This window comes from Rutidosis leptorrhynchoides, chromosome 8, assembly GCF_046630445.1.
Source record: "Rutidosis leptorrhynchoides isolate AG116_Rl617_1_P2 chromosome 8, CSIRO_AGI_Rlap_v1, whole genome shotgun sequence".
Classification (NCBI taxonomy): domain Eukaryota; kingdom Viridiplantae; phylum Streptophyta; class Magnoliopsida; order Asterales; family Asteraceae; genus Rutidosis; species Rutidosis leptorrhynchoides.
Window position 1 is genome coordinate 254,405,779 of NC_092340.1, and position 72,089 is coordinate 254,477,867.

Consider the following 72,089-nt stretch of genomic DNA (forward strand, 5'->3'; position numbering starts at 1 on the left):
ACTTTATTTGTCTTTGATTTAGTTCTTATTATTGTAGTTATGTTGACTTAGATTTGTTTGTGTTCACTTGATTGTAAAACTTAATACTTGGATTTGCCCTGATTAATGAATTTGATGTTTGAATGGGTATTGATTGTTGAGTTTGATTAAAGAATCATTGTTGTGCTTGTTTTAAGCTTCATTTTGATTACATAGATTGTTAAACTATCTTAGTGATTTGATATGTGATTCAATTTATGCTTCACCACCTTTGGTGATCAAGACAACTAAATTAGGGATTTCAAGTGATTATGTTTTTGATTTGGATTAGTTTCAAAAGGGTTTCTAGTCAACATATGAAACGACCCAACCCGTCGTATTCCGGCCCATATATTTTTTTTAACGTAATAATAATTACAACATTTAGGTCCCAATAATGTTTCCAAAAACATCTTCATTACAATAGTAGGTTTAATCAACTTTAAAACATACATTACATAAGTTGAAATACAAAACGGGCATACAACCCAAGACCCGTTTTACATAACCAAAAGGTAAACCTTGACCCGCATATTTTACTTTTCAATAAAACCGAGCATGGTGATTGGGAATGCTACCCAATCCTAATCAAAAGTCTACAAACCGTTCCCTAAGTGAAAAGACCATTTAGCCCCTTAAAAACCCCAAATTTAAGGTTAAATTCGTAACCTGCCAGCACCAATATTGCGGCCGTAATCCCCAAAATTGCGGCCGTAATCCCCAATATTGTGGCCGTAATCCTCAAAATTGCGGCCGTAACTTGGCTGTTTTCAGAAACATGTGACCCTGCTCAAAAGTTGCGGCCGTAAGGCCATAAATTGCGGCCGTAATTTTTAGTTTTCAAGCCCTTTTTCGTTTTATGACTAGATTAAACAAACGTGGCTAAAGTCAAACACAATAAATATCGAATACGCACCTTTGGACTTCGTACGTCGATCAAAGCAACATTCCAAAGGAAAAACGGGGTGTTACAACTCTCCCCCACTTAAATTCGATCACATCCCCGTGATCCTAGTCATTTAACCAATCCGGACCTACACTCTACGGTCCTTCGACATGCTTCCACACTTGATGTTGACAACAATTCCCGCAATTCGTAGAGCTTGTGCTTCACGAATCCGAGTACAAGAACTCGCTCAATCGCTCACATCAGGAAAACTCAACCAATCTCGTGCCGAAATATCAACCCTTAGCGTACCCTTACCAAGTACAATGTTAAAGTAACCACGTCCCAAAAATAAGGTCAACAACCAAACGATGAAGACCGAATAAAAGCGAATCTGTAAGTAACTAGAGGGGGGTGAATGGTTACTTAGTGGTTTCTTAAAACTTTTTCGAAATCTTTAGCAAACAAAACATAAGTTTTAAGCATGGAGACGTTTGTGTTTATTAAAGCAAGTATGTAAATAATGTAAGTGCACAAACACAAGGATTTATAGTGGTTCGGGTGGATGTTAACTAATCCACCTTAATCCACTCCCCAGTTCTACGAATTGAGAGATTTCTTTACTATGATAACCCAAACCTGGTGGAGTGTCCGGATACAACACTAGCTCCTCGATAAGCCGCTACGTATGAACCCTTACGTCCCTTTGAAGAATTCACAAACACCAAATGCTCTTACCACAAGATCCTAATGCTTTAGCCTAGTAATATCACAACTACCTTCTAGATCCTTTAAGAAGATAGGTCACAAGTAAACTTATAACTAAGCTTACAATCACTCATAGTTCTTCAATAAGTCACACCAACTTAATTCCCAATGGAATTGATCAACTTTCTAGATCCCTTTAAGGAAGTTAAATCATTGAGCAAGATGGTGTTTCCTATCATAAGAACTATATAACTTCCTTGATCCCCTAAGGAAGTGTCCTACAAAGTAAACTTGAAGATACAAATGATAAGTACAAAGTTTACATTACAATTCTACTTAGTGTAAGTAGAATCTCTCTTTCTCTCTTATAATCTCTCCATGGATATGTGCTTGAGGCTTGGGAAATCAGTAGATATGACTTTTAAAGAATGTTGGAAAGAGGTGGTCTTCTAGTTTGGCAAAGAGGTGTATTTATATTCTAAGAAAAACTTGACAGACAAAACTGCGGTCGGTCACACGGTCGTCCGTACTGGCAGCCTTACAACTTCTGTCAGCATTTCAACATATCCGTTGGAGCTCCCTTTTCTTTGAATTTTTGGCTTCTTTAGACAATATAGAGCCTTCAAAATATGCTTAATAGACCTAGGAGTTAACTCCATTACCCCTTTGATCTTGGACATATGCATTGAGGTTGACATGTGCTAGCTAAAGAGGAAAGTCCAATGTCCTTGACCATTGTCATTGATTTCCTAAAAAGGTAAATGCAGATTTTTGTCTCTTGACAAACCACTAGCATCCAAACTTCATTTCCCAAATCTTTAAACCTTTCTCTTCATCTTTGATGGAAGTATCTTGCCCATTGAAACCTTGTTACAACTCCATTGAACTAGTTTGAGAACACTTTGACTAGTTGCACTAATCACAAAGATACATCACTACATTCCAAACCTCATACCCATGTCTTCACCAACTTGTCTTTTCTTTGATGGAAGTGTCTTGCTCTTTGGAACATTGTTACATCTCAAATGAACTAGTTTGAATCTAGTTGGAACTTAATGATCTTTGTTACAACCTTGACTAGCTTGAACTAATTACATTTGCATACATAAAATGGTACTTAAAGCTAATGGGAGATCACCTCTTTAATTGGGACTTTAATGACCATTATTAGTATGTTTAAATGACACTATGTAATAAGATAAAAAGATATAACACTTATGTGTTTAATCTTATTTCAAGTTAAATCATCATTAAGGTGTCATTAGGTGTGATTAATTAAGATTAACATCTTTTGATTCAAAACTCTTTTGAAATCAAAGAAGGCAACTATTATAAGTATGTTTAAAAAGGTTTTGTAAATTATAGATGCATCAAAGTGGTCTAACTTAAAGTGGATGATTTTGGTAACAGAGAAAACAGCGGTCGAGCTGCGGTCGTCCGTGAGGTTAGCCGTAGATTGACAGTTTTAGAAAAACTTGAATTCGTTATTACAGGACATACACGGTCAGTTTCACGGTCGACCATAGTGAAGCTGCGTAACATTTTTACCAAGATAATTACTTATGTATTGGTCTTTTGCTAGAGATAGTTTAGGCTTATGAACCCATGTCGTCCTACATATGACTAATCACTTATCTCCTATGTGTCATCATCAAAACAAAGTGATTAACCTTTGAATATTATGATTGGAATCTTAACCAACTGAATCCTTACGGATAACACTTACCACTTAACATCCCTTGTAGTGCCCAAACACGGCTAATACGCAACTACCACAAACACGTGAGCAAAACACATCTATTGCATCACTAATCACACATCATAGTCCTCCCGACCGAACCACCAGCGTATAAAACAACCAATAGTTCTCAACTCCAATCAACATGAAGGCTGATTGAAACTACATGCGCCTTAGCGAATCCGCACCACACGCGACTCACTACCTCCACCGTGTCACGACTCGGAAAATTTTGACTGATTTTGAATCAAATTCTATATATGAGTAAATATTTCTGACACGATAAGCAAAGTCTGTGATGTTAAGTTCCCCCTGGAACTAAGCAAAAAGGTTAACTCCCCCTTTTGTCGAAGCAAAAAGGTTAGCTCCCCCTGGAACTAAGCGCACCCTAGAGTAATGCTCCCCTTAAATCTTACATAGCGGTAGATGATATAGCTCCCCCTTGAAATGGGCAATATAAGACTCATAGAAAAGAGAATTAGTCCACACATAAGACATAATATCGATTAAGGAGTGATATGAACTCAACGAGCTGAATAAACCTTCAATCAGGGGTTAGTGCACACACATAATCATATATAGCAAGCATAAGAATCATTGTGTGTCATAGATAACAAAGATAGTGAAGTGAGAACTTTGACCAATATATGTGATCATTAGAGAGCATGTAAGATCAAAAGTGCGTATGAATCACCACATATCAAGGTTAATTAATAGTATAGCATGAATGTGAGATATACCATGTAGTCAGCAAAAGACTTAGTATATCATGCAACACTATCATAAAGTACCAACATTACTCTACTAGTTCTACCAACTTCATGCATGTATAGAAGAAAATAGGTTTAAACAAGCATGTAGAACCATATAGCATAGCATGGTATACATATTGCACATAGCACAATGTGGAAACATAAGTGAGAGTAGCATGCAAAAGCTAATATACATGAGATCAATTGTCAAACAAACAATCATGCGTAACAATCATATTTATAAGCTTAGATGCTAGAGCATGTATGAAAGAAGGTAGGTTCAAACAAGCATGTTAAATCACAAGAATAATATAGCATGGCAAACAAGTAAGAGTAGCACACGTAATCATATCATGCAACACTATAAATACTACCATAGTAGTTTCAAACAAGCATGTAAGGACACAAGCATGTCATACATATGGCACATATCATAAGCATAGCATGTTAAGTATATTGCACATAATATATGCATAGCATGTTGAATACATATTGTAAGAATACAAGTAAGAGTAGCATGATAAAGCTAATATATGCATAACGATCTAATTTATATATAAGCTTAAAACATGCATGAGGCACATCTATTTAACATTATGAGCATATTAGTTGAAGCATGTCAAGAAATGGTGATCAATGGGGCCGATATGATAATTCAAAACATTATCCACCTGATAAGTTATCATTTAAAAATCATTCACTAAGTTTCAGGTTATTCAACTAAGAGCATATCTCTTTGTATACTTAGTGATGAACATATGTATAACCTAAGCATTTATATCATGTTAATATTTCACTTATCATGTAATGATCAAAGCTAAATTGGTGTTCAAATAATCACTTATTAGGTTGACTAGTCCAATTTTAGCAAGAGGATGCACACATATATGAGTTTTGCAAGAAGTGGTACCTTAATCGAGGAAAGTTTGTTTCATCATTAAGCCTTGATCACATGATCTTTCAATTTCTATAAACTCGACTTTGGTAGTAGAGAGAGAGCTAGAAGTGTTTGTTCCTTTGAGAGCCAAGAGGTTATGCATAAACCAACTAATGCACTTACACCACTATTCTAAATAGTATCTATCCATCATTATCCGAATATCCAAGGCACATGATATTCATGATGCATAGAACCCTTTAGATTTCTCTAAAGATCCTTTTAACGGTTCAAAAGTGTGACATATCGATACTTTCCTTTGCATGGGTGATAAGCATAATAATGCGTTGAAGTCTGCATGTATTGTTAGAAATATATGCATGCATAGGATTCAAGAATAATATTCATCATAGTAATCACATGTCACATCAAAACAAGCAATTATGCATAGTAAGCTCAATTAAAATTCATACCATAAGAGAGTAGCAATCATGCATAACAAGTAAGTAATCATGATAGTCAAATATAGGCATGTTCCATAGTATGAATATTGATGAGAAAATGTATAAACTAAATAACTAGATCAAGTAGGTATTTGACTTGTAAATTACGATCAACATGATATATGTTAAGACACTACTTATTTAGCCATTTATTCAATTATAGCTCTATATTGCACTTAAATGATATAGCATAACAAGAAATCACATAACTTATGGTAAGCTAGCTAATATCAAAGTATTATTTAGCACTCAACAAATATGATCATGTAGAGATATGTTAACTTGACTACGTATAATGTTAACTAGTTAAAATTTTCGATGTATCATAGTTAACAATTTGGAGTGTTATATTGGATCATGAGTATAAAAACATCCATGCATAATTTTTTAACATGTTAATAAATCATAAACATGTAAGCACATAAGCATAATGAAAAATATAAGGCATGTTAGATGTAGCAAATATTAAGCACAATGCCCTCACAAATAAGATTCAATTAGCAAGTTAATGAGCCTAAAGTGTGTAGTATAACAACTAACAAGGTGATTTTAACCAACATTGGTTCGAAAGAGATAACTCAAGTTGTCAAGCATGAAGATCATATAAGCATGCGAGTATGACAAGTAGATTTGCACACATACGAACACATAAGCATACAAGTAGTTTACACCTAGTGTATAATGAGCGGAAGCCTAGAGTTAAGCCTAGAGTGTAAAGCATACCATAAAGCATTTCAAGTATATTTCAAACTTATCATCCATGAGTTCAAAGAACTTGTCATAAGGAAAATGGTTAATTGGATCAATAACTAAGTCATTAACATTTTATTCTCATGCTTCTTAGAAAATAATGTATTGCAAACTTTTACCATTTCACACACATGATCAAGCAAGTATGTCCTAAGTCTATCAAGATTTTCAAGATGCAAAGATATAACCTTTTCATGTATCATCAATTAATCCTTAAAGCTACTCGGACGTCTATTTAGACCTAGTTAGGTTTTTCTTTCTAAAGAGTATCCTAGAGACGTAACTACCTTTAGAGTCACACCTACATCTTTGAGTGAAAATCTAGAATTCATTTCCATAGGTGTGTCTAATACCTTAGCACTTGTCATACCAAAACTTTAAGTGTATTCATTAGGTTGATTTATAAGAATGCTATCTTAGAGTTACTTTGATTCATGAGTTGAGTAAGGCTTTCAGAACACTTATCATTCTTTCATTAATATCATTTCGTGTAAGTTTAAGACTTAGACAATAGTTTAAATAAACATTTATGTGGGGTAAGATTATCTAACTCTTTGGCGTATAAAAGGTTAGAGAAACTTTTCATTTAACTCGTTTGTTCTAGGTGTTCATTTGACACAAACCTAATCCTAGTTTAGAGTTTAAGAGCACGAATCATTCTTAAAGTTTACTAACCTCATTCATCCTAATATGTCTAAGTGTGTTTTAAATACTTCAACAACTCAACAAATGCTTATGCGTTTACCTAACAATTTTTATCAATGGCTACTACTCTAGCAATTTATACAAGAATAATATCTTATAAGTGTTATCCTAGAATGAGTTCTATCATAAAAAATGTTTCTCATTAAGAATAGATGATAGAAATCATATACAACCCATTTAGTAAGACTACAAAGTTGAACTTTGGAAATCTATACTATACCTAGAAAACAGAGAACTTAGACTACACATTTAAAATCTAATTTGACTCCTATTGATGTCTCCTAAGATTTGTTTAACATGATTCTCTTTGCTATCATTGTTTATCAAGTATTCACTTTGTTGAAGCAAACTAATGAGAATGATCTTTTTAACACTTTACCTCACTTAGTGTTCATCATATATTGCTTTTAGGTAGATCTCTAATGATTAGTTTCATGGTCGTGTGATCTAATCTTTTATGCCATCAAATTGAAAAACATATGTTGACATATTTTTATCTTTTTACCAATTTTAATTGTAAGCATGTAAGACGTTCTATCTAATTGTAACATGTTTTCTTAAATGGAATATGACTTTAACTAGCATGTTAAGATATTTGCATATTAAGCACTTATAGAGATCAAATAGCACACTTCTAAGACTATCTCATTTGTAAGTAAAGTTACCTTTACCGATGATCATTCCTCAAATATGTGCATCCAATATTACATCACCATCATCATGTTCTTTGTGCTTGGTGTGACATATTTATTATGGACATGTGTTTTGAGTGCTTGCGATTGCATCATCTTCCACCACACTTGTTAACAAACCTACAACTTGTTAGAGACACAAATATGGTACCCAATGTTTGTTGGGTCTGAAATTGTTAGCATCAAATATTCTCACGATAACTCATCTTTGTAACTTTCTCAAAGATTAGACTATTGTTCTTTTAGACATGTTTATATTTTCGACAAACCAATTTCATGTCTTGATTGAGAATAATTGATCTTGTACGCTTATAGTTGTTTGAAAGTCACTAATACTTACGGGTTGAAAACTTGACCTTTTAAACGAGTGTCGTTTAATGACGATAATTAGCTTCTCATTAGCAAATGTTTAAATATTACCAATAAACAATGTAAAACTAATATTATAAAAATGATTCAACCTCTAAAAGTGTCATACCATGATCGATCTTAAAATTGCGACTGCACATTTTGTTCAGAGCATGTGTGGTCGATCCACGATCGACCGTAGGTTCGACCGCCTACAGTTTTGACACTATGTTGAGTTTTATAAAGTGTCTTTTCAAAAGCTTGTGATAGGTTTACTCAAGGTGTCTTTTATAGCCAAGTGTTGGTTTATCATTTGGTATCTTTAACTTTAAAAATCACTTTTGCTATATCACCACTTTTTGTCATTTTTAAAGAGAGGTAATTCTTTTTCTTGTTCAAAATAGTCAGAAGCTAGTGATTTTAGTTTCAAATTATTATTACTCCTAAGTAACTTTTTGTTTGACTATATGAGTTTTGAGAATACTTATTGAGATGCTTAAAGTCTAATCTTAGATATTATGTCTATCACTTAAGGCTCTAAGATGTGTGACAACCTACGTATTCTATAATGTAAGATCAATTTATCAAGCACACATTAAGCAATAACTCATGTCATTTTTCATGTAAGGATTCAAGGCACAAGTAATTTCAATTATCACATAGATTGCATTGACCTAAGTTTAATGGCAAGTTTCAATGTGCTTCTATTATGTACACTATAGTTGTGATTTCAACTCAACCCCACATTTTTCTTTACATACTTTAATTTTCAAAAATTAGCTTTGTTTATAAAAAAAAATGTTTCTTTATTCAAGCTTTTCTTTATCAATCATAGTTTTGTTAATTATCATAACATTTAGAGTGCATAACTATTAAAAAGACTAAATACAAGCAAACTTACCTCACCATGTGAATGGTGGTATTTTTTCTCAAAGTAATGGATGTAAGTTTGAGCATTTGGGTTCGATCCTTGACTCCACATCACACGAGTGTCTTGAAGTTGCTTCTCATATGAAAATTTTCATCACGATTCAAGATTAACTTATCTAAAATCTCTTTTGCGTTCTCCAAACAAGTAGAGCTTAGTTCCAAGATCTTTGACTCGGGTTTTTGCACAAAATAGTTTTTCGACATGACAAAAATATTTTTTGAGCAAAGATTAGAGCAACTGCTCTGATATCAATTGTAAGTAACTAGAGGGGGGTGAATAGTTACTTAGTGGTTTCTTAAAACTTTTTCAAAATCTTTAACAATCAAAACATAAGTTTTAAGCGTGGAAGCATTTGTTTTTGTTAAAGCAAGTATGTAAAGAAAGTAAGTGCACAAACACAAAGATTTATAGTGGTTCGGTTGGATGTTAACTAATCCACCTTAATCCACTCCCCAATTCTACGAATTGAGAGTTTTCTTCACTATGATACCCCAAACCCGGTGGAGTGTCCGGATACAACACTAGCTCCTCGATAAGCCGCTACTTATGAACCCTTACGTCCCTTTGAAGAATTCACAAATACCAAATGCTCTTACCACAAGATCCTAATGCTTTAGCCTAGTGAAATCATAACTACCTTATAGATCCTTTAAGAAGATAGCTCACAAGTAAACTTATAGCTAAGCTTACAATCAATCATAGTTCTTCAATAGGTTACACCAACTTAATTCCCAATGGAATTGATCAACTTCCTAGATCCCTTTAAGGAAGTTGAATCATTAAGCAAGATGGTATTTCCTATCATAAGAACTATCTAACTTCCTTGACCCCCTAAGGAAGTGTCCAACAAAGTAAACTTGAAGATAAAAATGATGAGTACAAAGTATACATTTCAATTCTACTTAGTGTAAGTAGAATCTCTCTTTCTCTCTTATAATCTCTCCATGGATATGTGCTTGAGGCTTGGGAGATCAGTAAATATGACTTTTAATGAATGTTAGAAAGAGGTGGTCTTCTAGTTTGGCAAAGAGGTGTATTTATATTCCAAGAAAAACTTGACAGACAAAACAACGATCGATCACATGGTCGTCCGTACTGACAGCCTTACAACTTCTGTCATCATTTCAACATATCAGTTGGAGCTCCCTTTTCTTTGAATTTTTGGCTTCTTTACCCAATATAGAGCCTTCAAAATATGCTTAATACACCTAGGAGTTAACTCCATTACCCCTTTGATCTTGGACATATGCATGGAGGTTGACATTGTTGGGATTTAACATGTTTTAAAAACTTAAAACCCATTTAAGAAATAAACTTTGCGGAAGCGTGTAAACCGATTACAAACATGTTATTCTTTAACCAATTAAAGTCAAATCCCAAATCGTATCAAATTGTGATGTATGCTTACAAACTACAAGTGAGTTAAGAGATTATACCTTCTCCAAGTTAGGAGGTGGGTGGCGAAGATGATGATGAAAGTGAGCTGCAAATGGATGAAGCCTCAAGTTGATATACCCCAAGCTTGTGCACCAACACCATCTTGATTTTGGTTAGGATTTCTACGCTTGAAAAATGCCTTACAAAACTAAAGAAACCCTTTTCTTTTTCACTAAAAATTTGGCCAGCAAAAATGCAAGAGAGAAAAGAGTGTTTTGCAATACTTGATATGTGTATTTGCATGCCCTTGGTAGTACCCAAAGTGCCTATGTACTTATGCATATGGAGGGTGGGAAGCAACCACATTAAATTACCAATTAAATGTGTCTAGGACATGCAAACTTGCACTCCCAATGCCACTCCCACTTTATAAAATAGATTTTATAAAAAACATATTTTATAAACTTCCATATTATTTGTTATGTACACTTTATTTATAAAACCCATTTTATAAAATGTAACATAACTTAATTAATTATTTAACCAATTAAATAAGTAAATTCGCGATATAAATTATTCATTCGGTCATGTAATTTATTTTATATTTGGTATGTAAAATAGATTAGGTTATATTTTCATTTTCTAGAGAAAAATGTATTAGGATATATTTTTTGTAATAAGATGAAGATACAAGATGGTGACAAGGAAGAACACAAAGAGGAAGCATTTGGATGTAAGATTTAGTGGGAGATTTTGGAATCTCCAAATTTGTGTTTGTCCCCATAGACCGGTGACATTTGTTTTTGTCTAAACAAATGTCTACCAAATTGGCTTGATTGTGAACATATTCTTTACATGCTTGGTTGTTTATAGTTTGATTATGGATTGTATGTTCGTATGCTACAAGTTTATCTTACATATTAACAACTTGTAAAGAATTAAGCTAAAATTTAATTGGTTAAATTTGAAGTGACTAAAAGGATTTAGTAGTAATAAAATTGGTTTTATTACATGACATAAAAAGTGGACTTTTCACATGTACCACACACTAAATGCATGTTGGTGTATGGTATACAAGTTTTCTTGAACTAGAATAAAGATACCTTAAAATCCATTTTATTATCAAAGTAAACAACTTTAATGCCATCCTTTTGTGTGACACTTAGGCATATTAGGGAACTCATGATGGGATAAAGGTCACCTAACCGTTATGAGCAAACTAATATGATTAAGGTGAATTTCGCATGCTTGTGGGATACAGGTCACCTAACCAATTGTATGTTAAGTTTACATGTTTACACAAGTAGGATGACTTGATTTGGGAATCATGAACTTAGGGTCACCGAAGCAGAAGGAACAAATAGGCGTTGATGGGATAAATATGCCATGCAAAAGGATTGCATGATCCCATACATTAGAAGTTGCAAAGGGATTGCAATTGTCATATAAATGAATACCTAGCTAAATCAAATAACAGGATAAAGGTCACCTAACCGGAATTTGGTTTACCGTTGGATTCTAAAATTTAATATATCAATTGGATATAAAAGGGTATTGATTGTTAAATTATAAATGATACTTAAACGAACTTTGTTAAATTTTGTAGATGGCCACCAATAACAACAACATTCCTAATGCACCAATCAACTTAATAACCTATCATTGAGGTCCTTACTCGAAAAGGAAAAACTCAACCATACGAATTTCATGGATTGGTACCGCAATCTAAGAATTGTCCTCAAGCTTGAGGATAGGGCGTATGTGTTGGAAGACCACATTCCCGACCAACCCGAGGAGGATGATGCCGAAGGTATGGCATATTGGGAGAAATATTGCGCCAATTCGGTGCAAGTTTCTTACCTTATGCTTGGGACTAAGATACCTGAACTCCAAAAGGACTTCGAGCATCATAGTGCATATGACATGATCACACAATTGAAGGAGATGTTCCTTCAACAAGCTCGTGTCGAGCACTTTGAAACGGTTCGAGCGCTTCATGCATGTCGAATGGATGACTCCCAATCTGTTTCATCTTATGTCCTTAAGATGAAAAGCCTAATTGATCTATTTATCCGTCTAAACTGTAACGTGTCTAATGAATTAGCCACAGACTTTATTCTCAACTCTTTGTCAAAAAGGCTTGACACATCCGTGATGAACTACAACATGAATGGTTGGGATAAGAGCATTAGCGAATTGTATGCCATGCTTAGGACGGCCGAATCAAGCATGGGTAAAAGGGCTTCACCCGTGCTTATGATCAATGAAGGTGGGTCCAAGAACAATTCCATTTCTAAGCCAAAGGTAGCTAAGAGGAAAGGACCCGCCTACCAAGACAAGGGTAAGGGAAAAGGGAAGATGGTTACCCTAACCAACAAAAACAAGAAGCAAAAGGTTGCCGGTCAAGCAAACCCCAAGGAAGATTCGTGCTTTGGTTGCGGTGAAATGGGTCACTGGAAACGCAACTGCCCGATCTACCTAAAGGAGTTGAAAGAAAAGAGGGATGCAGGGTAAATCTCAGGTAATGTATATATGGTATACGTTGAGCTTAGTATTACTTCTTCTAATACATGGGTATTAGACACAGGATGTGGAACTCATATTTGCAATTTTTTGCAGGGGTTCAAAAGAAGTAAACTTGGTACGGGAACAACAAGTCTCTTCATGGGAAATGGTTCAAAGGTGCACGTAGAAGCTCAAGGAGACTTTGTTTTGAAGTTACAAACTGGTTTGGAGCTTATTTTGAAAAATGTTTTGTATGCTCCTGATTTGACTCGAAACATTAATTCTATTTCCCGTTTAAGACAATATGGTTTTAATTTTAATTTTATTGATGACGATATCCATGTTTCTTTAGATAATGTGTTCTATTTCAAGGCTTCGCCTTTGAATGGTATTTATGAATTGGTTCATGATGACACATCATAAAATAGCTCAATGTTCCATGCAAACACCAAGAAACTCAAAAGGGATTTGAGTGATTCCTAATTATGGCATTGTCGCCTTGGTCACATAAACATGAACCGAATATATACACTTCAAAAGAATGGTCTTTTGAAATCAAGTGAGCTAGGCTCATTTGATGTATGTGAATCTTGTTTACAAGGTAAAATGACTAAAGCACCTTTCAAAGGGACCTATGAAAGGGCTAAGAACTTATTGGGATTAATACATTCAGATGTATGTGGACCTTTTAAGCCCATGACTAGGAATGGTGAAAGATACTTCGTTACTTTCATTGATGACTTCAGTCATTTTGGATATGTCTATTTATTAAGGCACAAGGACGAAACTTTTGAAGCATTCAAAGAATATCAAAACGAAGTACAAAATCAACTCAACAAGACAATCAAGGTACTTCGTACTGATAGAGGAGGTGAATACCTAAGCGATGCTTTCCAATATCATCTTAAAGGTTGTGGGATTATCTCGCAAGTTACTCCTCCTGGAACACCCCAACTTAATGGAGTTTCCGAAAGGAGGAACTGAACCCTAATTGATATGGTTCGATCTATGATGGCAAGAAGCTCGTTACCTCTATCATTTTGGGGTTATTATCTATTCTCCGCGGCTCGTATTTTAAATATGGCCCCAACCAAGAAAGTGGAACGAACTCCTCATGAGATGTGGTTTGGAAAACCTCCTTCTTTATCATACTTGAAAGTATGGGGATGTGAAGCTTATCCTAAGCGCTTCATTGCTAATAAGCTGAATGCTCGATCCACGAAGTGTATCTTCATAGGATATCCCAAGGATGATATGGGGTACTATTTCTATGATCCAATCGAGCAAAATGTATTTGTTACTTGAAAGGCGGAATTCCTTGAAACCAAGTTCCTAATGGAAGGTAATAGTGAAAGGAAGATAGATCTTGAAGAGGTTCAAGATCAAGTAGATGATACACAATTGGTTGACACTAGCACTCAACATGAAAATGTTGAGAATGATCAAATGGATGGTCAAAGTATACAAGACGTTCGTAGATCTGTTAGGATTAGTAATCCTCCTGAGAGATATGGGTTTCTCATGGATGGTTGCTATGTGGTTGATTTGGATGAACCAACAAACTACCAAGATGCTTTATCAAGGATTGATAAAGATAAGTGGCAGGAAGACATGAATGCTGAGATGCAATCCATGTATGACAACCAAGTTTGGGAACTGGTTATACAACCGACTGGCTCTAAGTTAGTTGATTGTAAATGGCTTTTGAAGAAGAAAATTGACATGCATGGAAACTTGGATACATATAAAGCTAGACTTGTAGCAAAAGGTTTCACTCAAACTCAAGGGGTTGACTATGATGAAACTTTTTCGCCTGTAGCAATGGATGTCAAGACCACTTTCCTAAATGGATATCTTGAGGAAGATGTCTATATGGTTCAGCCCCAAGGTTTTGTTGATCCGAAATATCCTAACAAAGTATGCAAGTTAAAGAAGTCAATCTACGGATTAAAACAAGCATCTAGAATATGGAATCATCGTTTTAATGAGGAGGCCAAGAAATTTGGCTTCATTAAAAATGGTGATGAAGCTTATGTATACAAGAAAGCTAGTGGGAGCACTATCATGTTCCTTGTACTATATGTGGATGATATATTATTATTTGGAAAAGATATTCCGGCAATGCAAGGTGTTAAAACTTGGCTAAGTAGATGCTTCTCCATTAAGGATCTTGGAGAAGCACAATATGTTTTGGGAATTGGGATCTACAGAGATAGATCCAAGAAATTGATAGGTTTGAATCAAAGTGCATACATTGAAAAGGTCTTGAAAAGGTTCAAGATGGAGAACTCTAAGAAAGGTTTGGTACCTATTCAAAGAGGAACGCTCCTCACTTCATCTTAGTGCCCCACCACGAAAGATGAACAGGAGAGAATGAAGAATGTCCCATATGCATCTGCTATTGGGTCAATCATGTATGCAATGATATGCACTAGACCGGATGTGTCATGCACTCTTAGCTTGACAAGTAGATACCAGAATAACCCTGGAAACAGTTATTGGATTGAGGTTAAAAGTATATTGAAATACCTTAGGAGGACTAAGGATATGTTTCTAATATATGGGTCTGGTGAGGAGGAACTCGCTGTAAAAGGTTACGTGGACGCGAGTTTCCAAACTGATCGAGATGATTCTCGATCACAATCTGGTTATGTCTTCACGTTAAATGGAGGTGCGGTCTCTTGGAAGAGTTCAAAACATGATGTTGTTGCATTATCCACTACAGAGTCGGAGTACATTGCCGCCTCATTGGCAGCTCAGGAAGCTGCATGGATGAAGAAATTCATTGACGACTTAGGAGTTGTCCCTTCCATTCAGGACCCTCTTGAGATCTTTTGTGACAACGAGGGTGTGATTTCTCAAATCAAGGAACCTCGTACTCACTAAAAGACCCGTCACATTGAGCGGAGGTTCAACTACATAAGGGATGAAGTTGAAAAGGGAAAGATATGTATTCGGAAAGTTTACACAGATCTTAATATAGCAGATCCACTCACGAAGCTCTTCCATGGAGCAAAACATGAGGGATAATTTTGTGCATTAGGGCTTAGATATTCTAGTGATTGGTCATGATCTGTTTTAAGTATTGTAACGGAACGAAGAGGTTCAAGCTCATTAATATAACTATGGCGTTAATTTATTTTGAGTCATGTTCCTATTTTGCATATTTTATCCATGAATAAGCTATTATTCTAAATTCTGTAGTCGATCACATCTGTGGGAATAATTGTGAGGTTTAGACTATTATGAACTTGGATTGGTATATATTCAGGTTGAATGTGAGGCAAGGTTGCTACCAAGGTTCATAGATATTTGTGGGATACAAATATTGAAAGACCCGCTCTCAAGATTTACTGAACGGAACCTTTGTGGTAGATCACATGTAATCTTGAGTAAAGGCAAATGTCATTGTATCTTTTGACCTGAGATACATATTGGGTTCAGATATTTACCAAGTATTGTGCCTTGATTCTTTCCTTCGCTATTCTGAAATATGGTAGTTCATAAGGAAGAGCTCAAGTATGATACAAGGTATATATTTAGGACGTATGTAGTCAAGATGGAATTTGTCTCTCTTATTCATTGAGAGTCAGATGTCTAAGGCCTGATAAAGTTGAATCTAGAAGAGAGTGATCACTCTGTGTCTCTTGGATTTAACATGACATCTAGGACAAAAGGATGCAATGAAAGATTCACCTATTCATGTTCGAGTTGGGAACTCGAAAGGGATGATGTTATTGAATGTCACAAAGTCAAAACATATTGGGGGTGATGGACGGTGGTTAGGTCGTATCCATCACTTGCATTAATTTCTTATGTTTCTCGTGCAAGTGGGAGATTGAAGGTATTTCGTATGTCGAGAGACATATTAAATTAATGTGGCTAGTTTGAATTGATCCAAGTCGGGTCATACCTAATAACAAGCTTACCGACACCTTATTCGTATTTGATCTTAGCGATTGGTTCGTTGATCAAACTACACGACACTTGAATTATAAGAAAAATGGTTTTCTTAAAACACTTGATATGTATATAAATTATGGAATAATTTATATCGCGGATTTAATTATTTAATTGGTTAAATAATTAATTAAGTTATGTTACATTTTATAAAATGGGTTTTATAAATAAAGTGTACATTACAAATAATATGGAAGTTTATAAATATGTTTTTTTATAAAACTATTTTATAAAGTGGGAGTGGCATTGGGAGTGCAGGTTTGCATGGCCTAGACACATTTAATTGGTCATTTAATGTGGTTGCTTCCCACCCTCCATATGCATAAGTACCTAGGCACTTTGGGTACTACCAAGGGCATGAAAATACACATATCAAGTATTGAAAAACACTCTTTTCTCTCTTGCATTTTTGCTGGCCGAAATTTGAGTGAAAAAGAAAAGGGTTTCTTTAGTTTTGTAAGGCATTTTTCAAGTGTAGAAATCCTAACCAAAATCAAGAAGGTGTTGGTGCACAAGCTTGGGGTATATCAACTTGAGGCTTCATCCGTTTGGAGCTCGCTTTCATCATCATCTTTGCCACCCACCTCATAACTTGGAGAAGGTATAATCTCTTAACTCACTTGTAGTTTGTAAGCATATTTCACAACTTGATCCGATTTGGGATTTGACTTTAATTGGTTAAAGAATAACATGTTTGTAATCGGTTTACATGCTTCTGCAAAGTTTATTTCTTAAATGGGTTTTAAGTTTTTGAAACATGTTAAATCCCAACAGATATGTGCTAGCTAAAGATGAAAGTCCAATGTCATTGATTTCCTAAAAAGGTAAATGCAGATTTTTGTCTCTTGACAAACCACTAGCATCCAAACTTCATTCCCCAAATCTTCAAACCTTTGTCTTCGTCTTTGATGGAAGTATCTTGCCCATTGGAACCTTGTTACAACTCCATTAAACTAGTTTGAGAACACTTTGACTAGTTGCACTAATCACAAAGATACATCACTACATTCCAAACCTCATACCCATGTCTTCACCAACTTGTCTTTTCTTTGATGGAAGTGTCTTGCTCTTTGGAATATTGTTACATCTCAAATGAACTAGTTTGAATCTAGTTGGAACTTAATGATCCTTGTTACAATGTTGACTAGCTTGAACTAATTACATTTACATACATAAAATGGTACTTAAAGCTAATGGGAGATCACCTCTTTAATTGGGACTTTAATGACCATTATTAGTATGTTTAAATGACACTATGTAATAAGATAAAAAGATATAACACTTGTGTGTTTAATCTTATTTCAAGTTAAATCATCATTAAGGTGTCATTAGGTGCGATTAATTAAGATTAACATCTTTTGGTTCAAAACTCTTTTGAAATCAAAGAAGGCAACTATTATAAGTACGTTTAAAAAGGTTTTGTAAATTATAGATGCTTCAATGTGGTCTAACTTAAAGTGGATGATTTTGGTAACAGACAAAACTGCGGTCGAGCTGCGGTCGTCTGTGAGGTTAGCCGTAGATTGACAGTTTTAGAAAAACTTGAATTCGTTGGTACAGGACATACACGGTTAGTTTCACGGTCGACCGTAATGCAGCCGCGTAACATTTTTACCAAGATAATTACTTATCTATTGGTCTTTTGCTAGAGATAGTTTAGGCTTATGAACCCATGTCGTCCTACATATGACTAATCACTTATCTCTTGTGTGTCCTCATCAAAACAAAGTGATTAACATTTGAATATTATTATTGGAATCTTAACCAACAGAATCCTTACGGATAACACTTACCACTTAACATCCCTTGTAGTGCGCAAACACGGCTAATACGCAACTACCGCAAACACGTGAGCAAAACACGGCTATTGCATCACTAATCACACATCATGGTCCTTCCAACCGAACCACCGACGTATAAAACAACCAATAGTTCTCAACTCCAATCAACATGAAGGTTGACTGAAACTACACGCGCCTTAGCGAATCCGCACCACACGCGACTCACTACCTCCACCGTGTCACGACCCGGAAAATTTTGACTGATCTTGAATCAAATTCTATATATGAGTTAATATTTCTGACACGATAAGCAAAGTCTGTAATGTTAAGTTTCAAAATTTTTTGAACTGTTTCATATATTCAATTGACCTTCGACCATTCCCGACGATTCATGAACAACTATTTGTAAATAGATACATATATATTTAAATACATATATAATAATTATTATTTAAAACATATCTACATATGTAAATGAAGTATATTGAATAATTTATAGTTTTGAATTTATTTTGTAATCGTCAGTAACGTTCATTTGTCATTCGATCGATATTAAACAAGTTAAAAATGAATTTATGAGATTTTTAAAATAAACCGTGTTTCGAAAATGAGTTATATAATTTATAGGCTTAATAAATATTTATTTAGGAACTATTTGTTATGTTTTAAAATTTTGTATTATATATTTTACCTGGGATCGAGCGCGGATAGTGATTTAATTTTTATTCAATAATTTTAATGAATTAATAACTAATTTTATACCATAATGACTGAAATAAATAAATATAATTACTGTAAAATTTTGGGATTTTTCCGAAGACTTTTTATTCACCACTGAGTAAACAACGGAGCACGATATATTATCCCGTGAAAACTGTCGGCACAAGAATTAAAATGTGAGGCTGCTTTCTTTGTATGTTCACACGTTTATATATTTATATTATATTATAATTATTACATTATTAATATTGTATATATTTATGTTCTAAATTGATTGAACATATCCGAATCAAGACTTAATATATTGAATGATTGTGTACTACTTAACTGTTTCAATTCATTCCACTGACTTCATGAATTATTTAAATAATGATTAATGTGGTTGTTACTTTACATGTCAAGACTTAGAATATATATATATATATATATATATATATATATATATATATATATATATATATATATATATATATATATATATATATATATATATATATATATATATATATATATATATATATATGTGTGTGTGTGGACATCATGAATATCAACAACAAAACAACCATCACTTTTATTTTTCTGTGTTGCGATACCTTTAAACAAACCACGAGCAACCATCTTCACTTTTGAGGTTTGCGAGTCAGTCCACGAATCCTCACCAAACCATAACCATCCGCCACCTAAAACTACCATCATCACCGAACCTTTTATGACCAAAAATGCTGCTACTCTTACTCGAAGTGAAGCCATCTGCTGCTGTAAACCCACCACAAAACAACCATTGATCACTCTTAAAACACCATCGAAAACCCACATCATTTTCTTCCCTTCGTTGCAGCTGCTACTACATTTATTTTCTTTCTTCTTCGTGCTTCTTCTACAGCTGTAAACAGCCAGAGATCACCACTCCATTAAACCCACCTGCTAGTTATCATCACCTTCCACCATGAGAATCACCTTCGGCCTATGCTCACCACCCTCACCACACCCATCGGCTATTGTTAGCCGAAAATTACCACCACTTTTCAACCACCACAATCATAACTGCGACAGGCTGCTGCAACTTCTGATCCATGTTGCTGTGTAAACCCATTGCCAATAAAAAACCACCACCTACCCATCGTTTATTTATTTATTTTTATTTTTTTTACTTTTCTTTCGGTTAAGTGTGGCCGAGAACCATCACCATTATGCTTGTTATTTGCAACTGTAAACCCATCCTAAGATCACCTTAAACCACCAAATAAAACCTCATTGAGAAACTACAGCTGTAATGTTTTCTGTTCCTGATCAAACCAAAACCCATTTTCTATTTTCGATTCAAGGGTCACCAACAAAAATCCCATCTTCGATCACACCAAACCATATCACTACCTTTGATTCTTTCTTCTTCAAAACCTTATTGAAACCCACTTTTATTATCAAAATCACTTGTGCCACTCGCTGATGTAAACCACCATTGTGTTTCTGGTTTATGTTTCAACCACCACCGAACACCACTTGATCTTGTTACTCGTTTTCTCTGCTGCTGCGTGTTGTTTCAGTCAAGCCAAACCACCATCCATAGAAACCCAACACCATTAATCAATCTGCTACAAATTTCTATTATGTTTCGGTTCGATCTTCAACCCAAAAGACTGTTGTTATTCGTGTTTCTGTTTTCACTACAAACCATCGAAACCCACTTATGAAAATGATGATGAACAGTGAAATGATGATTCTGTGATGATAATCTTTACACGATGAAGACGATTATGTGAAGATGGTGATTAGATTATGGAGAATGATTACTGTATGATGATGGTTACAAATGAATAAAGATGAGGCAATGGTGATAGTGAATTCACAGCGAACATACTGATGATGATGTTAAAACGAAAAATTACTAAACTGTTTCGAATATGTTAAATAAATCAATGGGTGATATGAATCAAGAAAAGTAGCAGCGGAGCTGATTGTTAGGAGTGTTTGTGTTTAACCGAGAGGTCTCGGGTTCGAACCCGGGTAGTGACAATTTTTTTTTTTTGAAAGTGCAACCAACTTGATTCTTAAGGTAGTATTATTTTTATTATTATTATTATTAACATTATTATTATTACTACAAATAAAATGACTAACGTTATTACCAAAATTATTATTTTCAATATCATTACTAAATCTTATTATTATTATTATTATTATTATTATTATTATTATTATTATTATTATTATTATTATTATTATTATTATTATTATTATAATTATTATTATAATTATAATAATAATTATTATTATTATTATTATTATTATTATTATTATTATTATCATTATTTTAGTATTATTATAATTATTAATTTTACAACTAAAAGATATTTATATATAAAAATATATTATTACATATTATTGTTTTTAAAATGAAATGTTACTATTATTTAAGTACGTATAATATATAAATATATTTTAATTTAATCATATATATACATTATATATATTCTAATTAAAAATACTTTAAAAAGAATCTGATATATAAATATTAATTAATTATTTGACATATATAAAATAGTTATAATTAATTTAGTTATTAATATAACATATAAACTATTAATATAACACATATATTAGTAATATTAATATATAAAATTGTTTAATTGTTATTATATGTTTTAATATAAATAAATTATATAGGCTCGTGAATCCGAGGCCAAACCCTGCATTGTTCAGTTTCCGTCGTATGCATATTTTACTACAAAATATTGTATCATGAGTTTCATTTGCTCCCTTTTTAAATGCTTTTGCAATATATATTTTTGGGACTGAGAATACATGCGCTGATTTTATAAATGTTTGATGAAATAGACACAAGTACATAAAACTACATTCTATGGTTGGATTATTAAACCGAATATCGCCCTTTTTAGTCTGGTAACCTAAGAATTAGGGAACAGACACCCTAATTGACGCAAATCCTAAAGATAGATCTATCGGGCCCAACATGCTCCATCTGGGTTACGGATGCTTTAGTACTTCGAATTTATCATATTTGATGAGAGTCTTAGAATGATGGGGATATTCTAGATGCATTCTGTTAAGGTCGGTTACCAGGTGTTCACCATATGAATGATTTTTTATCTCTATGCAGTTTGCGAAATGCCTGTACGAGATGTTTGTTTATAAAAATGAAATCTTGTGGTCTATTAAAATTATGGAAATGATTGATTATGTTAAACTAATGAACTCACCAACCTTTTGGTTGACACTTTTAAGCATGTTTATTCTCAGGTATGAAAGAAATCTTCCGATGTGCATTTGCTCATTTTAAATATATTACTTGAAGTCATTCATGGCATATTTCAAAAGACATTGCATTCAAGTCGTTGAGTTCAAAAAGATTATTATTAAGTAAATGACAGATAAGTCATTTATAGTTTGGATTTTATGAAATGGTATGCATATTTATCAACTTTCGTGTAATGAAAGTTTGTCTTTTAAAAACGAATGCAATGTTTGTAAAACGTATCATATAGAGGTCAGTACTTTGCAATGGGACCAGATGTTATTGTATTCGTCCATATAGATTTGAACGGGTCACGACAAGTGGTATCAGAGCAGGGGTCTTAGCGAACCAGGTCTTGCATTAGTGTGTCTAACTGATAGTTGTTAGGATGCATTAATGAGTCTGGACTTCGACCGTGTCTGCATGTCAAAAGTTTTGCTTATCATTTCTTGTCAGAAATTACCTGCTTATCATTCTTATTCTAGACACATCTTACTGCATTTAGTGCATCAATAGTGTATAGACAAATTCAAACCTTAGTATATCTGTTACTAGGTAAACTCTGCCTGACATCTTCCGAAAGTTCCTCCGTAAGTTATGGGATTTTGGTATACATATGTAAATTATGTATTGAAGAATACCGATCTAAGTCCTATAATCTATTTCATACTGAAAATCATTTTCCTGATTGTACTAGATGGAGTCCGTAACTAGTTCGAGTTCCTCATATTCCGATAGCTATTCCAATATGGATTTCTACGCGAGCTCCGAAAGCAGTGTAACCAGAATCTATCAACCAATTAGTCATCATCAATTCTGGATGAATTGGGGATGGGTTCGTAGTCGACTTAATCAATGGAGACGAGAAGAAGGCGATCATTTCCATCAACCGAATTCACCTCTTGGCGAAGAACCTGAAGCACTTACCGGCGAACCAGTTCGAAACACCATTTTCTATCTCATTTCCAGAATATCTCGCCACAACTATATCATATCTCAGATTCTAAAAACCTTATTCATCCGCTCATCTCAACCACCCATCATCCCGGAGTAATAGAAGAAGTCAACGAGCTTCACGCTCGAGTAGTGGCTTTAGAGAATATGGTGCAAAACTTACAAGCACCAGCAGCATCACCGGTACCAACAGTACCACCAGCAACAGCAGCTGTACCAACATCACAAACCGCAACATCACAATCTATACCTCGAGCATGATCTTCGTTCTACACATCTTTCTATATCAAATATCTTCGTTCTACATGGCGATTATGTAATATCTAATGTTTTAGAGATTATGTATTCTAGTTCTAACCGTAAATCCGATGAGATTAATATTATATTAACTCATTAAATCCATGATTACATCTAAAGAAAATATATATGTAAGTATATTTTCATAAAGATTGTAATTAAAAATTCTCCTGTACAAAACTATTAATGGTGAGAATATTTTAACGGGTAGGTAATACCCGAGAAATATTTAGATTTCACATTAATACGATACAATGTACATTCTTCAATCCTGATTCAGCAGTCATTAACTATTATATCTACAACCACAAATATACGTATCCGTTCACCGAAGAACAACCATTTTCATTCAAATTCAATTTCATATTTGGATTTTGACAAATCAGAATCCAAGTCAAGATTTAACAGGTGGCATAATGAAGAAAATATTGGACAAAATAAAAATTATTAGAAACAAACTAATTAACTATGTGAAATTTTGTTAAGAATCCACGCTAACAATATCCTAGCTAACTGTTCCTATATCCGTTATGACTATTTCCTTATTACATTTTATTTATTGTCATTTTAATTATCGAAATTAATTATCGCAATTTTAATATTCGCAATTTTAATTATCATCATTTAAATACCGTTATTTATTTTACGCACTTTAAATATCGTCATTTAAATACTGTCATAATATACTAGTCTTTGTTAATCCCGAGACAATATAATATAATCTTGATTAATTAGATTATATATTAAACTATTGGACTATATTTGGACTACTAACAGTGGACTACTAACATTGGACAATTAAAAAGTATTAAAATATTGCTTATTACATATGAAACTAAATATTTCTTCAAGTTGCCACTTGATTTCATCTTAAATATCCTTTGTATCTTGACGATTACAATCTGCGTTCAAACCCTTCGAAATTCTTGAAAACACTTCGGATTGATAACCAATGATTCAGATATGGTAACATTAAATGCTGATGAAGCAGTAAAAGCTGTAGATGGTCTTAATGACCAAAAGTTTGATGATAAAGAATGGAGTGTTGGAAACGCTCAATAGAAAATTGATACTGAAAACGGGTTGAGCAAACCATGAAGGAGACTGTGGACAAATCACAAGGATTAAACCTATACCCAAAGAATCCAGATGATTCTGTTTCTAATGAAATCTCTAGCAAATACCTTATTCCTTATTTATTCTAAATTCCTGCGGAAAATATTCTTCATGCTTTGATTCTTGATATTTTAAATACTAAGGCATCATCATAAATATCCTCGATATTTCTGAGGATATCTTCATAAATATTCTTGTCCGAAATTATCTATCCCTTCGTACTATCTGTGTTACATCATAAACGAAACTGTTTTAGTTTCTATCCTTCTGTAAAATTTGAGCTTAAATAATGATTGATTTATGGAGTAGTGTTGGGAATGGAAAGCATGAGTTAGTATAATATAATGATGCTTGGCCAACGTGATTATATTACAGTAAGTCATGCTAAATTTCTAATGGAACGTGATGATGGTTTACAGATCATATACTCATCATGTGCCATGTTACATAACTCTTTCATTCTATTTAACCTCTAAACATATCGAGAAAATATTTTACTTGATATTTCTATCTTTCTGTGATTTTCGGTACTCTACAAATTTAATCGTGCTATTTCCTTTCCTTTCTGCTTAAAACATTAGTTACGTTCATTCAAAATTTCATACGTACAAACTCGAGACACTTTACTTGCCTTACTTAGAGTATAGAAGCGAAAACAAAAACATGGAGCTCCAAAATATAAGGGAAAATATAAGCACGACAATAGCATGGAAATTACAAACAGTGTATATCAATGCTTATAGCAATAAAAAGACACGGGAGAATGATAAATACAATAATCCCTAGAGCATCGTAGAAGTAAAAATATTCTTCTGATGGAAGATTTAAAAGAAAAATGACTGTATATATGGTCAATACAATAGCAAAGATCAATATAGGATTGAGCATCTTAACGGATCCTTTGGAAGTAGGAATTGAGGAAGAAAGTATAGGAGTGGTGAAAAAAAATGGAACGGAAGAGGTAAATTTATAGTGAAATTTAAAACTTAGCAATCGAGGCAGATTACCGCATTTAATTAAAGAGGATCCTAATTTCCTTAATTACCGAAGAATCAAATCTTATACAAATTACGAAGATTTTCTTTAAATTCCTTGAATTCCAGAATTCAACCGTTACCATGTCAAAAGTTAAGGCGGACATTTAATTTCCTAATTTCACTCTTTTGTGATAAGCTTCACTCATACTCTTCGCGTAATTGAATTGTTTTATCCATATTACGCAATGGTGACAAAACTCTAATTATCAACTCATATTCATCATGAGAACATTCTTATTGTTAGCCATGACGACCTCGATCAAATTTCGGGACGAAATTTCTTTAACGAGTAGGTACTGTCACGACCCGAAAAATTTTGACTGATTTTGAATCAAATTCTATATATGAGTTAATATTTCTGACACGTTAAACAAAGTCTGTAATATTAAGTTTCAAAAATTTTTGAACTGTTTCATATATTCAATTGACCTTCGACCATTCCCGATGATTCACGAACAACTATTTATAAATAGATACATATATTTACATACATTTATAATAATTATTATTTAAAACATATCTACATATATAAATGAAGTATATTAAATAATTTATAGTTTTGAATTTATTTTGTAATCGTCAGTAACGTTCATTTGTCATTCGATCGATATTAAACAAGTTAAAAATGAACTTATGAGATTTTAAAAATAAACGGTGTTTCGAATATGAGTTATATAATTTATAGGCTTAATATGAAATGTCCCGTTCATATTGATTATAAACGTTCCATATTAATTGATTTCGTTGCGAGGTTTTGACCTCTATATGAGACGTTTTTCAAAGACTGCATTCATTTTTAAAACAACCATAACCTTTATTTTATTTATAAAGTTTTAAAAAGTATTACGTAGATTATCAAATAATGATAATCTAAAATATACCGTTTACACACGTGAAACAACCCAACCCGTATTCCATACGATAATTTTTTTTTAAATAATACACATTTACGCGACAATTAAATATGTAAACCATTCCACCCGTTTTGTTAAAACATACAACAAGTTTAGTGTTTACAAAAGGCACAAAGGCCATTAACGAATGTGATACAAGTTGACCAATACAAAAATGATAGTTTTAAACCAAACAACACATCAAGCATGGTTTGGGACTAAACTACCCAAAACGCTAGGCCAACTTCCAAAAGCTCCAACATAACATCATCAAGGGACACCTAGTGCCCAACAACCCCCTTGCCCTTGTCCACACCTGCATCTAAAAAGATAAACAACGAGAGGGGTAAGCTAATGCTTAGTGAGTGCAACAATTATACGTTTACATATACAACCTACTTACTTGCAATCACTTACGCATTTACCGCATACATGCTAGCATTATAAGTAATCATACCATCACAAGTATAACACTAAACCTTCCACCATACGAGCTAGCATAACAATAGCATATAGTTTAAATAATATAATATGCTACAATCCATACACACACAACCTTGGTTAACCAAACGAACGAGGGAACGGTGTTTAAAGACCGTCGGAGTTCGTAACAACCATTAGTGCACTTAACACTTCGTACACTAACCCCACGGATGGCATCTTAACACGTCGATACTTCACCCCGGGTGGTGCCTTAACACTTCGACACTTCACCCCGAGTGGTGTCTTAGCACATCGACACTTCACTCGTTACGTCTCTCGGAGTGGCATCTTAACACATCGATACTTCACTCCCGATTGGTGTCTTAACACATCGACACTTCACTCGCCACGTGAGGAGTGGTTTCTTAACACGTCGACACTTCACAACTCAACTACACAAATAAATACATCATATATGCACGCATATAATTATTCCACTCACCTTAACACTTCGGTGATGATTATGCACTTCCAAAACTTCAAGGCAACGTACCAAATACATAAGTACACATTTAATTACACAACTAGTATATGCAATGGTTGTTTTATCCATATTACGCAATGGTGACAAAACTCTAATTATCAACTCATATTCGTCATGAGAACATTCTTATTGTTAGCCATGACGACCTCGATCAAATTTCGGGACGAAATTTCTTTAACGAGTAGGTACTGTCACGACCCGAAAAATTTTGACTGATTTTGAATCAAATTCTATATATGAGTTAATATTTCTGACACGTTAAACAAAGTCTGTAATATTAAGTTTCAAAAATTTTTGAACTGTTTCATATATTCAATTAACCTTCGACCATTCCCGATGATTCACGAACAACTATTTATAAATAGATACATATATTTACATACATTTATAATAATTATTATTTAAAACATATCTACATATATAAATGAAGTATATTAAATAATTTATAGTTTTGAATTTATTTTGTAATCGTCAGTAACGTTCATTTGTCATTCGATCGATATTAAACAAGTTAAAAATGAACTTATGAGATTTTAAAAATAAACGGTGTTTCGAATATGAGTTATATAATTTATAGGCTTAATATGAAATGTCCCGTTCATATTGATTATAAACGTTCCATATTAATTGATTTCGTTGCGAGGTTTTGACCTCTATATGAGACGTTTTTCAAAGACTGCATTCATTTTTAAAACAACCATAACCTTTATTTTATTTATAAAGGTTTAAAAAGTATTACGTAGATTATCAAATAATGATAATCTAAAATATACCGTTTACACACGTGAAACAACCCAACCCGTATTCCATACGATAATTTTTTTTTAAATAATACACATTTACGCGACAATTAAATATGTAAACCATTCCACCCGTTTTGTTAAAACATACAACAAGTTTAGTGTTTACAAAAGGCACAAAGGCCATTAACGAATGTGATACAAGTTGACCAATACAAAAATGATAGTTTTAAACCAAACAACACATCAAGCATGGTTTGGGACTAAACTACCCAAAACGCTAGGCCAACTTCCAAAAGCTCCAACATAACATCATCAAGGGACACCTAGTGCCCAACAACCCCCTTGCCCTTGTCCACACCTGCATCTAAAAAGATAAACAACGAGAGGGGTAAGCTAATGCTTAGTGAGTGCAACAATTATACGTTTACATATACAACCTACTTACTTGCAATCACTTACGCATTTACCGCATACATGCTAGCATTATAAGTAATCATACCATCACAAGTATAACACTAAACCTTCCACCATACGAGCTAGCATAACAATAGCATATAGTTTAAATAATATAATATGCTACAATCCATACACACACAACCTTGGTTAACCAAACGAACGAGGGAACGGTGTTTAAAGACCGTCGGAGTTCGTAACAACCATTAGTGCACTTAACACTTCGTACACTAACCCCACGGATGGCATCTTAACACGTCGATACTTCACCCCGGGTGGTGCCTTAACACTTCGACACTTCACCCCGAGTGGTGTCTTAGCACATCGACACTTCACTCGTTACGTCTCTCGGAGTGGCATCTTAACACATCGATACTTCACTCCCGATTGGTGTCTTAACACATCGACACTTCACTCGCCACGTGAGGAGTGGTTTCTTAACACGTCGACACTTCACAACTCAACTACACAAATAAATACATCATATATGCACGCATATAATTATTCCACTCACCTTAACACTTCGGTGATGATTATGCACTTCCAAAACTTCAAGGCAACGTACCAAATACATAAGTACACATTTAATTACACAACTAGTATATGCAATGGTTGTTTTATCCATATTACGCAATGGTGACAAAACTCTAATTATCAACTCATATTCGTCATGAGAACATTCTTATTGTTAGCCATGACGACCTCGATCAAATTTCGGGACGAAATTTCTTTAACGAGTAGGTACTGTCACGACCCGAAAAATTTTGACTGATTTTGAATTAAATTCTATATATGAGTTAATATTTCTGACACGTTAAACAAAGTCTGTAATATTAAGTTTCAAAAATTTTTGAACTGTTTCATATATTCAATTGACCTTCGACCATTCCCGATGATTCACGAACAACTATTTATAAATAGATACATATATTTACATACATTTATAATAATTATTATTTAAAACATATCTACATATATAAATGAAGTATATTAAATAATTTATAGTTTTGAATTTATTTTGTAATCGTCAGTAACGTTCATTTGTCATTCGATCGATATTAAACAAGTTAAAAATGAACTTATGAGATTTTAAAAATAAACGGTGTTTCGAATATGAGTTATATAATTTATAGGCTTAATATGAAATGTCCCGTTCATATTGATTATAAACGTTCCATATTAATTGATTTCGTTGCGAGGTTTTGACCTCTATATGAGACGTTTTTCAAAGACTGCATTCATTTTTAAAACAACCATAACCTTTATTTTATTTATAAAGGTTTAAAAAGTATTACGTAGATTATCAAATAATGATAATCTAAAATATACCGTTTACACACGTGAAACAACCCAACCCGTATTCCATACGATAATTTTTTTTTAAATAATACACATTTACGCGACAATTAAATATGTAAACCATTCCACCCGTTTTGTTAAAACATACAACAAGTTTAGTGTTTACAAAAGGCACAAAGGCCATTAACGAATGTGATACAAGTTGACCAATACAAAAATGATAGTTTTAAACCAAACAACACATCAAGCATGGTTTGGGACTAAACTACCCAAAACGCTAGGCCAACTTCCAAAAGCTCCAACATAACATCATCAAGGGACACCTAGTGCCCAACAACCCCCTTGCCCTTGTCCACACCTGCATCTAAAAAGATAAACAACGAGAGGGGTAAGCTAATGCTTAGTGAGTGCAACAATTATACGTTTACATATACAACCTACTTACTTGCAATCACTTACGCATTTACCGCATACATGCTAGCATTATAAGTAATCATACCATCACAAGTATAACACTAAACCTTCCACCATACGAGCTAGCATAACAATAGCATATAGTTTAAATAATATAATATGCTACAATCCATACACACACAACCTTGGTTAACCAAACGAACGAGGGAACGGTGTTTAAAGACCGTCAGAGTTCGTAACAACCATTAGTGCACTTAACACTTCGTACACTAACCCCACGGATGGCATCTTAACACGTCGATACTTCACCCCGGGTGGTGCCTTAACACTTCGACACTTCACCCCGAGTGGTGTCTTAGCACATCGACACTTCACTCGTTACATCTCTCGGAGTGGCATCTTAACACATCGATACTTCACTCCCGATTGGTGTCTTAACACATCGACACTTCACTCGCCACGTGAGGAGTGGTTTCTTAACACGTCGACACTTCACAACTCAACTACACAAATAAATACATCATATATGCACGCATATAATTATTCCACTCACCTTAACACTTCGGTGATGATTATGCACTTCCAAAACTTCAAGGCAACGTACCAAATACATAAGTACACATTTAATTACACAACTAGTGGAACTTACCACACTACATAACACTTGAGCATTTAATGACCCATTTGCATTAAATAGCTCACCTACCTCAAAACCGCCCATAAATTGCCAAGACTCATATTAAATCACTAAAGCTAGTGATTTAAGTCTACTAACATTAATTAATCGCAACTTAGGGTAATTCATAACTATTTCACCCAAACTAGGTCAACATTACCCCTTTTGACCCATTTTAACACTCTTTCAACATTAAACAAGTGTTTTAAAGCTTAACAACACCATTAATACTTACAAATCTTAAATCATAAGGCCAAACCCTAGGTTATAGCTATTTAAGATTTCCTTTCACCCACATAACCCAAGTTCACCCATTTTAACCCCAAATGGGTCATACAAGTCTCTAGTAACCAAAACCCTAGCCATTAACCAATTAAAACTCAAAACTTAGAGTTAGAACTTACCGAGACTATCAACGGGTAGCTAGAGACAAGAGGAACAACTTTAATTCTTGCTCCAAAGATCAACCCTCAATCCTTCACTCTCAAATCTCACTTTTAATTCAATTGGGTTTTAAGTTTTGGGAGAGAAAATAGAAAGAAAAGGGAAAAGAAATTCAATTAAATGAACAAGTGGATGAGATTTAATGCTCCAATCTGATCTATACGCCAAATTACCAAATTGCCCCTTGAAATCACTTATAATGAGCTAAGTCCGGATCCTGTCCAGCAGTACCGCCGCGGCGCGGCCTAATTCGTCGCGGCACGACATACAATGGGAAAATCAACCCTCCTTAACTCACTTTCTGATCCTGGTTTGCTTGCAATACCGTGGCGCGGACCCATTTGTCGCGGCGCGGCCTAAGGCTGTAACTGAGCAGTTCGACCATCTTAAACAAGTTTTGACTTAATTTAATTTGTATATTCCAAACCCGCTTCCTATTTTCACCTAGCCTTCAACAATAGTCTCACAAGACTTAACGCTAACAAAACCCACATATAGACTTGCATATGCACACATTATCAAGTATACATTTATATATATCTATACATATATTCATACATTTACACATAAGCTAACGAGTTATAAACGTACAAATGATTAAGTATGTACCTTTCAATACGTATGGGAAAAACGGGATGTTACAACTCTCCCCCACTTGAATCGGAGTGCGTCCTCGCGGTCCAAGCCGCATGACAAGCCGGAAGATAGACCAAGATAAACTCTTTGGATTCCCATGTAAACTCGGAACCCTTTCGATGTCGCCATTACACCTTGAAAGTTCTAATTTCCTTGTTTCGCAACATCTTAACCTTCTCATCAAGGATTGCAACCGGTTCTTCCGCATACTCTAGCTTGTTATTCAACGTAATCTCATCTAAAGGCACCCAAGTCGAGTCATCCGCAAGACACTTACGAAGATGGGAAACATGAAACGTGTTATGGATTCCCGCAAGTTCTTCGGGTAACTCTAGTCGATAAGCAACCTCACCAACACGTGCGGAAACCTTGAAAGGACCAATAAACCGAGGAGCTAACTTTCCTCGTTTCCGAAACCGGATAACACCCTTCCATGGAGAAACCTTAAGCATCACCATGTCACCTTCTTGAAACTCAATCGTTCTCCTACCTTTATCGGCATAAGACTTTTGTCGATCTTGTGCTGCTTTAAGTCGAGCCCGAATCATCTCAATCTTACAATTCGTCTCCATAACCAAATCGGAGCTCCCGATCTCTCTTTGACCCACTTCTCCCCAACAAATATGAGTTCGACACCTATGCCCATAAAGCATCTCATACGGTGGCATTCCAATACTAGTGTGGTAACTATTATTATACGATAATTCCACCAATGGCAAGTGCTCATCCCAACTTCCACCAAAATCAATAATACACGCCCTTAACATATCCTCCAACGTTTAGTTCGTACGCTCGGTTTGATCGTCCATTTGAGGATGATACGCCGTGCTCATTTTCAATTGAGTACCCATATCTTCATGAAACTTGTTCCAAAACCGGGACGTAAAACGAGTATCTCGATCCGAAACAATAGATATAGGAACCCCATGTCTCGATATCACCTCCTTGATAAACAACTTGGATAAAGTCTCCGATGATATCGTTTCCCGAATGGGAAGAAACAAAGCACTTTTCGTCAATCGATCAACTATCACCCAAATCGTATCATATTGGGTTCTTGCCGTCTTCGGTAACTTAGTAATGAAGTCCATGGTAATGTGCTCCCATTTCCATTTCGGGACTTCCAAGGGTTGTAACTTACCATACGGCTTTTGGTGTTCGGCTTTAACTTGCAAACACGTGACGCATTGTTCAACATACTTAACCACATCACGTTTCATACCGGGCCACCAATAATCTTTCTTCAAGTCATAGTACATCTTTGTTGCACCCGGATGAATGGAATACTTTGACTTATGTGCTTCATCTAGTAGCACTTGTCGGTTACCACCCATCTTAGGTACCTACACTCTTCCTTGAAATGACAACAAACTACGCGAGCCCATAGTAATGAACTCCGTTTGCCCCACAATCCGCTCTTCCTGCTTGTTGTGAACATACTCTTCTATTTGAATATCACCAAGCTTTACAAGGAAATCGTTAGTAATAATCATGCGTAACGATCCTACTCGTATCGCCGGATGTTGACTCTTTCGACTCAACGCATCCACGACCACGTTCGCCTTTCCCGGATGGTAAAGTATTTCACAATCATAATCCTTTACCACATCCATCCATCTACGTTGACGATAATTCAAATCTCGTTGAGTAAAGAGATGTTTCAAACTCTTTTGATCCGAATAAATCGTACACTTGACACCATACAAGTAGTGGCGCCAAATTTTCAACGCATGTACCACCGCCGCCAATTCAAGATCATGAGTCGGGTATCTCTTTTCGTGTTCCTTTAATTGTCGAGAGGCGTAAGCGATGAATTTACCTCTTTGCATTAAAACACACCCGAGCCCATTTAAAGAAGCATCACAATAAACCGTCATGTCTTCTACCCCTTCCGGCAACACTAACACCGGAGCTTGACACAATTTCACTTTTAACAATTGAAAAGCGATTTCTTGCTCGTTCTCCCAATTGAACCTTACGTTCTTCCTCGTCAATTTAGTCAAAGGAGAAGCAATCTTAGAAAAGTCTTGGATGAACCGACGATAATAACCGGCTAATCCGAGAAAGCTTCGGATTTCCGTAGGCGTAGTCAGTTGTCCCCAACTCTTCACCGTTTCTATCTTCCCCGGGTCTACTTGAACTCCTTCTTGATTTACAATATGGCCAAGGAATTGAACTTCCCTTAGCCAAAATTCACATTTGGAGAATTTAGCATACAACTTCTCCTTCCGCAATGTCTTCAACACTTCACGCAAATGGTGCTCATGTTCCTTCATACTCTCAGAATAAACAAGTATGTCGTCGATGAACACAATTACCGACTTGTCCAACATAGGTTGGTACACTCGATTCATAAGATCCATGAATGCCGCCGGTGCATTCGTAAGACCAAAAGGCATAACTACAAACTCATAATGCCCATAACGTGTTCGAAAAGCCGTTTTCTCTATGTCTTCCTCACGGACCCGCACTTGATGATAGCCGGACCGTAAGTCAATCTTAGAAAAATACGTCGCACCTTGGAGTTGGTCAAACAAATCATCAATCCGAGGTAATGGATAACGATTCTTGATCGTCACTTTATTCAACTCCCTATAATCGATGCACATCCGCATACTTCCATCTTTCTTTTTCACAAACAAAATCAGAGCACCCCATGGCGAGGAACTCGGTCGAATGAAACCCTTCTCAAGCAACTCTTGGGTTTGATTTAACAACTCTTGCATTTTCGCTGGCGCTAAACGATAAGGAGTTTTAGCAATGGGAGTAGCTCCCGGAACCAACTCAATGCGAAATTCTACTTGTCTTTCCGTCGGAACACCCGGTAACTCATCCGAAAAAACGTCTTCAAACTCATTAACCACTGGAATTTTACGAATGGGTGGTGGCTCATCACGAGTATCAACTACATGAGCGAGATAACATACACCACCACTCTTGAGAAAATGTCATGCCTGTGCATAAGTGCATAATGGTACGAGTCTTCTTCGTTTATCACCATGAATAATCAACTCTCCCCCACTTAGGGTTCTCACACGAATGAACTTATCATGGCATGCAATATCGGCTCTATAACGATCGAGCCAATTCATGCCAACAACAATATCAAACTCACCCAAAGTCATCGGAATGAGATCGATTTTAAACGTTTCGGTAGCAAACACAACATTACAATCTTTACACACATCAACAACTAGCACCGCCTTACCATCCGCTATTTCAACTTCTACCGGATGACTTAACTTAGCTAGCGGATTGTTAAGCTTAGACACAAATCGAGGCGATACAAAAGACAAATTAGCACCACTATCAAATAATATCTTTGCCTTATTATAGTTAACCATGAAATTACCTGAGACAACTTCATTGGAATGCCTGACCTCATCATTTGTCATCAAATAATTCCGCCCCTTAGCCGTGCCCGCCGCCTTCTCTAACCTCTTAACATGATCACCCCGTAAGTCAGGACACTCCGGCCTCTTATGCCCTTCTTTACCGCAATTAAAACAAGTGAGCTTGGTTGTGGTTGATTGTTTCGGGCACTCACGAGCCATGTGCCCCCTTTACCCATAATTGTAGCAAGCATAAGTAAAATCACCGGAAGCACCCTTCTTAACACTACCAACACTCTCGGAGCCCTTCTTGTGCTTCTTGTTAGAAAAGTTCGAATGACTAGCAGCTTCAAACTTCTTTTTGCCGAAGGTAAAGCCACTCTTTCTCAAGATGAGTGACTCGAAACCTTTGGCCATATCAAACAACTCATCAAAACTCTTCACCACATTCACGCTTATCTTCTCTTGATAATTATCATTCAAGATTCGGTAAAAGTCTTCCTTCAACATTTTATCATTCTCGACATACTCCGGGCAAAATTGAGTTTTCGACAAGTAAACGGATTTAAGAGTATTCAAATCCATCGAACCTTGCCTCAAGGAACATAACTCGTCCTTAAGCCTAGTAAGATCGGCCGAAGTTCGGTACTCTTGGAAGAACTCCGTTTTGAACTCATCCCAAGTAAAATCCATGCATTGTTCTTCGCCATAAACTTGGATTTTTGCATCCCACCATAGCTTCGCATCACCTCTTAGCATGCTACAACCATACCTTGTCTTTTTATCAATCGGGCATTCACAAGTTCGAAAGGCCCCCTCCATATTGGAGATCCACCGGGTACTCTTTAACGGGTCTCTTTCGACCTCAAAAGTAGGTGGTTGAGCATCCTTAAAGTTTTTATAGAAAAAGTCACGTCTTCCCACATTATCTTCATGTAGGACGGCCTTAACTTGTTCTTTGACTACATTGACCAATTGCTCGTCAATTGAGTCTAGGAACATCTTCTTGATATCCACAAGGTACTCCGCCTTTTGACTTTTAAGAATGGCCTCAATCTTGGCCGTCAACTCGGCGTCCTCACTAGTGCCCCCATTTTCGGTGTCGTGTCCGTTTCTCATCTTCATTCTATAAAACGGAAAAGATTAAACAACGAACGAAACAAAAGGACATAACACGTATGCATATACGTACCCCACACTACTACATCTTACTCAACAATCGTCGTACATTACTTGTTTGACACGATTTGCACCCGTAACAATGGTAGCTAATCATTGTTACGTGAGCACGTCGCATTAACTTGCTAGTACAACGTCCATCTCGCTTGATGATTTCAACTACAACACAAAAAAAAATTGGTGCAAGGTTAAATCACATAAACCTAAACACTAACAATTCCCGATTCGACCCGAAGTCCTACAAGTCCCGCATAAAAGCGCATACACAATAAAGTCTAAGTCTAGGCACCTATCTCAAGTCGCCTAAATCCCTTAGACCATGCTCTGATACCACTTGAAACAACCCAACCCGTATTCCATACGATAATTTTTTTTTTTAAAATAATACACATTTACGCGCCAATTAAATATGTAAACCATTCCACCCGTTTCGTTAAAACATACAACAAGTTTAGTGTTTACAAAAGGTACAAAGGCCATTAACGAATGTGATACAGGTTGACCAATACAAAAATGATAGTTTTAAACCAAACAACACATCAAGCATGGTTTGGGACTAAACTACCCAAAACGCTAGGCCAACTTCCAAAAGCTCCAACATAACATCATCAAGGGACACCTAGTGCCCAACAACCCCCTTGCCCTTGTCCACACCTGCATCTAAAAAGATAAACAACGAGAGGGGTAAGCTAATGCTTAGTGAGTGCAACAATTATACGTTTACATATATAACCTACTTACTTGCAATCAATTACGCATTTACCGCATACATGCTAGCATTATAAGTAATCATACCATCATAAGTATAACACTAAACCTTCCACCATACGAGCTAGCATAACAATAGCATATAGTTTAAACAATATAATATGCTACAATCCACACACACACAACCTTGGTTAACCAAACGAATGAGGGAACGGTGTTTAAAGGCCGTCGGAGTTCGTAACAACCATTAGTGCACTTAACACTTCGTACACTAACCCCACAGGTGGCATCTTAACACGTCGATACTTCACCCCGGGTGGTGCCTTAACACTTCGACACTTCACCCCGAGTGGTGTCTTAGCACATCCACACTTCACTCGTTACATCTCTCGGAGTGGCATCTTAACACATCGATACTTCACTCCCGAGTGGTGTCTTAACACATCGACACTTCACTCGCCACGTGAGGAGTGGTGTCTTAACATGTCGACACTTCACAACTCAACTACACAAATAAATACATCATATATGCACGCATATAATTATTCCACTCACCTTAACACTTCGGTGATGATTATGCACTTTCGAAACTTCAAGGCAACGTACCTAATACATAAGTACACATTTAATTACACAAATAGTGGAACTTACCACACTACATAACACTTGAGCATTTAATGACCCATTTGCATTAAATAGCTCACCTACCTCAAAACCGCCCATAAATGGCCAAGGCTCATATTAAATTACTAAAGCTAGTGATTTAAGTCTACTAACATTAATTAATCGCAACTTAGGGTAATTCATAACCATTTCACCCAAACTAGGTCAACATTACCCCTTTTGACCCATTTTAACACTCTTTCAACATTAAACAAGTGTTTTAAAGCTTAACAACACCATTAATACTTACAAATCTTAAATCATAAGGCCAAACCCTAGGTTATAGCTATTTAAGATTTCCTTTCACCCACATAACCCAAGTTCACCCATTTTAACCCCAAATGGGTCATACAAGTCTCTAGTAACCAAAACCCTAGCCATTAATCCATTAAAACACAAAACTTAGAGTTAGAACTTACCGAGACTATCAACGGGTAGCTAGAGACAAGAGGAACAACTTTAATTCTTGCTCCAAAGATCAACCCTCAATCCTTCACTCTCAAATCTCACTTTTAATTCAATTGGGTTTTAAGTTTTGGGAGAGAAAATAGAAAGAAAAGGGAAAAGAAATTCAATTAAATGAACAAGTGGATGAGATTTAATGATCCAATCTGATCTATACGCCAAATTACCAAATTACCCCTTAAAATCACTTATAATGAGCTAAGTCAGGATTCTGTCCAGCAGTACTGTCGCGGCGCGGCCTAATTGGTCGCGGCGCGACATACAATGGGAAAATCAACCCTCCTTAACTCACTTTCTGATCCTGGTTTGCTTGCAATGCCGCGGCGCGGACCCATTTGTCGCGGCGCGGCCTAAGGCTGTAACTGAGCAATTCGACCATCTTAAACAAGTTTCAACTTAATTTAATTTGTACATTCCAAACCCGCTTCCTATTTTCACCTAGCCTTCAACAATAGTCTCACAAGACTTAACGCTAACAAAACCCACATATAGACTTGCATATGCACACATTATCAAGTATACATTTATATATATCTATACATATATTCATACATTTAAACATAAGCTAACGAGTTATAAATGTACAAATGATTAAGTATTTACCTTTCAATACGTACAGGAAAAACGGGATGTTACAACACGACCATTACATAATGGTTTACAATAAGAATATATTACATCAAAAATAAGTTTCTTGAATGCAGTTTTTACATAATATCATACAAGCATGGACTCCAAATCTTGTCCTTATTTTAGTATGCAACAGCGGAAGCTCTTAATAATCACCTGAGAATAAACATGCTTAAAACGTCAACAAAAATGTTGGTGAGTTATAGGTTTAACCTATATATTATCAAATCATAATAATAGACCACAAGATTTCATATTTCAATAAACATCCCATACATAGAGATAAAAATCATTCATATGGTGAACACCTGGTAACCGACATTAACAAGATGCGTATAAGAATATCCCCTATCATTTCGGGAAATCCTTCGGACATGATAAAAACGAATTCGAAGTACTAAAGCATCCGGTACTTTGGATGGGGCTCCTTAGGCCCAATAGATCTATCTTTAGGATTCGCGTCAATTAGTAAATCGGTTTACTAATTCTTAGGTTACCAAGCAAAATGGGCATATTCGGCTTCGATCATTCACCCATATAATTTAGTTTCAATTACTTGTGTCTATTTCGTAAAACATTTATAAAACTGCATGTATTCTCATCCCAAAATATTAGATTTTAAAAGTGGGACTATAACTCACTTTCACAGATTTTTACTTCGTCGGGAAGTAAGACTTGGCCACTGGTCGATTCACGACCTATAACAAATATGTACATATATATCAAAGTATGTTCAAAAGTATATTTACAACACTTTTAATACATTTTGATGTTTTAAGTTTATTAAGTCAGCTGTCCTCGTTAGTAACCTACAACTAGTTGTCCAAAGTTAGATGTACATAAATAAATTGATATATATTATCTTGAATCAATCCACGACCCAGTGTATACACGTCTCAGGCTAGATCACAACTCAAAGTATATATATTTTTGGAATCAACCTCAACCCTGTATAGCTAACTCCAACATTACTGCATATAGAGTGTCTATGGTTGTTCCAAATAATATATATACATGGGTCGATATGATATGTCAAAACATTTGCATACGTGTCTATGGTATCCCAAGATTACATAATATATTAAAATACATGTATAATACAATATAAGTTAGCTAGGATATATTTAATATAGATTTGTTAAAATATTTCCCATAGCTACAACAATAAAAAAATATCCAATCTTGTTTTACCCATAACTTCTTCGTTTAAAATCCGTTTTGAGTGAATCAATATTGAACTCTATTTTATGAATCTAAACAGAAAAAGTATAGGTTTATAGTCGGAAATATAAGTAACAAGTCATTTTTGTAAAGGTAGTCATTTCAGTCGAAAGAACGACGTCTAGATGACCATTTTGGAAAACATACTTCCACTTTGAGTTTAACCATGATCTTTGGATATAGTTTCATGTTCATAAGAAAAATTATTTTCCTAGAAGAACAACTTTTAATTCAAAGTTTATCATAGTTTTTAATTAACTAACCCAAAACAGCCCGCGGTGTTACTACGACGGCGTATGTCCGGTTTTACGGTGTTTTTCGTGTTTCCAGGTTTCAAATCATTAAGTTAGAATATAATATAGATATATAACATGTGTTTAGTTGATTTTAAAAATCAAGTTAGAAGGATTAACTTTTGTTTGCGAACAAGTTTAGAATTAACTAAACTATGTTCTAGTAATTTCAAGTTTAAACCTTCGAATAAGGTAGTTTTATATATATGAATCGAATGATGTTATGAACATCATTACTACCTCAGGTTTTATGGATAAACCTACTGGAAATGAGAAAAATAGATCTAGCTTCAAAGGATCCTTGGATGGCTTGAAAATTCATGAAGCAGAATCATGACACGAAAACAAGTTCAAGTAAGATTTCCACTCGAAATAAGATTGTTATAGTTATAGAAATTGAATCCAAGTTTGAATATGAGTATTACCTTGTATTAGAAAGATATCTTACTGTAAATAAGAAAGATTTCTTGAGGTTGGATGATCACTTTACAAGATTGGAAGTAAGCTAGCAAACTTGGAAATATTCTTGATTTTATGAAACTAGAACTTATAGAATTTATGAAGAACACTTAGAACTTGAAGATAGAACTTGAGAGAGATTAATTAGATGAAGAAAATTGAAGAATGAAAGTGTTTGTAGGTGTTTTTGGTCGTTGGTATATGGATTAGATATAAAGGATGTGTAATTTTGTTTACATGTAAATAAGTCATGAATGATTACTAATATTTTTGTAATTTTATGAGATATTTCATGCTAGTTGCCAAATGATGGTTCCCACATATGTTAGGTGACTCACATGGGCTGCTAAGAGCTGATAATTGGAGTGTATATACCAATAGTACATACATCTAAAAGCTGTGTATTGTACGAGTACGAATACGGGTGCATACTAGTATAATTGTTGATGAAACTGAACGAGGATGTAATTGTAAGCATTTTTGTTAAGTATAAGTATTTTGATAAGTGTCTTGAAGTCTTTCAAAAGTGTATGAATACATATTAAAACACCACATGTATATACATTTTAACTGAGTCGTTAAGTCATCGTTAGTCGTTACATGTAAATGTTGATTTGAAACCTTTAAGTTAACGATCTTGTTAAATGTTGTTAACCCAATGTTTATTATATCTAATGAGATGTTAAATTATTATATTATCATGATATTATGATATATTAATATATCTTAATAGGATATATATACATTTACATGTCGTTACAACGATAATCGTTACATATATGTCTCGTTTCGAAATCCTTAAGTTATTAGTCTTGTTTTTACATATGTAGTTCATTGTTAATATACATAATGACATGTTTACTTATAATTTATCATGATTAAACATAGTGTAACAATATCTTAATATGATTCATATATAATTAGTAAGACGTTGTTATAACGATAATCGTTATATATATCGTTTCGAGTTTCTTAATTCAATAAACTCAATTTTATGTATATAACTCATTGTTAAAATATCTAATGAGATACTTACTTATCATAATATCATGTTAACTATATATATAATCATATACATGTCATCATATAGTTTTTACAAGTTTTAACGTTCGTGAATCACCGGTCAACTTGGGTGGTCAATTGTCTATATGAAACCTATTTAAATTAATCAAGTCTTAACAAGTTTGATTGCTTAACATGTTGGAAACACTTAATCATGTAAATATCAATTTCATTTAATATATATAAACATGGAAAAGTTCGGTCACTACAGTACCTTCCCGTTAAATAAATTTCGTCCCGAAATTTTAAGCAGTTGGAGGTGTTGACATATATTCTAGAAATAAGTGAGGGTATTTCTTCTTCATTTGATCTTCTCATTCCCAGGTGACCTCGAGTCCTCTACGAGCATTCCATCAAACCTTAACAATTGGTATCTTGTTTTGTTTAAGTCTTTTAACCTCACGATCCATTATTTCAACGGGTTCTTCGATGAATTGAAGTTTTTCGTTGATTTGGATTTCGTCTAACGGAATAGTGAGATCTTCTTTAGCAAAAAATTTCTTCAAATTCGAGACGTGGAAAGTGTTATGTACAGCTGCGAGTTGTTGAGGTAACTCAAGTCGGTAAGCTACTGGTCCGACACGATCAATAATCTTGGATGGTCCAATATACCTTGGATTTAATTTTCTTCGTTTACCAAATCGAACAAAGCCTTTCCAAGGTGCAACCTTAAGCATGACCATCTCTCCAATTTCAAATTCTATATATTTTCTTTTAATGTCAGTGTAGCTCTTTTGTCAACTTTGGGCGGTTTTCAACCGTTGTTGAATTTGGATGATCTTCTCTGTAGTTTCTTGTATTATCTCCAGACCCGTAATCTGTCTATCCCCCACTTCACTCTAACAATTTGGAGACCTGCACTTTCTACCATAAAGTGCTTCAAACGGAGCCATCTCAATGCTTGAATGGTAGCTGTTGTTGTAGGAAAATTCTGCTAACGGTATATGTTGATCCCAACTGTTTCCGAAATCAATAACACATGCTCGTAGCATGTCTTCAAGCGTTTGTATCGTCCTTTCGCTCTGCCCATCAGTTTGTGGATGATAGGCAGTACTCATGTCTAGACGAGTTCCTAATGCTTGTTGTAATGTCTGCCAGAATCTTGAAACAAATCTTCCATCCCTATCAGAGATAATAGAGATTGGTATTCCATGTCTGGAGATGACTTCCTTCAAATACAGTCGTGCTAACTTCTCCATCTTGTCATCTTATCTTATTGGCAGGAAGTGTGCTGATTTGGTGAGACGATCAACTATTACCCAAATAGTATCAAAACCACTTGCAGTCCTTGGCAATTTAGTGATGAAATCCATGGTAATGTTTTCCCATTTCCATTCCGGGATTTCGGGTTGTTGAAGTAGACCTGATGGTTTCTGATGCTCACCTTTGACTTTAGAACACGTCAAACATTCCCCTACGTATTTAGCAACATCGGCTTTCATACTTGGCCACCAAAAATGTTTCTTAAGATCCTTGAACATCTTTCCCGTTCCAGGATGTATTGAATATCTAGTTTTATGAGCTTCTCTAAGTACCATTCTCTCATATCTCCAAATTTTGGTACCCAAATTCTTTCAGCCCTATACCGGGTTCCGTCTTCCCGAATATTAAGTTGCTTCTCCGATCCTTTGGGTATTTCATCCCTTAAGTTTCCCTCTTTTAAAACTTCTTGTTGCGCCTCCTTTATTTGAGTAGTAAGGTTAATGTGAATCATTATATTCATAACTTTTACTCGAATAGGTTCCCTGTCCTTTCTGCTTAAGGCGTCGGCTACCACATTTTCCTTCCCCAGGTGGTAACGAATCTCAAAATCGTAATCATTCAACAATTCAATCCATCTGGGCTGCCTCATGTTCAGTTGTTTCTGATTAAATATGTGTTGAAGACTTTTGTGGTCGGTATATATAATACTTTTGACCCCATATAAGTAGTGCCTCCAAGTCTTTAATACAAAAACAACCGCGCCTAATTCCAAATCATGCGTCGTATAATTCTGCTCGTGAATCTTCAATTGTCTAGATGCATAAGCAATTATCTTCGTTCATTGCATTAATACACAACCGAGACCTTGCTTTGAGGCGTCACAATATATCACAAAATCATCATTCCCTTCAGGTAATGACAATATAGGTGCCGTAGTTAACTTTTTCTTCAACAATTGAAACGCTTTCTCTTGTTCATCCTTCCATTCAAATTTCTTCCCTTTATGCGTTAATGCAGTCAAGGGTTTTGCTATTTTGGAAAAATCTTGGATGAATCTCCTGTAATAACTAGCTAGCCCTAAAAATTAGCGTATGTGTTTCAGAGTTTTCGGGGTTTCTCACTTTTCAACGGTTTCAATCTTTGCTAGATCCACCTGAATACCTTCCTTGTTCACTATATGACCGAGGAATTGAACTTCTTCCAACCAAAATGCACACTTTGAAAATTTAGCGTACAGTTTTTCTTTCCTTAACAACTCTAGCACTTTTCTCAAATGTTCTACGTGCTCTTGGTCATTCTTTGAGTAAATAAGTATGTCATCGATGAAAACAATGACAAACTTGTCAAGGTATGGTCCACACACTCGGTTCATGAGGTCCATGAACACAGCTGGTGCGTTAGTCAATCCAAACGGCATAACCATAAACTTATAATGACTGTAACGCGTCCTAAAAGCAGTCTTTGGAATATCATCCTCCTTCACCCGCATTTGATGATATCCAGAACGTAAATTGAACTTCGAATAAACAGACGAGCCTTGTAGTTGATCAAATAGGTCTTCAATTCTCAGTAGTGGGTAGCGGTTCTTGATGGTAAGTTTGTTCAACTCTCGGTAGTCGATACACAACCAGAATGTACCATCTTTCTTCTTGACAAACAAAACAGGAGCTGCCCATGGTGATGTGCTTGGTCGAATGAAACCACGCTCTAAAAGTTCCTGTAACTGACTTTGTAATTCTTTCATTTCGCTGGGTGCGAGTCTGTATGGAGCACGAGCTATTGGTGCAGCTCCTGGTACAAGGTCTATTTGAAATTCAACGGATAGATGTGGGGGTAATCCCGGTAATTCTTTCGAAAATACATCGGAAAATTCTTTTTGCGACGGGAACATAACTGATGTTCTTTTCTTCAGGTTTAACTTCCTCGATGTGTGCTAGAATGATGTAACAACCTTTTCTTATTAGTTTTTGCGCCTTCAAACTACTAATAAGATTTAATTTCGCGTTGTTCTTTTCTCCGTACACCATTAAAGGTTTTCCTTTTTCACGCATAATGCAAATCTCATTTTTGTAACAAACGACCTCTGCTCTTACCTTCTTCAAGCAGTCCATGCCAATTATTACATCAAAACTCCCTAACTCGACTGGTATTAAATCAATCTTAAACGTTTCATCACCCAGTTTAATTTTTCTATCCCAACATATATTATCTGGTGAAATTAATTTACCGTTTGCTAATTCGAGTAAAAATTTACTATCCAAAGGCGTCAATGGGAAACTTAATTTAGCACAAAATTATCTACTCATATAGCTTCTATCCGCACCCAAATCAAATAAAACATAAGCAGATTTATTGTCAATAAGAAAAGTACCCGTAACAAGCTTCAGGTCTTCCTGTGCTTCTGTCGCATTAATATTGAAAACTCTTCCACGACCCTGCCCATTAGTATTCCCCTGATTCGGGCAATTTCTAATAATGTAGCCCAGTTTTCCACATTTATAACAAACAGCGTTGGTATTACTTGCTCCGACACTATTCGTTTCGGCATTACTTGTTCTGACATTATTTGTTCTTTTAGTTCTGTTAGACTTTGGTCCGTAGACCTCACACTTTTTCGCGCTATGACCATTTCTTTTACACCTTTTGCAAAATGTCGTGCAAAACCCCTGATGATTTTCTTCACACCTATGACATGGCTGTTTTTGGTTTTTGTTGCCGTTGTTGTTATTGAGGTTGTTGTTGGGATTGTTATTGTTGTTGAAACAGTTGTTGTAGTTGTTGTTGTTGTTGGGATGTTTGTTGTAGTTATTGTTAGGATTGCGGTTATTGTTGCGATTGTTGTTGCGGTTGTTGGGATAGTTGTTGCGATTGTGGTTGTAATTGTTGTTGTTGTTGTATTGGTGACTCTTGTCACCGTTTTCTTCCCACTTCCTCTTGAGTTGTTTCGTGTTGGCTTCTTTGGCCGCCTGCTCTTTAATTCTTCCCTCAATTTGATTTATGAATTTATGAGCCATTCGACTTGCCTTCTGTATAGAAGCGGGCTCGTGTAAACTCACATCTTCTTGAATCCTTACTAGTAACCCTTTTACAAACGCGTCGATCTTCTCTTCTTTATCTTCGAATGCTCCCGGACACAATAGGCACAACTCTGTGAATCATCGTTCATATGTGGTAACGTCGAACCCTTGTGTTCGTAACTCTCTAAGTTCTGCCTTGAGTTTATTGACTTCGTTTCTAGGACGGTACTGCTCGTTCATCAATTGCTTGAATGCCAACCACGGTAGTGCGTAAGCAGCATTTTGTCCTACCTGTTCAAGATAGGTGTTCCACCACGTTAACGCAGTACCTGTGAAGGTATGCGTAGCGTACTTAACTTTGTCCTCTTCAATACACTTACTTATGGCAAACACCGATTCGACTTTCTCGGTCCACCGTTTCAATCCAATTGGTCCTTCGGTTCCATCAAATTCCAAAGGTTTGCCGGCAGTGAATTCATTGTAGGAGCATCCTACATGATTTCTTGTGCCGTTAGCTGCATTACTAGATTCAGAGTTATTGTTGATATGTAGCGCAGCCTGTACTGCGGCTATGTTTGCAGCAAGAAAGGTACGAAATTCCTCTTCGCTCATATTCATGGTGTGTCGAGTAGTCAGTGCCATTTCCTTCAAAATAGCCAACTGAATCGAGTTAATCATACATAATATTAAGAGTAGTCAATAGTATTTCGTAGCATAATATGAACTCATTTATAAAAGCTTTTTCTTCATATTAGCGTTTTATAAGTTTAAATTCGGGTACTACCTACCAGTTAAGTTCATACTTAGTAGCTAATACACAATTCAACTACTACAATTCCATATGAAAAACTTATTATAATAATATATCACATACAAATATTCTTCAAACTTACAACTTCCCTATATTACATATAACATGAAATATAGTACACTTTGATACAGGACAGTTTTGAAGATAAACCTAGTTAATACGCAAGTTGTTCAGCAAAGAAAATAAAGACACGTAATTCATAAGTCCAGAAACAAGTCATGCATTCTGGTTTTACTAAGACAACTTCCCATCCTTGGTCTTGTGGAAAATAACCGTTATGACCATTGGCTAGATAGCATGTTGTATTGTCGTCAAAAGGACTAGGGTTTCGTAATGTCCAACAGCCCCGTAATAATCTAAAAACCTTGTTTCTCACCCCAACTACTGAATCCATCACTTGTGGAAAGGTTTTATTTAAAAGTTGCAATCCGATGTTATTTTTCTCACTTTGGTAAGAAGCGAACATCACTAACCCGTAAGCATAACATGCTTTTTTATGTTGCATGTTAGAAGCTCTTTCTAATTCACGAAATCCTATGTTGGGATATGTTGAGTCAAAATACGTTCGTAACCCGTAGCGTAAAATTACATCTGGGTTTCCCGCACTAAATGCCTTAAAGAAAACTTGGCGTAACTTAAAGTCTCCCCAAAATGATATACCCCATCTTTCAAAGGAAAGCCTTTTATATACTAAGGCATGCCTGGAATGTCTTTCAAACGTTTGACAAACTAATTTTACCGTAACTAATTGTGCTGATGAATTCTGCCCGACTCTAGACAAGATTTCATCAATCATATCCTCTGGTAGATCTTCTAAAATATTCGGTTGTCTACCATTAATGACCATTTTGTTTTTATACTGTAAAATAGACAAGGATTAGATTCGTAAAAGATAATTACCAAACAATACAAGCAATTTTTACATAGAACATAGAAGTACAAGTACACTACAATACATATAATACACAACATGATTACAACCCTCTAATCTGAATCACTGGTTTTTTCTTCTTCGGACTTGGTTCGTTTTCCTAATTTTCTAGGAATATATGGTGTTCCTCTAATACGAGCTGTCGTTTTCCATAATGGTTTAGAAAAACCTGGTGGTTTAGAGGTTCCCGGGTCATTGTTACATTTTAGGAAATACGGATGTTGCCGATACATATAAAGTTCATCGGGGTTGGAATCGGGTTTCTCTATTTTTATACCTTTTCCCTTATTATTTTCTTTCGCTTTATTAAATTGGGTCGAGGTAATTTCTATAACATCATCGAATCCTCATCGGGATCCGATTCATTGGAAAATTGGTAATCTTCCCAATATTTTGCTTCCTCGGCGGAAACACCATTGACCATTATTAACTTTGGTCCGTTGGTTGAGGATTTTCTTTTATTTAATCGATTTACTATAGGTATCAATATTTCTTCCTCCGGAACCTCTTCTTCTTCCGGTTCCTCCTCTTCCGGTTCCTCCTCTTCTGGTTCCTCGTCTTCCGGTTCCTCCTCTTCCGGTTCCTCTTCGGGAATTTGTGAATCTTCCCAAAGTATATTCGACTCTTCATTATTATTAGATGAATCAATGGGATTTGTACTAGAGGTAGACATCTATCACACAATATCAAACACGTTAAGAGATTAATATATCACATAATATTTACATGTTAATAATATATAGTTTCCAACAAAAAAATGTTAAGCAATCGTTTTTGAAGAAAAACACGGTCGAAGTCTAGACTCACTAATGCATCCTAACAAACTCGGTAAGACACACTAATGTAATTTTCTGGTTCTCTAAGACCAACGCTCGGATACCAACTAAAATTTCCCGTTCATATTGATTATAAACGTTCCATATTAATTGATTTCGTTGCGAGGTTTTGACCTCTATATGAGACGTTTTTCAAAGACTGCATTCATTTTTAAAATAACCATAACCTTTATTTTATCTATAAAGGTTTAAAAAGCATTACGTAGATTTTCAAATAATGATAATCTACAATATACCGTTTACACACGACCATTACATAATGGTTTACAATAAGAATATATTACATCAAAAATAAGTTTCTTGAATGCATTTTTTACATAATATCATACAAGCATGGACTCCAAGTCTTGTCCTTATTTTAGTCTGCAATAGCGGAAGCTATTAATAATCACCTGAGAATAAACATGCTTAAAACGTCAACACAAATGTTGGTGAGTTATAGGTTTAACCTATATATTATCAAATCATAATAATAGACCACAAGATTTCATATTACAATAAACATCCCATAGATAGAGATAAAAATCATTCATCTGGTGAACACCTGGTAACCGACATTAAAAAGATGCATATAAGAATATCCCCTATCATTCCGGGAAATCCTTGGGACATGATAAAAATGAATTCGAAGTACTAAAGCATCCGGTACTTTGGATGGGGTTCGTTAGGCCCAATAGATCTATCTTTAGGATTCGCGTCAATTAGTAGATCGGTTTACTAATTCTTAGGTTAAAAAGCAAAAGGGGCATATTCGGCTTCGATCATTCACCCATATAATGTAGTTTTAATTACTTGTGTCTATTTCGTAAAACATTTATAAAACTGCATGTATTCTCATCCCAAAATATTAGATTTTAAAAGTGGGACTATAACTCACTTTCACAGATTTTTACTTCGTCGGGAAGTAAGACTTGGCCACTGGTCGATTCACGAACCTATAACAAATATGTACATATATATCAAAGTATGTTCAAAAATATATTTACAACACTTTTAATACATTTTGATGTTTTAAGTTTTTTAAGTCAGCTGTCCTCGTTAGTAACCTACAACTAGTTGTCCAAAGTTAGATGTACAGAAATAAATTGATATATATTATCTTGAATCAATCCACGACCCAGTGTATACACGTCTCAGGCAAGATCACAACTCAAAGTATATATATTTTTGGAATCAACCTCAACCCTGTATAGCTAACTCCAACATTACTGCATATAGAGTGTCTATGGTTGTTCCAAATAATATATATACATGGGTCGATATGATATGTCAAAACATTTGCATACGTGTCTATGGTATCCCAAGATTACATAATATATTAGAATACATGTATAATACAATATAAGTTAGCTAGGATATAATTAATATAGATTTGTTAAAATATTTCCCGTAGCTACAACAATAAAAAAAATATCCAATCTTCTTTTACTCATAACTTCTTCGTTTTAAATCCGTTTTGAGTGAATCAAATTGCTATGGTTTCATATTGAACTCTATTTTATGAATCTAAATAGAAAAATTATAGGTTTATAGTCGGAAATATAAGTTACAAGTCATTTTTGTAAAGGTAGTCATTTCAGTCGAAAGAACGACGTCTAGATGACCATTTTGGAAAACATACTTCCACTTTGAGTTTAACTACGATTTTTGGATATAGTTTCATGTTCATAAAAAAAATTATTTTCCTAGAATAACAACTTTTAATTCAAAGTTTATCATAGTTTTTAATTAACTAACCCAAAACAGCCCGCGGTGTTACTACGACGGCGTATGTCCGGTTTTACGGTGTTTTTCGTATTTCCAGGTTTTAAATCTTTAAGTTAGCATATCATATAGATATAGAACATGTGTTTAGTTAATTTTAAAAGTAAATTTAGAAGGATTAACTTTTGTTTGCGAACAAGTTTAGAATAAACTAAACTATGTTCTAGTAATTTCAAGTTTAAACCTTCGAATAAGGTAGTTTTATATATATGAATCGAATAATGTTATGAACATCATTACTACCTCAGGTTTTGTAGATAAACCTACTGGAAATGAGAAAAATAGATCTAGCTTCAAAAGATCATTGAATGGCTTGAAAGTTCTTGAAGCAGAATCATGACACGAAAACAAGTTCAAGTAAGATTTTCACTCGAAATAAGATTGTTATAGTTATAGAAATTGAATCAAAGTTTGAATATGAGTATAACCTTGTATTAGAAAGATATCTTACTGTAAATAAGAAGGATTTATTGAGGTTGGATGATCACTTTACAAGATTGGAAGTAAGCTAGCAAACTTGGAAGTATTTCTGATTTTATTAAACTAGAACTTATAGAATTTATGAAGAACACTTAGAACTTGAAGATAGAACTTGAGAGAGATCAATTAGATGAAGAAAATTGAAGAATGAAAGTGTTTGTTGGTGTTTTTGGTCGTTGGTATATGGATTAGATATAAAGGATGTGTAATTTTGTTTACATGTAAATAAGTCATGAATGATTACTAATATTTTTGTAATTTTATGAGATATTTCATGCTAGTTGCCAAATGATGATTCCCACATATGTTAGGTGACTCACATGGACTGCTAAGAGCTGATCATTGGAGTGTATATACCAATAGTACATACATCTAAAAGCTATGTATTGTACGAGTACGAATACGGGTGCATACGAGTAGAATTGTTGATGAAACTGAACGAGGATGTAATTGTAAGCATTTTTGTTTAGTAGAAGTATTTTGATAAGTGTCTTGAAGTCTTTCAAAAGTATATGAATACATATTAAAATACTACATGTATATACATTTTAACTGATTCGTTAAGTCATCGTTAGTCGTTACATGTAAATGTTGATTTGAAACCTTTAAGTTAACGATCTTGTTAAATGTTGCTAACCCAATGTTTATTATATCTAATGAGATGTTAAATTATTATATTATCATGATATTATGATATATTAATATATCTTAATATGATATATATATACATTTAAATGTCGTTACAACTATAATCGTTACATATATGTCTCGTTTCGAAATCCTTAAGTTAGTAGTCTTGTTTTTACATATGTAGTTCATTGTTAATATAGAAAATGACATGTTTACTTATCATTTATCATGATTAAACATAGTGTAACAATATCGTAATATGATTAATATATAATTAGTAAGACGTTGTTATAACAATAATCGTTATATATATCATTTCGAGTTTCTTAATTCAATAAACTCAATTTTATGTATATAACTCATTGTTAAAATACCTAATGAGATACTTACATATCATAATATCATGTTAACTATATATATAATCATATACATGTCATCATATAGTTTTTACAAGTTTGAACGTTCGTGAATCACCGGTCAACTTGGGTGGTCAATTGTCTATATGAAACCTATTGAAATTAATCAAGTCTTAACAAGTTTGATTGCTTAACATGTTGGAAACATTTAATCATGTAAATATCAATTTCATTTAATATATATAAAGATAGAAAAGTTCGGTTCACTACATAATAAATATGTATATAAGAACTATTTGTTATGTTTTAATTTTTTTTTATATTTTACCTGAGATCGAGCGCGGATAGTGATTTAATTTTTATTTAATAGTTTTAATGAATTAATAACTAATTTTTATACCATCATGACTGAAATAAATAAATATAATTACTGTAAAATTTTGGGATTTTTCCGAAGACTTTTTATTCACCACTGAGTAAACAACGGAGCACGATATATTATCCCGTGAAAACTGTCGGCACAAGAATTAAAATGTCAGGCTACTTTCTTTGTATGTTCACACGTTTATATATTTATATTATATTATAATTATTATATTATTAATATTGTACATATATCTGTTCTAAATTGATTGAACATATCCGAATCAAGATTTAATATATTGAATGATTGTGTACGACTTAACTGTTTCAATTCATTCCACTGACTTCATGAATTATTTAAATAATGATTACTATGGTTATTGCTTTACAAGTCAAGACTTACAATATATATATATATATATATATATATATATATATATATATATATATATATATATATATATATATATATATATATATATATATATATATATATATATATATATATATATATGTGTGTGTGTGTATATATATATGCTATACCTTTAAACAAACCACGAGCAACCATCTTCACTTTTGAGGTTTGCGAGTCAGTCTACGAATCATCACCTAACCATAACCATCCGCCACTTAAAACTACCATCATCATCGAACCTTTTATGACCAAAAATGCTGGTACACTTACTCGAAATGCAGCCATCTGCTGCTATAAACCTACCACAAAACAACCATTGATCACCCATAAAACACCATCGAAAACCCACATCATTTTCTTCCCTTCGTTGCAGCTGCTACTGCATTTATTTTCTTTCTTCTTCGTGCTTCTTTGACAGCTGTAAATAGCCGGAGATCACCACTCCATTAAACCCACATGCTCGTTATCATCACCTTCCACCATGAGAATCACCTTCGGCCTATGATCACCACCCTCACCGCACCCATCGGCTATTGTTAGCCGGAAACAACCACCACCTTTCGACCACCAGAATCATAACTGCATCAGGCTGCTGCAACTTCTGATCCATGTTGCTGTGTAAACCCGTCGCCAACAAACAACCACCACCCACCCATCGTTTATTTATTTTTATTTTTTTTACTTTTCTTTGGGTTAAGTGTGGCCGATAACCATCACCCTTATGCTTGTTATTTGCAACTGCAAACCCATCCTAAGATCACCTTAAACCGCCATATAAAACCTCATTGAGAAACTACAGCTGCAATGTTTTCTGTTCCTGACCAAACCAAAACCCATTTTCTATTTTCGATTCAAGGATCACCAACAAAAGTCCCATCTTCGATCACACCAAACCATATCACCACCTTTGATTCTTTCTTCTTTAAAACCTTATTGAAACCCACTTTTATTATCAAAATCACTTGTGTCACTTGCTGATGTAAACCACCATTGTGTTTCTGGTTTATGTTTCAACCACCACCGAACACCACTTGATCTTGTTACTCGTTTTCTCTGCTGCGTGTTGTTTCAGTCAAACCAAACCACCACCCATAGAAACCTAACACCATTAATCAATCTGCTACAACCTTCTATTGTGTTTCTATTCGATCTTCAACCCAAAAGACTATTGTTATTCGTGTTTCGGTTTTCACTACAAACCATCGAAACCCACTTATGAAAATGATGATGAACAGTGAAATGATGATTCTGTGATGATAATCTTTACACGATGAAGACGATTACGTGAAGATGGTGATTAGATTATGGAGAATGATTACTATATGATGATGGTTACAAATGAATAAAGATGAGGCAATGGTGATAATGAATTCACAGCGAACATAATGATGATGATGTTAAAACGAAAAATTACTAAACTGTTTCGAAAATGTTAAATAAATCAACGGGTGAGATGATTCAAGAAAAGTAGCAGTGGAGCAGATTGTTAGTAGTTTTTGTGTTTAACCGAGAGGTCTCGGGTTCGAACCCAGGCAGTGGCATTTTTTTTTAAAGTGCAACCAACTTGATTCATAAGGTAGTATTATTTTTATTATTATTATTATTAACATTATTATTATTACTACAAATAAAATGACTAACGTTATTAGCAAAATTATTATTTTCAATATCATTACTAAATCTAATTATTATTATTATTATTATTATTATTATTATTATTATTATTATTATTATTATTATTATAATTATTAATTTTACAAACAAAAGATATTTATATTTAAAAATATATTATTACATATTATTGTTTTTTGAATGAAATGTTACTATTATTTAAGTACGTATAACACATAAATATATTTTAATGTAATCATATATATACATTATATATACTCTAATTAAAAATACTTCAAAAAGAATATGATATATAAATATTAATTAATTATTTGACATATATAAAATAGTTATAATTAATTTAGTTATTAATATAACATATAAACTATTAATATAACAGATATATTAGTAATATTAATATATAAACTTGTTTAATTGTTATTATATGTTTTAATATAAATAAATTATATAGGTTCATGAATCCGAGGCCAAACCCTGCATTGTTCAGTTTCCGTCGTATGCATATTTTACTACAAAATATCGTATCGTGAGTTTCATTTGCTCCTTTTTTCAATGCTTTTACAATATATATTTTTGGGACTGGGAATACATGCGCTGATTTTATAAATGTTTGACGAAATAGACACGAGGACTTAAAACTACATTCTATGGTTGGATTATTAAACCGAATATCGCCCTTTTTAGTCTGGTAACCTAAGAATTAGGGAACAGACACCCTAATTGACGCGAATCCTAAAGATAGATCTATCGAGGCCAACAAGCCCCATCCGGGTTACGGATGCTTTAGTACTTAGAATTTATCATATCTGATGAGAGTCCCGGAATAATGGGGATATTCTAGATGCATTCTGTTAAGGTCGGTTACCAGGTATTCACCATATGAATGATTTTTTTTTATCTCTATGCAGTTTGCGAAATGCCTGTACGAGATGTGTGTTTATAAAAATGAAATCTTGTGGTCTATTAAAATTATGGAAATGATTGATTATGATAAACTAATGAACTCACCAACTTTTTGGTTGACACTTTTAAGCATGTTTATTCTCAGGTATGAAAGAAATCTTCCGCTGTGCATTTACTCATTTTAAAGATATTACTTGGGGTCATTCATGGCATATTTCAAAAGATGTTGCATTTAAGTCGTTGAGTTCAAAAAGATTATTATTAAGTAAATGACAGATTAAGTCATTTATAGTTTGGATTTTATGAAATGGTATGCATATTTATCAACTTTCGTGTAATGAAAGTTTATCTTTTAAAAACGAATGCAATGTTTGTAAAACGTATCATATAGAGGTCAGTACCTCGCAATGGGACCAGATGTTATTGTATTCGTCCATATGGATTTGGACGGGTCATGACACACCGCAACAACAATCGGGATTGGCCAAACATACACGCGCCCTAGTGAATCCGCACCACATGAGAGTCACTATCCCAATAGAATGACCGCATCTACACGTGTCGTTGTGAATCCGCACCACACGCGATTCATCGCCCAAAATACCACAACGCAGGAATGGTACTCCCGTTCCGATAATGTTATACCATGACGATATAATACTACTCCTAAGGTGAAGTTAGCGGACCGAGTCAACGGCCATAACCCACCAATCACACACGCTCTTTTGGCCTCAATCAACGAGTGGTGTAGCATCGCGTGCTGTGCACACCTAGTGAATCCTAATGGAATACACTAACCAATCACCATAAACAAAAGTATATACGCATACCTAGAATCATTCCACACCGCCTGGAATTTCCGCACACGAGTTATACGCACGCGCGAACATTGCTATCACAATTGAGCCAAGAACCACCTATATCGCACATAGGCACAACAATAATTCTCTAGAAGATAATTCGGTACGCACATCCCTTAACTGGGGATCTCACCTTGCTCGTCAACACGTCCATTTATCTCCCAATGAGACTTACCACATTAACACCTCGGTGATAATTTAAATCCAAAACCATAAGTACAATTTATTCCAAACCGTACTTTTACCACAATCGACCAACGTAGGTCTCAACGCTAGCTTCGAATCTATACGAGCATCGTCTAATATCAACACACTAGAACATCTTCATGCAAGTGTTCAAACTCCCCCACTTAGAACTCCGTTCCATAACCACATCATCGAGATAAAAGTATCCCGCAAAACCACCATCCACTCATTGTTGACTTAGTCAACTGTCAAGTATGTCTCCGTCTCATCGAGACTCATACAACCAACATGCTAAAGAAAGACAAGATCCATCCGTCTCGTATTCCATAATATACCCATCACAATACCTTGCTCCAACCTTGAGAAAACGAAGGGTTTCGGATTATCCTTCGCTACTTCAATCGAAGTACTTACCAAACCATACAAGTATCACTCTAGCAATCGTTCAATTGCCATGGCTTGTCAAATTCCGCTTAGTCACTCATGTACCTAAGGGTTTCTATAGGGTACCTTAAGTACAATGTAACCGCAAAACCATCAGAGTCGAATACCACGCTAGTAGGTATGAAAGAGGCACCTAACATTGCGTCCTGTAGACTCCATTACCAACATTTAACAAGACTAAAATACTCGATCTTTAGGGTTTCATCCACCCGATGAACCTCATGGTTCATTAACTTTAACACGAAAGCGAACACGTGCTAACATCCGAACACCAAAGCCCGTTTCCATGGCTTGGTAGAAACATTTTCCCAAACACTAAGGAATGCTTGGTTGCACCAAGTATTACGCCCTTCGTCCGTCAATCAAAACGTCGCCATAGGGTAATTCCATTAGGAATGTCACCCATAACAATAATACGCACAACACAATGCATTCAACAAACCCGAACTCACTGGCACATAATAAATATTTAAAGGACATATTTATTAAAATGAAAAGTACCTTAACGTCTCCTTGCGGCATTCGCCGCTGTCAACTCGTGACAATCCGGCTTGCGATGTCCCTCTTTATGACAATAGTAGCACATTCCATCATCACTTCTGCGCATTGTGCACTCCCTTAACTTGTTGCCCCTAACACCACAATTGAAACATCTAGGTGCACGAGAACTCGTCGTACCTTTCCCCACATTACCCGTACTCGCACTTGCACCCTTAGTTTTCTTACTTGGAGCATCATATGAATCAAACCTTCTCTTACTTGAAGGTTCACGAATTATCGATCACGAATGCGATTCGAAACCCCTAGCCACGGCGAATAACTCCGCGAACGAGTTTGATGTTAAAGCAGAGGGGTACGAAATAGTTATATTTTTATTGCGAAATACAATTAAATACGATACAATTTTACACAAGTTATTTATTTATTTATAGAGTGGATATACCTAAACCTTGCTACAACACTTATAGGCACTGTACCTAATCGTACAGTAGTGTAGTTTTTAGTAAGTCCGGTTCGTTCCACAGGGAGCTAGCCAAGTTTAACGCTATATTTTTAAACTATATATATATATATATATATATATATATATATATATATATATATATATATATATAAAAGTAATATTATTATTATTATAAAAGGGGGTTTTTACTGTTTAATGACCGGTTTGTCGATTTTAAAACTTAAATCACAATTAAAACCTAATGTAAAATATTAAATATAAAAATGACTTAATATAAAGCGTAAAGTAAATAACGATAATAAAATTGCGATAATTAAAAGTGCGATAATTAAAAGTGCAATAAATAAAATGACAGTAAATAAAAGTGCGATTAAATATGAAATAAAGGAATTATGCTTATTTAAACTTCCGTAATCATGATGTTCGATGTGTTGATTTTAGTTTATTACCATGGGTTAATTGTCTTTTATCCTGGATTGTTCAATATGTCCATACGGTTTTGTCCATAATAGTCCATCGGTCATAATTATAAAGTGCGAGAGTCTTCGTCAAATTATCCTTATGTCCGAAGTCAAATATTCCAACTAATTGGGGATTCGAACTGTAACAAGGTCTTAATACTTTGTTTAATGAATAAACCAGGTTATCGACTGCGTGTAATCCAAGGTTTTACTACTTTGTTAACAATTACACCAATTACCCTTGAATGTAATCCACCCCTGTTTTAGTGAGTCCATTAACTATTAATCCATTCCCGTGTCCGGAAAAATGAACGATAATTCGTATTTATAGATATCTCGCCCACCATACCCAGTCAAGCGTATGTGGTTATTTATAAATACATCAAATTATAAGTCTATATATTAAATTAACGAGGTATCATTTAGTTAATATAAAGGCCTTTAATAGACCATAGTCTAATTTCCACAAGTGTCGTTCTTTTTCCAAACCCCAATTATGGTATAAAGCCCAATAACCCCGTCTTTAATATTTAGCCCAACATCACGATTACTTCGATTTAAATAAGCATAATAATAACTTAGCTATGAGACATTAATTTAAAAAGGTTGAACATAACTTACAATGAGTATTAATAGCGTAGCGTTACACGGACAGAGTTTCAACTTACAAAACCTTAAAACATTCGACTAACATAACCTTATTATTATCATTAACTTAATATTAAAATTATAAATTTAAAATATGAATATAAATATATATTGAGAGATAGAGTTATAGATTAGAAAAAGATGTTGTGTTAAATTCGGCCAAAACTCGCGAAATTTATAGACCTGGCCAAACTTTTGGGGCCATGCGATTGCATGGGCTTCCTTTGCATTTGCCATGCAATCGCATGGAGTCTAGGGACAGCTCACAATCTTTTGTTTTCTTGTTTGCCGACGATTTTTAATATATAATATAATATATATTTAATTTTAAGAATTATTTATATATTATATTATATTCATGTGCATAGTTGACTTGTCATTTTAGCTCCGTTGCGTCGCGCGTTGAGAGTTGACTCTGGTCCCGGTTCTGGATTTTCGAACGTCCTTTCGTACTATTTAATATCTTGTACTTTGCGTTTTGCGGCTTGTACTCTTGTGATTTTGAGACGTTTCTCATCAATAAATTGAACCTCTTAGATTGTACTTTGTACTTTTTAGCTTTTTGGTCATTTGCGTCTTCAATTCGTTGAATCTGTCTTTTGTCTTCACCTTTTATTATATAAACGAATATAACTTGTAAATAGAACAATTGCAACCAAAAGCTTGTCTTTCTTGAGGGATAATGCTATGAAATATATGTTCGTTTTTAGCATTATCAAATATTCCCACACTTGAGCATTGCTTGTCCTCAAGCAATATAAAACTTGAATATAAACATACTTGAATCACTTCTTTATTCTTCACACTTTGTACATCAGTGATTTTAATATGGCAGTATGAACAATGATAGTAACGTTGTGGTTTACAGTCCCACATGACTATGAAAATTTAGATACTTAAGAAAATTGGATCTTTATGAAAACATTTAATCTTTTAAAAATTTCAATCTAGCTTTTACTCTAGATTAGTTTTCCGGAATAACCCTTCACCGGTGTTTGCAAATTTTTTTTGTTGGTTTTGTGGGTTTCAGATTTGAAAATTTTAGCTCAAAACTTATGGTTTTGTATCACCCACTTGCTAACCTTGTATTGGAAAAGTAACACGCCCAGTATACTTACTCCGTATATTACCTTTTGGTAAACTACAGTCCGGTTGTAAAGGAAAGCGTTGAACAAGCAACTGTTGAGGCAATGTCCCGTGACATGCTTTTGATTATGGTCTATATCATGTCGGATGCAATTACTATCCTTTGTAGGAGCAATAGTAAAGATCACCCTATAGTTTTTCGTTCTGGCACAAGGTCCTGTCTTTGACCATGCTATGCAACCACCATTCTTACGGTTGACACCCGATTTGGTTCAGGTGACCTAATGAATTCCAGGTGAATTCCTAGGATTTTACGTTTAATGGTAATGAACACATTGAAAATAGGGTTTTCAGAAAACAAATCGGTTTGTAATTTGATCAAAATATTTTCTCGTTCAAGCTCGAGTTTAGATATCATTGAATTCCATGAGTTTGTAATTCTCAATCTTTAAAAGTCAATCTCAAGGATTGAGTAATATCAGGTTTAAAAGCTGATTTTTGATCTTTAAAGAGATTATTCTTTCTGGGGATCTGATTCATTAGTCTTATAAGCTAATTTGCATGGTGCCCCCATTGTACGAGACAGATCCTCTCATGGTTAGGATAAGTCTGACCACTTGGCGATCCTGTTTGATGCTGAGGTCCGTGGATTTCCAGCTGATTTTCGAGAAAATTTTTCAAGGTTTTACGTAGACTCTACAACTGGTCTGGACGACAACTTCCGGACCTAAATCAAGAAGCGCGTGTCTTTTTCTTGAAAGACTTTATTTCCTTTTAAATTCCATTTATATTATAATAAATTGGGTAAAACTGATTAATATCGTCCAAAACAAAAGTATCTTCAATTATTTATACAAAAATATGTGATATATATTCTAAATAACTTGGTAAATTTTTCCTGCACTTGGCTTTTATTTTCCTTTCTTTGCCTTTTTATTCTCCTCTATTCTATTTTAAATGAATTCTAACATTTTGGGTTGTTTCTCAATTTATGTCCTTTACGAGGTAACAATAATTTCGGTGTCAACACCTAGTTTTATCGTTCATAAATATGTATAAACATGATTTTGAGCTCATTTAGTTGAAAATTTTGAAAATTTTTACTAGAATTGGGTAGTCAGTATATAAGACTAGGGCTGTTCTTTATTATCAGAGAGCACTAGATTCTAATACAACTACTGCGTTACTAGTATTTTTTATGGTAACCAAGTGTTTAAATTAAAATTTTAAAAATCCTAAAGAATTTAACCCTTCCCACGCTTAAGATCTTGAAATGCCCTCATTTGCAAGAAATCAGTAACAATTTAAATTATTGAGGGTGATTAGCGTAGAAAAATGATTAAATTTTACCAAAGTTTCCAAACATATTGTTGTTTATGTTGAATAATAAATGGTGCACATCGTTTGTTCATTCCGTCTGTTGTTACATCACACTTGTTTTTCGTTTTATCGTCAAAATTAATAGCTTATGCTGAACTTAATGCCAGTCTTTGAAAGTGCGCTGTTTTACCCTGTTTTGTACATTAGATAAACTACAAACATACATAATATTTTTATTATATATATATATATATATATATATATATATATATATATATATATATATATATATATATATATATATATATATATATTATAAAACCTTTATTTATTAAAACAATTTAAATGAATAATTTTTTTTTTTAAATTTTGTTTCCTTTTACTTTAGGTAGTTTCAGTATGTTTACCTAGTCCGTCCCTCGACAAAATTTAAAATTTGTCGTTTTTAAAGCGATTGTTTTAAAAGCAAAGATTTTTGGGTTTTTTTAATTTTTTTAGCATACTTTAAATCAATAAGATTAAAAATAATGATAATAAAATTTCTCGTCCCGCCCTCGGGTAAAGCAATTTTGGTTCAACGACCTAGTCTTCAACTCACGACGAATTTTTGGAAATCAAATTTTTAACTTAATGAAATAAAGTACATTTTTGTTTTTAAATTCACACTAAACTTAAATTTAAAATGTATAAAATTAAAAATTCATATTAATATTATTAATATTTTTATACATTAATTTTACAAACTTATATTGAAAATATTAATTTTTAAAAAATTTATAAACTTAAATATATTGATTTAAAAAGATTTACAATATTAATTTAATATTTATATATTAATTTTAAAAACAAGGTAAAAATAAAATTAAAAATCTTTTTGGTCTTTTATCCCACTTTAATCAATCAAATATTATCAAAAATATACGCCCCTCTTTTGGGTAAAGTAATTTCGGCTATTTTACCTAGTTTTACTCCTGACGAATTTCTGAAATATTTTGGATTGAGTGATTAAAGATATTTATACCTTAAGAATAAACGGTAAATTTCTCAGTGATGTAATAAATTTTTGTATGATATCAATAATTTCGGTTTCGCATACCTAATTTTATTGAATATTAATTTAATACTTTATAGCGAACGATTCAACGTTTATTATCAAAAGGTTAAAAGCAATAAAAATAAAAAAAAAAACCGTACATACTTACCTATGAGAAAGAATTCTCAGAGACCTGCTTTAGCCGACTCATAGGAGAGTCGTGTGATTTGGTTTTCCATAGCTACATAAGCGTAACCTCGATTCTTCAATAACTTTTCTTCTAAACATATGAATGGTCCGTCTCTGCATAGAGTAACAAATTCGGTATTTGAATATGTTTGATTGTTCGAACATTTACCTTCGTGTGACCATTTTCCGCATTTATGACATCTTTCAAGGTGTCATGCTCTTCTTTTTGTTGCGGATTTTGATTTTCCTTTACCAAAATGTGTCTTATGATGATCTTTCCTGAGTTCTTTCCTTACTTCGTCCATTTTTCCTCTTATGAATGATACTAGTTCACTCGAGAAAGTGTTATTATTACGTTTAGTAATCATAGCGTGTAGTAGTAGACCATTGTTCAGATCAAAGGAATTCTTCATCTCGTAAAATCTAAAAGAAATAAAAATTCAGAATGGAGGGAGAAGACTAGTTCTTTAGGGTCTGCTAGGGAAAGACCATTCGGATTACATTCTCGAGAACTACACGAAAACAGAATATCTAACTCTAACAGAAATATATATTATCCTTAAAAAGACTTGATTCTCCCCACACTTAGTTAGCTGTGGTGTCGAAATTGTGATTAAGTTCATTGTCAACTTCCATTGGACCATATATGTAATGTTTAACTCTGTGACCATTAACTTTAAATTCAATCCCAATTGAATTTATTAACTCTATTGTTCCGTATAGGAAAACTATTTTGACTATGAATGGTCCAGACCATCTTGATTTCAATTTTCCAGGAAATAACTTGAATCGTTAATTGAAAAGAAGAACTCTGTCTCCTTCCTTAAATTCTTTTGAACTTCTGATTCTTTTATCATGCAATTTCTTCGTTCTTTCTTTATAGATTAACGAATTTTCGTATGCTTCATGTCTTAATTCTTCTAATTCGTTTAGTTGACTTAACCGTAGATGTCCGGCTTCATGTAAATCAAGATTATATGTTTTCAAAGCCTAAAATGCTTTATGCTCAATTTCTACTGGAAGGTGACATGCTTTTCCGTAAACGAGTTTAAAAGGTGTGGTTCCAATTGGAATTTTTTTAAGCTGTTCTAAAAGCCCAGAGTGCATCCTCCAATTTTATAGACCATTCCTTCGGATTTGATCCTACGGTTTTCTCTAGAATACGTTTTAAAGCTCGGTTAGTATTTTCAACTTATCCACTTGTTTATAGATGATAAGCGGTTGAGATTTTATGAGTTACTCCATATCTTTTGAGAATTTCTCAAGTTGATTATTTCAAAAATGAGTACCCCGATCACTTATTAAAGCTCTCGGTGTTCCAAACCTTGCAAAAGGATGTTTTAAGAAGTTGACTATAACTCGTGCATCGTTAGTTGGGAGAGCTTGTGCTTCCGCCCATTTAGATACATAATCAATGGCAACGAGAATGGAGAGATTATTATGAGATTTTGGAAATGGACCCATAAAGTCAATACCCCAAACGTCAAATACTTCACATACTTGAATGACATTTTGTGGCATTTCATCACGTTGACTTATTTTTATGGCCCTTTGACTAGCATCACAGGATTTACAAAGAAGGTGTGCGTCTTTGAAAATTGTAGGCCAATAGAATCCAGCGTCGTAAACTTTTCTTGCTGTGAGTTGAGGCCCACTATGCCCTCCTGTTGGTCCTGTGTGACAATGGTTTAAGATTTGACTAGCTTCATCCCCGAATATGCATTGGCGGATTATTCCATTGGGACAACTTTTAAACAAATGTGGATCTTCCCAAAAATAGTGTTTTATATCACTAAAGAATTTCTTTCGTTTTTGATATGACAACCCTTTTTCAAGAAATCCACATACTAAGTAGTTTGCATAATCTGCAAACCATGAAATTTCATTATAATCTATCTTCAATAGATATTCATCAGGAAAGTTATCTTGTATAGCCGATTCATTTAGAACTTCTAATTCGGGATTTTCAAGACGAGAAAGATGATCAGCGGCGAGATTTTCTGTTCCCTTTTTATCTCGGATTTTAATATCGAACTCTTGTAAGAGTAAGATCCAATGAATTAATCATGGTTTGGCATCTTGTTTCGAAAATAGGTATCTAAGAGCAGAATGGTTAGTATAGACCACCGTTTTAGCTAGAACGAGATATGAACGAAATTTGTCAAAAGCAAAGACAATAGCAAAGAGTTCTTTTTCAGTAGTTATGTAATTTGTTTGTGCTCCTTGTAACGTCTTACTAGCGTAATAAATAGCTTGAAATCGTTTTTCAATCCTTTGTCCTAAAACGGCTCCCATTGCAAAATCACTTGCATCGCACATGAGTTCAAATGGTAGATTCCAATTTGGAGTTTTCATGATCGGTGCATTAGTGAGTTTTTCTTTAAGAATATTAAAATATTTGATGCATTCATCTGAAAAGATGAATTGAGCATCCTTTTCTAGGAGTTTATTCATAGGAGTGGCAATTTTAGAAAAATCTTTTATGAAACGTCGGTAAAAACCGGCATGCCCTAGAAAACTCCTAACTCATCTAACATTGGTGGGATGTGGAAGTTTAGCAATTACGTCTACTTTAGCTCTATCCACTTCAATTCCTTCCTTTGAAATTTTATGACCAAGAACGATGCCTTCTTTAACCATGAAATGGCATTTCTCCCAATTAAGAACTAGATTTGATTGCTCGCATCTAATAAGCATTCGTTCAAGATTAACTAGACATGATTCAAAAGTATCACCGAAGACTGAAAAGTCATCCATGAAAACTTCCATGCATTCTTCTATCATGTCGTGAAAAATTGCCATCATGCACCTTTGAAAGGTTGCAGGGGCATTGCAAAGTCCAAATGGCATGCGTTTATAAGCAAAAGTACCATAAGGGCACATGAATGTGGTTTTCTCTTGGTCCTCGGGTTCTATTGGAATTTGAAAGTATCCGGAGAAACCGTCAATAAAACAATAGTAACTATTTCTTCTGTTACAGTCCTAGTAGGAATAAGCTCATTTTTTTCATTTGTGATGACAGTCATGCCACCCTTCTTAGGTACGCAGTGAACTGGGCTTACCCATGGACTATCAGAGATTGGATAAATTAAACCTGCATCTAGCAGTTTAATAATTTCTTTTTTAACAACATCTTGCATATTAGGATTTAGTCTTCGTTGGCATTGTACATACATTTTATGGCCTTCTTCCATAAGGATTTTATGTGTGCAATACGAAGGACTTATTCCTTTAATGTCATGAATCTTCCAAGCAATAGCTGGTTTATGAGCTTTTAGCACAGAATTGAGTTGAGATTTTTCATTTTCCGTAAGAGAAGACGATATTATTACAGGTTTTTCAGATTCACCATGTAAATAAGCGTATTTCAAATGGGTTGGATGTGGTTTTAACTCTAATGTCAGTGGTTCTTCTATCGATGATTTGTATCGATATCTGTCTTCTTCTTTTAGCATTTGGAGTTCTTCTGTTGTTGGTTCGTAATCATTAGCCATGAGTGCAGCTAACATTTCAGCTTCATCAATTGGTTCAGTTCCTTCTCCTAAAGAACATTCTCCCGTTCCTTGCAATTCTGGAAATTCTTCTAACAATTCTGCATGTGAATCTATAGTTTGGATATAATAACATGTATCATCTGCAGATTGCGGTTGTTGCATGGCTCTATCAATAGAAAAGGTAACACTCGCGTCCTCTATACTTAGGGTTAGTTTCTTACCGAACACGTCTATTATTGCTTTAGCCGTGTTTAAGAATGATCTTCCTAATATAAGAGGAACTCGAGAATCTTCTTCCATGTCCAGAATAACAAAATCTACTGGAAATACTAAAGTACCAACTTTAACTAGCATGTTCTCCATTATCCCTCTAGAATATTTTACTGATCGATCTGCTAGTTGTATGCTTATTCGTGTTGGTTTCAATTCTCCAAGGTCTATTTTAGCGTATAGTGAATATGTCATTAAATTTATACTAGCACCTAAATCTGCCAATGCTTCTATTGAACAAAGACTACCCAGAAAACATGGAATTGTGAAACTTCCTAGATCTGAAAGTTTTTCTGGTAGTTTATTCAATAGTACTGCAGAACAATTTGCATTCATAGTAACAGCCGAGGGTTCTTCCATTTTCTTTCTATTTGTGATTAGATCTTTCAAAAATTTAGCATATCTAGGCATTCCTGAAATCACATCAATGAAAGGAAGATTAACATTTATTTGTTTAAACATATCCAAGAATTTGGATTGCTCGGCTTCAAGTCTTTCTTTTCTCATTTTACTCGGGTAAGGAAGTGGTGGTTGGTATGGTTTAACATAAGGCTTAGCCTTAACTGTGTTATCTTCATTAACCTTTTCAACTACCGGTTCTGTTTCCTTATCTTGCTCAGGATGTGGTTCTTGTGTAGTAGGAGTAGAATCATCAGAAATTACAGGTATTTCAGGTGGTTTAAGTGTAATACCACTTCTTGTGGTAATTGCTTTAGCTGTTTCATTCCGGGGGTTAGCATTTGTATCGCTAGGTAGACTCCCCGATTTTCTTTCACCTATCAATCTTGCTAGGTTGCTTACTTCTTGTTCCAGATTTTGGATAGAAGCTTGTTGATTTCTGAATGCTTGAGCATTTTGTTCATTGGTTTGTTTTTGAGATGTGAAAAATTGAGTTTGAGATTCAACTAGCTTCGACATCATATCTTCTAAATTTGGTTTTTTATCATCGGTTTGTGGTGGTTTATTTTGAAAAATAGTTCTTTGCTGATTGTAAGTATTATTGGATACTTGTTGATTGCTAGGACCTTGTTGGTTATTGTATGGAATATTTCAGTTATAATTCTGGTTTTGATTGTAGATTGGTCTTGGCGGTTGATAATTATTCTGATAATTATTTCGAGACCTTTGGTTCATGTATGAAACATTCTCTCTTTGTTCCATTGTTTGTTCAATACTGAGACAATCTTTTGTCAAATGTGGTCCTCCACACTGCTCACAACTAATTCATATTGCGTGAATATCTTTAGTCATCTTTTCCATTCATCTCTCGAAAGCATCTAACTTTGCAGAAATGGAATCAAAGTCATGGCTAGAATCGGCTCTAGCCGCTTTAGATGATCTAACGATATATTTTTCTTGATGCCACTCATGTGAGTGGGAAGCAGTGTTATCAATAATTTTGTAAGCTTCAGTTGCGGTTTTCTTCATAATTGAACTGATAATGCTAAAAACGAACATATATTTCATAGCATTATCCCTCAAGAAAGACAAGCTTTTAGTTGCAATTGTTCTATTTACAAGTGATATTCGTTTAAATAATAAAAGGTGAAGACAAAAGACAGATTCGACGAATTGAAGACGCAAACGACCAAAAAGCTCAAAAGTACAAAGTACAATCAAAGCGGTTCAAATTATTGATGAGAAACGTCTCAAAATTACAAGAGTACAAGACGCAAAACGCAAAGTACAAGATATTAAATAGTACGAAAGGACGTTCGAAAATCCGGAACCGGGACCAGAGTCAACTCTCAACGCTCGACGCAACGGACTAAAAATTACAAGTCAACTATGCACATGAATATAATATAATAAATAATTAATTCTTAAAAATTAAATATATATTATATTATATATTAAAACCGTCAGCAAGAAGAAAAATAGCAAATGTGAGCTGTCCCAGGGGGCCATGCGATCGCATGGCCTGGCAGTTATAAACCCATGCGATCGCATGATGAACAGTATCAGCTGACATCCGATAAATTTCGCGTGTTTTGGTCGAATGAAACACATCTTTCTCTACTCTCTATCTCTCACGTAATATATATATATATATATATATATATATATATATATATATATATATATATATAATAATTTTAATTTTAATTTTAATTTAATAATAATAAGGGTATGTTAGCGAATGTTGTAAGTGTGTAAGTCGAAATTATGTCCGTGTAACGCTACGCTATTGTTAATCATTGTAAGTTATGTTCATCCTTTTTAAATTAATGTCTCGTAGCTAAGTTATTATTATGCTTATTTAAGCCGAAGTAATCGTGATGTTGGGCTAAAATATTAAAGACGGGGTAATTGGGCTTTGTACCATAATTGGGGTTTGGACAAAAGAACGACATTTGTGGAAATTAGACTATGGGCTATTAATGGGCTTTATATTTGTTTAATTGAATGATAGTTCATTAATTTAATATAAAGATTTACAATTGGACGTAATTATAAATAACCACATACACTCGATCGGACACGATGGGCGGGATATTTATAAATGCTAATAATCGTTCATTTAACCGGACACGGGAATGGATTAATAGTCAATGGACTTATTAAAACAGTGGTGAATTATACACAAGGAAAATTGGTGTAATTATAGTTTAAGTCCCCAATTAGTTGGAATATTTGACTTCGGATATAAGGATAATTTGACGAGGACACTCGCACTTTATATTTATGACTGATGGACTGTTGTGGACAAAAACCAGATGGACATATTGAATAATCCAGGACAAATGACAATTAACCCATGGTAATAAACTAAAATCAACACGTCAAACATCATGATTACGGAAGTTTAAATAAGCATAATTCCTTTATTTCATATTTCATCGTACTTTTATTTACTGTCATTTTATTTAATTTCACTTTTAATTATCGTACTTTTTAATTATCGCAATTTTATTTATTGTCATTTTATTTATCGCAATTTCATTTATCATTAGTTACTTTACGCTTTAAATTAAGTTATATTTATTTTTAATATTTTACATTAGGTTTTAACTGTGACTAAAGTTTTAAAATCGACAAACCGGTCATTAAACGGTAAAATCCCCCTTTTATAATAATATACTTATATTTATATATTTACAAATATAGTTTTAAAAATATAGCGTTAAACTTGGCTAGCTCCCTGTGGAACGAACCGGACTTACTAAAAACTACACTATTGTACGATTAGGTACACTACCTATAAGTGTTGTAGCAAGGTTAGGTATTTCCAATCTATAAATAATTAAATAACTTGTGTAAAATTGTATCGTATTTAATAGTATTTCCTTGTAAAAATATCACTATTTCGTATACACCTCTACGCACATCAAGTATTTTTGGCGCCGCAGACGGGGACTGCTTAAATGCCGAAAGCAAAACGCTATATATATATATATATATATATATATATATATATATATATATATATATATATATAAGAGAGAGAATTTTATTAAGTTTTAATTTCTTTTTGTGAAATTACTTTTTAAATATTAAAAATACAAAAATATAAAAATAAAAAAATATATATATTTTTAAGAGTTTTTCAAAATATAAAAAAATTAAAAAGTTTGTATTTTCTTTTAGTTACAAAAACTAATAAGTAGTTTTTTTTTTAAAATTAAGTTTTTATTTATTTTATATAAATATTTTATATTAATATAAAAAAATATATAATTAAAATTGTAAACGGGCTACACTGTAGCAGCCCAAATAATCTGGCCCAGTTTCCTAATTCATGAGACCGCATGGAATTAATAAAGAAACCTCATGCGATCGTATGAGAGGTTCTGACACGTCCAACTGAACCTGGTACTGCATTAATTACGGTGTATTAATTATTATTATTATTAAACCCTAATTAGGGTTATTTATTATAATAATTTAGTTTTAGTTTTTAATTAATTTGTATTTTAAGTTAAAATTAGTTTTATTAAATATATAAACTTATTATTTTTATAAAATAAATAATATAAAAATAATATTTTTTTATAAAAATTGTATTTTTATAACTTTAAGTTTCTTTTTATATTTATATCTTTTTAATCATTTATTCGTAATATTTATATTTTTCACTCGTAATTAGTTTTAAGTTATAGGTTTTACCGTAGTTATTTATATTTTTAGATTTTTAAGCTTTACCGTAAAATCTCTTAAGTACTTTTTCTTTAGACTAAGATTTAGGTGCTTTAGAATTTTGCGACGCCTTTTTAAGATTTTAGTACTTTTTAAGTTATTGCCGTTTTGGATATAGAATTGCTTTTAAGCTTTAATACCTTTAGACGTAAGTTTTAATATTTAGTTTTTAGACTTTTAAGTTTCGACACGGCATTTTCTTATTTTTTTCGACGCGTATTTTTTGACCTTTTATTTTTCAACGTACTTTTTTTTCTTATTTCTCGACGCTCTAGTTTTTAGGACATATAATTTTCTATTTCTTCTCTAAAATTTCTTTAAACCTCGAAGAAAAATTGTTTTAAGTGGTTAAATTGATAGACATCCAAAATTTTCTGGTTCGTAGTAATAGTTGGATTTGTTAGTGGCGAGTTGTGGGCTTCTGATTTAAAGGGTCCTGGCTACCTGCTGCATCTATTGGCTATTCGAAATGTGGGCAAAATCAGAAAAGTCTATTAATTTGATAACTTATATAATTTTTATTTTTTTAACTAATAGGATATTCTGTGAATGCACCGAGCAAAACGTTCACCACCTTTTATACGTTCACCACCTGTAACTCCATCAAGACATCAAGCCAATATTGTCGCCGTTGATTTTTCTTTAAAATCGTCATCCAGTCGACCAAGTACTCCAATTCAAATTTCCGATAATCCATTTTTTGAACCCGACCTCACAATTGAGAATCCGGAGGATATTCAGGGACAATTCAGAGATCCTGAACCATTAATCTTTCCTCCTGAACCACAAATCATTCAAACAGAGATTGTCAAGGAACAAACCATTAAATCAGAATCCTCTAGTGATTCAGATTCAATAAATTCAATCATGGAAAATCTGGAACCTCTAAGTATGGAAGACCGAATGAGAGCTAAACGTACTGGCCAAGTCACGCAATTACTCAACCAGACATTAATGCGCCAGATTATGAAATTAAAGGACAAATCCTACACATGGTAACTAATCAATGCCAATTTAGTGGTGCGCCGAAGGAAGATCCAAATGAACATCTTCGTACCTTTAATAGGATCTGTACTTTATTTAAAATCCGAGAAGTGGAGGATGAACAGATCTATCTCATGTTATTTCCCTGGACTTTAAAGGGAGAAGCCAAAGATTAGTTAGAATCGTTACCTGAAGGGGCGATTGATACATGGGATGTCTTAGTTGAA